Here is a 71,734-nt window from a genome sequence, read left to right as displayed (position 1 = left end):
GCATTTCTAATTTAATAATAATATTATTAAAGGAAATCCTTTGCAAATTCAAGGTGGCATAATTACTTTCCAAGAACGTAAAATATTAAAAGCTAATTGTTTTTTAGTGCAGCAGAAGCTCTTTCCAACTGCATTGACTCTAGGTCTTTTCAAACCTGAAGCCCATGGCTCTACACAACTCTGGCACTGTCCTACAAACTTGTCTGGCATTTTTACCAACGTGATCCAGGGGTGCCTTTTTTCAAAGCCAGCTGGTTCAATCCCTCCTGATTTAGCATCATTTTGTGTGCAAAGTCAGCAGTGACTCCTGGGGCCCATATAGGCTATTTTGTGTTTGCATGCATGTTTGTGTGTGCATGTACGTATACTATGCATGGATTATCAGTTAAATATGTATTGACATACAGTGTAGGCAATAAAAACTAAGGCCAGAGCTTAAATCTTGTCCTTGAATTTCTCTTTCCTCTCTTGTGTTCTGGTCCCTGCTGGTAGTTTACTGCAGGAAGCTATACACTAATCAGCCTGTAAAACACTGCTCTGGGGGAGCCGGTGATCCCCACCACAGGCTGGGGCAGATAATAGACTTGCCTCACTTGACAAAAAGATAAAAGAGTGCATTTTGTTCCTCATTATTTCACTGTTTTTGGGAGGTGGGTTCTTTCCCTCTCTTGTTTAAACAACATAAACAATGCCAAGTGTCATGACAGGAGTGGGAGCCTGTCGATGCAGCCCTATAATTAGAAAATTTCCATGCGTGAGGCAAAAGGGGTATCTTCAGGCCACTTCCTGACCCACTCATCCATAGATCAAAACCCTGAGTAAGATACAGATAAGAAATGAAACATGCTTCATACTGGTAGTTCAGACAGCCTTATTTTTTGCTGCAGCCAGGGGCTGCCTGGTGCAGCACTTCTGCCTGGGCACCTCATTGTATTCTCAGTGAATTTGAAAGGGTAACAAGGCAAAAGGCTGCTGTCCTGTTGGGGGTCAAACATTTTGTCTTCCTTTCTTTGATCTTCTTTCTTAACCAGAGTGTAACTCTACGGACACAGCATAACACCATGAGAGTCAACAAGCTTGCACTTGTATTGCAAAGTCCAGAATGTGCCTCCTCTCCTCTCCTCTCCTCTCCTCTCCTCTCCTCTCCTCTCCTCTCCTCTCCTCTCCTCTCCTCTCCTCTCCTCTCCTCTCCTCTCCTCTCCTCTCCTCTCCTCTCCTCTCCTCTCCTCTCCTCTCCTCTCCTCTCCTCTCCTCTCCTCTCCTCTCCTCTCCTCTCCTCTCCTCTCCTCTCCTCTCCTCTCCTCTCCTCTCCTCTCCTCTCCTCTCCTCTCCTCTCCTCTCCTCTCCTCTCCTCTCCTCTCCTCTCCTCTCCTCTCCTCTCCTCTCCTCTCCTCTCCTCTCCTCTCCTCTCCTCTCCTCTCCCTTTCCTCATCATCTCTAAAGATTATTCTGCCCAAATTAATAGCAGCAGAAAGATCTGCCAACCAACCCAATGAAATATTATCGCTGTTGTAACTTTTCTACTCAACTACTTGCTTGCTGACACAATCCCACCACATAAAGCACCTTGCTTCTTGTGAATGCCTCTGCTGTACTCTCCAACTTGTCTCTGTATGCTGCAGATGCAGAACATGCAAACTCAAATAGCAGCCCGCAATATTAATCATGTGGCCACTTTTCCGTATTAAAGTCAAATTTATGCCAGACTGTTTTAAAGTCTGGCTGCCTAGGGCTGGGGTGAGGCAAACTGGTTCACTGCAGCTGTTTATAGGTACACAGGGAGGATACGGCAGGAGGGTTTTACTGTCATTGGCATCTGATCTGATCTGACTGATGAGCCTGACATCTTAATTCTCATGAAAAACACCACGGGCTCTTCAGCAAGAACATGAGGATAAGACCTTGGTCCTGCAGCTCAGCCGAGTGTGTGTACAAACTTCTCACAAGCGAGAGAGTTAAGATTGTCTGTCAACAGCTCCATCCTATAATGTGCTGAGAAGTCTGGCTCAGCTCCAGGTCTAATTTTAAGCATATAAGCATCTTGTTTCAAGTCAGTGAGAGTGGCAGAGTGAGCTGCTGGCTCTGGGAGAAGGATGATTGGGGACTGGAATAGCTGGAGCCTGAGGAGGCAGGGACAGTGCCACCACAAAGTCTGAAGTCACGGGTTGGCAACCCAGGCTCAGCCATCTCCTTCCCTACACACACACTCCCGAGGCCCATTAGCTAGTGCCAGGGTTGCTGGGCTGCTTATGTTGCATAGGGTTTCCTATACTGCATGATCAAATCCCATGCACCGTATGAAAAGCATATGGGCTATGTCTTTTCTTGTATTTTTGCAGTAACCGGTCACTCTTCTGGGTGCTTGAGAGTCCAAGCTGGCAGCTGTTGAGAAAAAAGGCTAGTGCACACCTACAGACAAATCACACTATATGTGCCAGATTTACTGTGCCTGCACTGTGCTGTTAATCTGGGTGTGCACAGGGCTGTACAGATGGAAGCGTGTCTGTCTGAGAGGAAAATACAGTGAGGAAAATACAGTGAGAACCATGACCAGGGTCTCTAAAAGCCTTAATATAATGAACCTGGGCAATAGTAACATTTTCACTTCTGTGGGGAACTCCTAACCTTTACCAAGGAAAATACTCAAAGCAACACCAAAATGTTTTACAACATTATTGCCTCTATTTGCTTGGCATGAATGATATGAGTCTGTAGTTTTATGTAGATGTCATGTCGATGACATTTTTAGCAGCCAAAGAGTTTAACAGCTTTCAGCTGTTACTGTTGCACTTATCTATTGAAATGTTCCTGGAGATGTGCAATTATTGGAAGAGTAATTTAGTTTCAGTTTGTGGAATTTCCTAACGAAGATTGTATCTTCAAAGTCCATACAGTATGCCTGTCTTTTAACCAAATCACTCATTATCTCAGTGAAGGGCATGTCTATTAAAGAGCAGCACTTACATGCAAAACTCTTGTTATCTGAGCACGTTTAACTAGTTAAATTCCATGTCTTCAATGTCAGTAAGATAAAGAAGGCTACTGTATATTTAGGGGACAGCCAGCAGAAAATTCCTACCAAAATATGGTATCGTATGGGACTCTGCTTTATTAAAAAAACCCCATTCTTACCCAGCTTTTTCAGATTCTCACCTAACCTAGCAAAATTTGAGTTTTAGAGCGATGCCTCCCCATCTTTCTATGTTTTGTCTTCTTCCTAACTAATTTCCAGAAGATGTAGCTTCTTTCCCCTCCTAGCTGAGCAGCAATATTAATAATATAAACTAGTCAAATGTACCAAAGGGTATTGGCAAATGACTGAATGATGGTGCCCCATATTATGTTGAACTATTGTGCTTATCAACTTGAGTAGTTAAAACGATCCATTTCTGCTCATGTTCCTTTCTGCAAACTAACCTGATAAATATGTTTGCTACATTGAAAATACCTCTTGAGAAGCACCTTGCTCTCTTCTTCCAAACACCGATGCAGGGCTGAGCATCTTTTAAAACTCAAGGGTCCTCTGGGCAGTCACATGGGTTTGCTAGTTGCTTTCCTTTTGGCGTTTTTCTTCTTGAGAGGTGCACTGTAATCTTGACCGAAGAGGTTTGCTGAAATTCCTCTTGCTGCTTCAGAGGCTATGAATTAAAAAATCAAACCAATCTATACAGATTGCAGACAGAAAATGTTGTCAGCTGTGAATCAAAATCAAATGCTTTCTTCAGAGGTGTTTTCTTTAATTTACAACAAGTAGAAATTCAGGAACTTGCGTTATCAACAAGGAAGCCCAGGAACAATAGCTGTTTCCTGTAAGTATCACTAAAGTGATGACTAAACAGGCAGTCAATAGCCAGACAGTAATCAAGGCAACCTCCAGTGGGCACGCACTGAAGTTAAAGATGGCTGCTGAGAAAGATGGTGAAATTAGACCCAATTTATTAAAATTTCCTTCCATATTCCAAGAAGGGAAAAGTGACTACAAAGCAAACAACAGACAGTAACTGCTGGTAAAGTGCAGCAAGATTATTTGGTAATAAAATATAACCTCACATAGTCCAAGCCTCCCGTGCAGCTGTATCACAGCTGCATTTCAAATTATGGTTGGGAAAAACAACTGTTGCCTTCTGCACCAGTCTTGTGGACTGCTGGAGATGCCGGTTTTCTGGTTCACCTATACCCTTCCTTGGCCCATCAGTTCACCACCTCATGTCATCCCATCAGCTATCCCCTCATCCCAGGCTTCAGCGACGCGGTGCTGGTCACCCTACCAGAGGTGACCCTCACTATGAATGTGAAAGCATCAGTTGCTTTCACTTAGTAAAATGAATGCAAGATTACGAGGACTACGCCTGGAGAATATCATCTTTCTAAGTGCTTAATGGGCCCATGCTGACTCTTGAAGTCCTCTTTCTCTCCAGGCAGAAGCAGATATGGGCTGTTACCATGGGCTGGAGACAGCAGCATCCTGTATTTTGTGAGGAAAGCAAGTGTCAAGGCCAGAGGAGCTGCTCAGCAGGGATCCAGCTAGTGCGAGAAGGGAAGCAGAACCTCTGGGCTGCGGAGTGGTTGGTGTTTCTCAGGAGCAACATGAGGTGAATTTGGGCAAGCCTGTGTTCATGCACTGCTGGGGAGGATTTAGTAAAGTAGGAGCCTAATTAGAATAACTGCAATTAGTTCAGTCAAGATCAATCGAATAAAATAGTCTTTTGGTGTCACAAAGGATAGGGTAGTTAAAATAAGAAAACCCAATTTGTTTCATTCCTCTGAGTCTTGCCTTCTCATCATGGCTTTTCTCAGTTCTTGATGATTTTAATGATGAGTAAATCTTTCCTCAGATTCTGAGGATCTCCTTCTGGCCCAGCCCATGCTCCTGGTTATGCCCAATCCTGTATGCATATGGCTGCTCCAGGCACTGCTCTGACGTTCCCAGCATGACAGCAAGCAGCTTTTGTTCAGATACAAAGCTGCATGAATTCGTTTGAAAGACTTGTTGAACTTGGCCCATTATTTCCCAGAGAAATGACTGGTAAACAGGTTTACTTGTCATAAATTTTTAGCTGAGTGATTTCTGCAGATAACTTTTGGCTGCAGACCATTTGCAAATAGTTTGCAATTAATATTGGAGATCTGAGGTGTTTTGCTGTAGGTTGCATGAGAAATTTCTGGTCTTTTGGCTGGATGAATGTAAATACTAGAATTAGGTTCCTTATAGAAATTCTTGTGTGTATAAAATCCATATTTGTTTTCTGAAGATTCTTTGCAGTGTATGGTTGATTTTGCCAGGGGCTTAGCTCACAGTCTCTGCTCCAAAAAACCACTTATACCTGTGCTTAACTTTAAGGACAAGATTAGTTCCCCAGAAGTCAAGCCAAAGTTAATTTGGTCATGTGGAAGAGAAAAAGCAGTAAAGTTCGTTTATGATTATATGATTGTGAAAAAAATGTGTGTCCCTTCTTTGTCCTGAAAATGATGTCACAGTGCTAGTCTTGTTCCTGACCTGGTCCCATGTTCAAGGCACCTCTACCTCCACCTGGCCACCCCCTGCCCCAGTGCTACCTGCTCCACTTTTCTGCTCAGCACCAAAACCACAGTGGCTCTGGGAGGGCTGTGCTCCCTGAGGCCTCTTCACCTTCTCCATTATGCCTAACACACTGCACCCCATCTCCACCCACAGTCAGCATGAGACAAGCATCTTCCTGGCTGGGTCCAAGCAGAGTAGTTTTGAGATGTTTGAGACACAACTTTGTTCTCGTACCAAGTTAAAGGAAAGGGCACACCATGATGATAAAAGCCCTCTATTTGTAACAGACTTTTCTGGAGTTTTTTCTTCTCTTGGTGCAGGATTATACCACACAACAGCTATTTTTTCATAGCATGAAATATGACTTTATTTTTCTGGAGCTGGTGGAAAAAATTACCAAAGCAACAACCTGTCTTGAAGTGGGCTGTGGTTTGTCTTAAGGACAGTGACATTATGAAGAGCCTAAGGTCAGAGGCACTCAAAGAGACAGAGGTTATCAATTTGAAATGCCAAATATTTACAAAATCTCAATGAGATCTTCTGCAGCTCTCTACGATGAACAAGCCATAACTTTCAGAAATGCTTCTTTCTTTATGAAATTCCTGTAGTGGAAAGGAGCCTGTGTAGACTGGGCAGAGCTTTCCAGGGACTTGCTTTGCATCACAAACACTAGCCTTTGCTTCTCCTCTTTGCATTATAGCATAGCTAGGGCCAAGGATAATGCTTGTCAACACTGTCACCTTGTGATATGTTTATCATTAATCTTTGAGAATTGTTGGGAGAATTTAATAAAGAAAGGCCATCCCATAAACAGCTAAGTATTCTGCCTTCCACTTGTCAGCTCTTCTAATTGAGCTGCCCACTGGCTAACCTCTTCTCTCATCCCTCAAAGGCCAAATCAGTTGGTATAAATGGAGATGACTGCTGTGACTTTGAAGAAATTACACCAGTTTATACCAGCTCCAGCTTTCTCCCACAACACTTCTCTTCCTTCAGTATAAGTGAAAACTTGCCCCTTTCTAAAACTGATTACCTCAGGAAGACATCTGATGATGGACATTATAAAACCATATAGGAACACACTGTGCTCTGGAGCCCAGTACAGAAATACCAAGGCTAGGTGTGACCAAACTGGGAACAAGGATGCCTCTGGGATCCAGCTAGAAGCCCTATTCTGTGGCTGTGCATGCAGACCTGCTCATTGGGAGGTAGTTTGAAGCATTTTACATCCTACTTCATCCATCGCACAGCCCCGAGATGTTGAGTCCTCCCTAACTGCCACCTGCGGCTCCTAATTTCAGAGCTGCAGGCTAAACACTTGCACAATGTTCCAGCAACTTAACTTTCTACTCCTGGGCAAAACTCCTTGCTCCAGTGAATCATCCTCCAGCTATTTTTTGTGGGAACAACAGTCACACATGGTGATGCCATGAGTTCACGGATCTGCTTCCCGTTACAGCATGATAGATGGCCACAAATCCTGCTACAATGGCTGGTGTAGCAAGAGACCATGTTGGCCCGTTTTGTCTAAGTCTGGGAGATGAGATGTCCTGTGTTGGTGTAGATAGTTCTGATGTGCAGGAACTTTCCCAACCCTTCAACAAAAGGCTTGGCACTCCTATCTTGTCTTCATGGTTCACAGGGGTGCAGGATTTTCCTGGTGTCTCCCTTTTGAGTTACAGCCCTGGGAACTCATTCATCCCGCTGCTGCAGGGAAGTGGGGAACAGGGGCTGCTCTGTTCCTGCCTGGTGCAGTGGGGTGGAACAAGTCAGCAGGGGCATCGCTTCATGCAGGCTTCGTGCAGGAGAGATCCCTGTTTCCTGTTTGTCCCCTTTTCAAAAGAAACCTAATCCAACAGCAAATAAAAAACCTCTTGCTAAGACCTTTAGACTTAGGACTGACTTAACACTGAAGCAGAACTTAATCTTCCCTTTCCAAATGTGGTCACCTGGATGATGCCTGAAAATGCTGGTGTTGCAATACAGAAAGGCTGCCCTTGTCTTTCCTCTGTTAGCAATCAGAGGCCTTTGGACTTCAAGAGTGGCAGCCTATTCCCTTCTGCAAAAGCTATTTCTATTAATAAATACATAAAATTAAGGGAGAGCTTGGGGTCCCATCATTCCACCCCAGTGTGCAACAACAGTTGTGGGTAAGACCCATGTGACAAGTAAGTCCTCACAGCTGCTATCCTGTTAATTTTAGCTATTTTTTATTTTGGCTAAGTTGTCAAAATGTTCATTTCCTGATGTCTGGGAAACTGACTGAGCAGCATCTACAGCTCTGGGCTCTCCTGCTTGCTTCTGAGATAGAGGGAGTCTGGATATGAGAGTGCAGACCTTCAGCAAGCTGTAATACAAAGAAAGGACTGCTCTTAGTTCCTCAGCAGCAATTTTATCTTATCTGTGCACATTGCTCTTTCTAAATCAAGACCAGCCTTTTCATTATTATAAACAACTGGAGAGTGGGAAAATATTCCCTGAGGCAAGAAACAGCACTTGAAGTAAAGTGCTGTAATGGAAGCTGCAGCATGCAGCAAAATTAATCACTCCTTAAGACATATTTCTGTTCTCAGTGCAAAAGTCACCCTTGCCCCAAATGATACACAGCCTAGTGTCAACTCCCTGGGTCCAACGAGACCATATAGAAGGACAACATGTTGAGTCACAGCTTTTAATCATTTAAGGCTCAATCTCACGAGGTGCTGCAGCTGAGTGTCCCAGCTGCAGTCCCATAGTGCAAGTCAACATAGTGCATGTCAGCCTCAAAACACTCCTCATTTGTGGAAGGCACAGGAGACACATATATACTTAAAATTGAGCACACATGCTCAAACGTCTTCAGGAGTAGCAAGGGCAGGACCTTGCAAGACTGAGCTGAACCAAACCATTAGTAACTGGACATGTGTGGGGTCAAAGCACAGCTCTTGTTAGACGTGATGTCCAAATTAAATTCCCTTCTTTAGGGAAGAAAGTTGCTTATTTAAAAATAAAGGTTTTTGTCAATGAACCCTATTAAATTTTATGACCTCTCCCACCTCTTCTTCCTGCATTGTGGTGCTGCTGCTTTTATTTGTTGTTATGAACGTCCCCATTGTTATTACTCTTACTGTGGATCTTCTTGTTGCTAACTGTTAGATGCAGAGTGCCTAGGTGTTTTGGAGTGCTGGTGTATCATTTCACCCAAATCTTCTCCAGCAACGTGACTGAGCCTGTCTGTAATCGGAAGACAGTGTTTGTGAGAGCATGGTCAAAGTGCACCGCACAGCACAGGATGACAGCCTCAAAGTCAGCCCTGCAGCTGTTGTGCTTCTTTGAAAAAGGCCTCAGTCAGCTCTTACAAATTTGCTGATGTTATTTCATTTCCATCAAACAGGCCAGGAGCCCCAGAGCTGCCTCTTTCCCCATCTTCTCTTGCCTTCCCTACACACCTTGCTGAGAGCTTGCTGAAAAGGCTTATTCTTCGTTTCAAAGCCTGTTGGCACTCTGAACCAGGTCACTGTAAAGCAGTGCTTGCAAGCAGTCAAAACTTGACATGGTCTTGAAATGTGATTGTGTCAGATCAGTACTTTGCTTTTTAGTGGTGTATGAACTTATTTTGATCAACAGCTTAAAAAGGGAGAAATAGAAGGAAAACTTGTATGAAGTCAAGGTGAAAGCTGTTTGCAGAGGACTCCTCCAGACTCTGCCCTCAGGAAGAGAAAGGAAAGTACAAAGAGGGAATCATGAATGTGATTCAGTCTGCAAAGGCAAGTGACACTGCTGCTTATGCCAGTTCTGGAGATGATTTTTCAGAAAACAGGAAGCTTTGCTGGGAACACGAACCACTAGACTCAGTTGAGATAGCGGCATTACGGTGCAGTTACATGATTTACCAAATGTGACCGAACTGTCTACTGCTAACAAGAGGGTGATCTCTGCTTCCCAGTTTTTATCATGCATTCCCTACCCTCTAGCAATTGTATGATTATGGGTTGTGTTGGTCCATTGAGCTGATCTGATGGAAAACTGTTTCTTGGGAGTGGGTTTGTTTTCTGCCAGATGAGCTCAATGGACCAACTCACTGTAACTGTGTGATTATGGCTGTAAAGAAAAGCAATGACAACTTACGCCTGGGGGTGTAGGATGGGATCCATCCCTTTCAGTGCAGCCTGGATCATGCTGGAATAGGTGAAATAGCATCATTTTCAGACACCATGTCTGAGCCATCAGCTGGACCAGTGGTGGTCAGATTAGCCCTAAAACCAGGACTGGGGATACCACTGCCGAGGGTGGGAGGGAGCTGTGTTTTCTCTAGGGCTGTAGCACTAACGCTGGCCCTAAGAAAGCTACAGGGATGCATGGCTGAGGCTGGGGAAGAGACTGGGACCATCTTTCTCAGAAGCAGTCTCAGCTCATCCCACTTGTGAAGCCTCAACATCAGGGCCTGAACCTGCCATTGTTTGTGGGTGATGTAGGTGAAAGCTTTTGTGTCCAGCTGAGATAAATACTACTAGTAAAACACACATCTAAACCAATGTTGTTACATTAACGTCTGTACATATATGCCATGATGAATGATTCAAGCACAGGATGATGAAAGCTGACCGTCTAGCAGATTTGGCTATTACTACAGCTATGTGGTCAAAGATCTATTTAGCTGCCAAAAGACGTTAAGTTCCCTTTCTATGGCAGGGAGCACAGTGGCACTTATTACATACAAGGAAGATGAGGGACCCCACCCTGCCATCAACAGCACACCTCTGAGTGAATGCAGAGGTCTTGTGCCCATGCTGGCAGTGACTGATTGTCAAGTATTTTTTTTTTTAGCAAATGGTGAGCATGACCTAGTATCAGCAACATATAAGAAAATGGAAGGGGAAGCTCCAAAACTACTTCTGTGTTCAGTGATGCTTCATCCTCCTTTAGACATGTTTATCTGGATGTGACTATCACATGGCTGGAAGGACTCTGGCTAAGTCCTTGCTGTGAAAGACCCCAGAAGCAGAATACATACCTGGTGAGACATGATGATTGTAGGTGTCCAGGTCCCTATCTCTTCAGTCTTCTTCTTTCCCAAAGGGTCCTGCTCTTACTGAACCATTTCAGTTTCTAATCTTTTCACAAAATAGTCACTCATTCTGAGATATTTTATTTTGCTGGATTGTAAACTGCAAGGATTCAAAACCTGCCACAGGAGCCAGTGAGATGTCCTACAGCAAAAGCAGCAGCTTCGGAGAAATGGGTGACAGAAATCACCATGAGTTTTTCCAGCCAATGAATCAGACCTTCTTTCAAAGAAAAACTACTACTTCCCTGTTTTCTTAACCATTCTCATTTCTTTTAAAACAAGAGACTATGCACAAAATTTTTCTTATCTGTGGACTTATTTCCCCCAAGTAAAGGCACTGAAAGAAACTTGTTAAAAAGGAATTAGATGTTTAGACACATACAGCTTCCTCTAATATTTTTTTCTCAGATAGGGAGAACTCAGGCAGTACACAAAATGAAGGAAGCAATAACTTAAAAATGCAGGAAAAAATACCCAAGCTTTGTGCATAATTTCTGCCTGGACGGAGCATTAGGAATGTGTCAGAACCATTGAAATGAAAGGCAAGATTTCATCTTGTTTCACCATCAGCAGAATGGAGCCCCAAAAGAGTGTAACTAGTCTATGAAATTTAGCAAGTACAGTTGTGTAGTGTGCTGGATTACCTGTGAAGAGCCGGATATTTTCTGTAAGTCTATTTCCACTTTAGACCCTTGAGATGCTTTAACTTACATTATGCCTTACTAATTAATTGCTCTCTGATGACTAGAAATGCTATAGACTGGCAACTCTTAATGAAAATCCAGCTGAGGGAAAATTATATGAGCCTTCCTGATTTTTCTTTCTTTACTTTTACTCAGAGTTGATAAGTTCAGAAATTTCACCATAAATTATGTTTTCGCTTTCCTCTTACTTAATCTTTAGTCTTGAAAGTGCAGTGTGTTTTAGATGGAAAAATGTATAGTAATCTTCACTGAGCTGGGATATAGAGCAGCCCCTTCTTTAAAATGCACTATAAGGAAGCAGGATGGAGTGGAACTGTGTACAAAATAAGAGCTCTGCTTCCTGGCAATTTAGTTTCCATCGTTTTATTTTATCTAGGTCTGGGTGTGCTTGCCACTTTCACTGGAAAACCATGTTTGCTTTGAGTTTTAAGAAAGGATTCAAGAAGTAAAAATCAAATGGAAATATCACCTATAATGAAGGGGGCTCTAAGAGCCTTTTGCTACAAGATTCCTTTTATGTGTGAAATATTTATTAGTCCTTGCCTGTTCATTATTTGAAGGGATATCTGAACTGGTGTATCCTTAGGGAATCATGGGGGGAGCAGAGGGAATGTTTACAGTGAAAATGGTGCCTAATCTCCATGAATGACAGGAAAAGATTAAGCAAACTACAGATAAACCATCTTATCATTCAAAAGTATACAGGCTGAATGCATTGTAAAATAAATACACAGCTGCTCTTTAAATCCTTTGTGCATCAAAGGACCAGAAGCACAAAAAGGACTTATTCACCTCAAACAGGATTTACGTGGACTCTCCATCCAAAGATTTAAAAGAACTTCCACTGATCAACCACTTCAGTCTAGTGTTGGAGCTGGTTTGGACGTCCCTGTTGGACCTGGAAATCAGACCTGCTTGTTGTGCTGCCTCCATACCTGCCTTCAGCAGCTCCATACCCCTCTCCTCCACTGTGACTCAGAAACTAGGCAAAGTGGCCTCTGTTCCTATGCTGGCTTCACTGAGCTAGAAGCCCATCTATGACTACAGAGTTTTTATTTTAGGAAAGGCCACCCATGGTAGCCCATTTTATATATCACACTGTAGTCAACTCGCATATCTGAGAAGTGGGTGGCTTGGGTTTTATGCCCTTTCAGGTTAATGGTAATTCAAAACTGTAGTTCCTAACACTGGATTATGACTGTCAGGGTCTAACCGAACCTATGAAAAACCTAGATATTTAAAGAACGTGACCTCTTGATTGACAAATGGCATTTTGAGAAGAATTTCATAGAAGGAAAAATTTCTGTGCCTGTAAGAATTTTATGAATAAGTTGAGAGCCTTTGAGATATATTTCTCACTAATGTGTTCAGAAGGCTGTCTAACTGTTCAGATACTATGTTATTTCCCCACTATAACACTCTCTCTCACAACTAGAGCATTTTTTCTACCACTAAAGTTAATGTACCAAATCCAGAGATTTCCAGCCTTCATAAAAGTTCATTTGGCAGAGCCTTTCCTGGTATCTGACACCGAGATGAAAGCTCTTCCTCATGAAGTCCATTACAATTCCTCCAAGGCTTAAAGGCTGCATTTCCAAAGTGCCATATGGCTACCACTAAAGATGTTTGCAGTGACTGAGCTAAAGATAGGGGTGGTTTCATCTACCTCTGGAAGAGGACAATGTAGAAAACCTTCAGTGGGATGGGTAAAGTGTAGAGCTGCCTGATTTCCTGTTGTGCCATGTCATGCCCCAAAGTAAATAATTTCCAGGTTAAGACTGTCCCCAAATATCACCTCCAAAATTTGAGACAAGGATTTTCCTATACCAGAAACTCACCTGTCTATCACTGGGTATTGATGTTCACTTGGAAGAAAATGATCTTTCTGCATAAAAAGCCCCACCATGCTTATGGTGGAGGATTAAATCCTTCTCTACTCCAATTGATAAAAGTAATGACTTCAGGTAGGTACTTGATGAAAGCCAGCCATTAAGAATGAAATCTAACCTGTTCATACTGAAGAAATCTAGATTGACTCCATGGGTAGAAATAACTTTACCATATATTCAAACCAATTGTAGCTGAATTCCAAGTATGTGTCCTGTCTTGAGAACATAACTTTTTAAGTTATGGTTCTCCTTTTTATAAAACCAACAAATTTCTACAGGCTGTGCTAACACATCATGACAGATGAAAGTCAGTGTCTTTCTTTGCATAGATCCTTTCTTACATATAACACTGACCATTGTTTTTAAGATCTGACATCAGCTCAAGGGTGAAATTCTTTTATTAGTTGGTAGAAGTGTCCATGTGAGGACTCTAGACACTGCAACCAGAAGATCATACTTTAGATGAAGAATTACTTGGCATTTCTTCTTTCATCACACTGAGCCAAATTAATTATCAACTTCAGAAAAATTAATGGTTACTGAATTTGGGTTACTGTCAAAAAAGACTTTCTGTGTCTTTTGACACTCTCAGGGGGAGTTAGTTTTAAGTCACATTTTAGACATGCTAACATTAACCTGTAAAGGATGTTCATGCAGTTTTCCAGTCTGCATCCATGCAAAAGAGGCTAGAACTGGGTTGATGGAAGCATAGTTCCTTTTGAAGCACCGTGGTTTCTTTTTTGGAAGGCACTGGCTTTTCATTTGGCTACAACATGCGGTAAATAAATCCAAGGTGCTTTGGCATTTGGCACTTGAATTACAGCTGAACATAGTAATGCATTAACATATCAGGTTTTTGAGCAGCAGAACTAGCAGAGCTTAGTTTCGCATGGACTTGTGTCCTCTCAGCAGCCCCTGCAGTGTGACCCCAGCCCACATGCCTATTGCCATGCTCACTGGGCTGGAGCTGTACCTGTGCTGAGGGCAGTCAGGAGCTGGGAACAAGTCGACTGCCAGGCCATTAGCTATCTGCCTGTTGTCAGAGAGATTACCTGTTCCCTAGAGGGATAGCAAACTGAGTCTTTCTTCTCTGTCTAGCTGCCAGTTTCCACAAACATAATTATCTGTGCTATTTCTAACCTCTTTTCAACTTTGGCCAATAAAATTGGCCAATGAATTCAAAAGCTCATAAGGAGAGTGGGACTTATAGATGGACAAACAATGTGATGGCACAATTTATTTCCTTAGGACAACAGGCTAAAGCTCCGTAAGTGTGGAGATCTCTCCCAAGAAGTTGAGCCATTTTGTCTGTTTCCTGGTTTGATCTGGACATGGAAGAAACAGCAAGTCAGCATATATTAAACCACTTCCAGTCCTGCCTAGGGGAGAGATCCAGCTGTGAGCAGTAGGATTTCTCAAAGCAATGACGTTTGGTTAGAAGTTCCCCATTCCCATCTGGCCCAAAAGAGACATGGAATGATCTTTGATTTGAAAATATTCTTGATGCTCAATTTGGTTTCCTTCTGAGTTTAGTTGCTTCATTTATGAAACTCATTTTATCCACATGTAGCCACAAGTACACAGAAGATGATCTCAGCATCAAGAGAGATGCAGTCCTGGTCCTAGTGCCTTGGTGATAGGGTTGGAGAGACTGAAGTTAGGACCTATTTCTAGACAAAGGAGCATTTTGTGGTGAAGCCCTCATTACTATGTTCTGGGCTCCCATGGCTTTCCAAAGTCACCATGAAGCCAGAGGGTGTTGTGCTACTCCTTGGCTTGCCTTGTGCTCTTGGACTCATGTGGGAGGACCTGTCTCCACCACTCAGTCACTGTCCTTCAGTGGTGCAGCCTGAACAACAGTAAATGGACAGTAATTTCATTTGCTGTATCACCAGGATAGCAGCCATCCCATGAGTTGGATCAATAAAGGTAAGAAAAAGATCATGTTGAACTCTAATGGGACTGAAGAGACTGAAGAGGCCTGAACATCTGGGGACAGATACATTTCTCCTCCTGACTCTGCCCTTTTAGGCTGATTTATTTCTCTGTTAAACTACCTCCTTGATGACTTCTCCTGCTCACTCTCCAGCTGTGGCTATTCTCTTCTGTTTTCTCAGAAGAAGCATCTCATAAGGAGAGATGCTTATCCCAGAAAAATTACCAGAGAAAACCTGGGGGAAAAAATGGTATTTGGAATATTGGAGAAAGTGCAAATGACTTTTTTTCTGGCACTCATGGCAGCATCTGCCTTGAAAGAAGAGGACAGAAGCATTTGGAGAAATCAAGCTTTGCTTTTTCACAGGTACTGTCACCACCGTGTGCCATTTTGCAAAGGCCAAGGTCCCCATCCCCATGAGACATTCATCATCCTACCAAAAGAGGCACCAAGCATAATGCTATGTGGTTTTTCGTTCCTTTTCTACTGTTTACCTATCCCTGCTGCACATCACAGTGGAAACACTGGTTTGTTTTCCAATTGCAAGGATGGTTTGAACTCAAATACATTCCCATCACACAGCTATCGTATGGGCCGATGAAAGTAATGAACCCTGTACATGGGGAAGGTACAGGATGTGGTTGTACTAGCAGAGCCGGTGTGCAGGTGGCAAACCGTCTCAGCAGAGGAGCCAAGGGTCAGGAAACATGTGGAGCTAAAGGAGCGGAAGAGAAAGTAGTGAGCCTGGACTCAGTTTTCCTGATGACATGCATATCCAAGAGGAAGGCTAGAGGCTACAGAAAGTGACTTTCGCTGACTGCACCAGGCGAGTGTGGTAAATCTGCCTACTTATCTGTGTTCTCCTGGCCGGCTGGGACTGTGCTTAGTAGGTCAAATGGATTAAGGAAGGGAAGCAGAATGCAAAGTCCTTTAACAGCTTTTAATCAGGACCTGTCATTTTTTTTCCATACTAACTAAAACACATATACCTGTATTTTCCCACTTGCTTCCTTTAATAACTGGATAATGATATTATATATCAGTAGGTGTGTTATTCTCCTAGCATATTTTGACATCCATAGCTTGGGTTTGCCCGAAATATTTTTGCACCAGTTTAATCAAAATATTTTCACAGGTTCACATGAAAAAAAAGTCTAGTGACTGAAATGATGACAAGAGGGTAACAAATCCACAGTTAAACTGTGTGAATAAAGTAAATGGCATTATGGATGAGTCAGAGGGAAAGGAATGAGGAGACAGGATTATTCAACATAGTGACTGTTCATGCATCTGTGGATGTTAGAGAGATTCATTCTTCACTGTCTCCAGTTGCTACATTTTCTGGGTTGAAAAAAAATTATTGTGATTTTTAAGAATTTAGAAATGGCAATTCCGTGCTTAGATTCTCACCCTTTATAAAACAAATATTCCTGTGTTTCTAAGTCACCTAAAATAAGTCTTGCTGGCAGGTATCAGTGACCCTGAGCTCAATGTCTTCCTTCCTTGAACTTCTCAGTTACCTTTTTCTTGGCACACAACAGTCAGCAGATGTCAAAGAATAAGGAGGTGTGTGGTGCCAACACTTTAGTGCTGGCATAGTATTTCCTGCAATAAAGGGTCTAATTTCAGGCTTATGGAGGATTCCTGCTGACTCTCATCCTGTGGCATTTTATGGACAGAAGTCCAAAACCAGTTCACCTGAAGTCCATGACAATCCTATAAGGTTTTCACCCTAAATGGTTGATTGCACCGCTCATTTCTAATGGCGATAGTTGTGTTTGCAGGAGAAAGTCCTTCCTACCAATTTAAGCCTGGAGATTTGGCATCCCTGCCTGCTTTTGCACCTGCATAGCTTGCACCATGCCATTCTTGGACTCACAATTGCCATCTCACCTCTTTTCCATTGCTCAGCATTACTCTGCTAGACTCAGATGAGAATGCTATGGCTGAAGCATAACCTCTGCAGACAAAGCAACACCCCAGAGGACAGCCTGGCAGTGCTCCACCACATCTCCTCCTGTGTATCAGTTTTCCTGGTCTGCAGTGTTTTGTATCCAGGGCTCGCCTGGAAAATGTGATCCCAATGATGGAAAGGAACAGAGCTGGGCACTCTCCCAGGGTTGCTCCCTCAGCCGCAGGATGGGTCTCTAGGAAACCCTCAAGCCCCTCCCAAGGGTCTGGGCTTTCCTTAGAGCTTCCTTGGCCATCAGCCTTAATCAGCTCTCTCTGAGTCTGGGCAGGAGGAAAGGAGGGTCTGCATTGCTTGCCATCAGTGTTACAGGGAAGGGGCACCTTTTTTACTCCCACAAATGATAGGGTGTGAATGGTGATGCACGTCTTACAAGCACTGAATCAGCAATTCAGTGGAATGAAATAATTTCAAAATGCTTAGCAGCTATGCTTACTGTGTAGTTAATAAATGCTGAATTCCAGAAATATTCCTGACCTCCCAAAAAGTAGAGGTATATATGTATATATACACACATGTATCAGTATATATTATAGCTCCCATATATATATGAGGGTACAGTTATTATTTGTCTTTTTAGGATAATCTCAACACAGTGTTAATGTTGCAGTTACATATGATCCTAAAATTCTCCTGGATAACATGCAGGCTCTGAGCCCTTCACCAACTATTCACTGTCTGGCTCTAACTTCAGCCAGACTCAAGCTGCTAGTTAGTATTCCTCTTCTTGTCTAGTAGAATTTGCACTTAAGTAATGATGAATGGTGTCCCAGTGGGCTCCCTGTGTTGCCTGCAGTATTCAAAGGTCAGACTACATGTTCTAATATTTCCTTTTGGCCTTAATGATGATTCTATGAATTTTGTGCATGGCTTTTTTGGGTGTCCCCCTCCAGAAAACAGAGTGGAATGTATTTTTTAACCTTTGTTTGGGGACAAACTTTGGTGAGACAAACTCAATGGGGAATGCAGCCAGTGTCACAGATCATCATCTTTATTGATGATCTAGACAAGGGGATCGAGTGCACCCTCAGTAAGTTTGCAGGTGACACCAAGTTGGGTGGGAGTGTTGATCTGCTCGAGGGTAGGGAGGCTCTGCAGAGAGACCTCGACAGGCTGGAGCGATGGGCTAAGGACAACTGTATGAGCTTCAATAAGGCCAAATGCCGGGTGCTGCACTTTGGCCACAACAACCCCCAGCAGCGCTACAGGCTTGGGGAGGAGTGGCTGGAGAGCTGCCAGTCAGAGAGGGACCTGGGGGTGTTGATTGACAGCCCACTGAACATGAGCCAGCAGTGTGCCCAGGTGGCCAAGAAGGCCAATGGTATCCTGGCTTGCATCAGAAATAGCGTGGCCAGCAGGGACAGGGAAGTGATCTTACCCCTGTACTCGGCACTGGTGAGGCCGCACCTCGATTACTGTGTTCAGTTTTGGGTCCCTCACTACAAAAAGGACATTGAATTACTCGAGCATGTCCAAAGAAGGGCAACGAAGCTGGTGAAGGGTCTGGAGCACATGTCCTACGAGGAGCGGCTGAGTGAACTGGGGTTGTTTAGTTTGGAGAAGAGGAGGCTGAGGGGAGACCTCATCGCCCTCTACAGCTACCTGAAAGGAGGTTGCAGAGAGCTGGGGATGAGTCTCTTTAACCAAGTAACAAGCGATAGGACACGAGGTAATGGCCTCAAGTTGCGCCAGGGAAGCCTTAGACTGGATATTAGGAAGTATTTCTTTACAGACCAAGTTGTTAGGCATTGGAATGGGCTGCCCAGGGAGGTGGTGGAGTCCCCATCCCTGGAGGTGTTTAAGAGTAGGGTTGACATGGCACTTAAGGATATGGTGTAGTTGGGAACTATCAGTGTTAGGTTAATGGTTGGACTAGATGATCTTCAATGTCCTTTCCAACCTAGATGATTCTGTGATTCTGTGATTCTGTAATCACAGAATCATTCAGGTTGGAAAAGACCCTTGGGATCATCGAGTCCAACTATCAGCCCTACTCTACAAAGTTTTCCCCTACACCATATCCCCCAACACCACATCCAAACAACCCTGAAACACATCCAGGGATGGTGACTCCACCACCTCCCTGGGCAGCCTATTCCACTGTCTGACCACTCTTTCTGTGAAAAATTTTTTCCTAATGTCCAGTCTAAACCTCCCCTGTTGGAGTTTAAAGGCATTCCCTCTTGTTCTATCGTTAATTACCTGTGAGAAGACACCAGCACCAATGAAACAAAGAGCTTCACTCAACAGTCAGATCACCAACCTCTCTACAATGTCCTTTCAGGTAGTTGTAGAGAGTGATGAGGTCTCCCCTCAGCCTTCTCCTCCTCAAACTGAACAGTCCCAGCTCCTTCAATTGCTCCTCATAGGATTTATTCTCCAGGCCCTTCACCAGCTCCGTTGCCCTCCTCTGCACTCGCTTCAGCACCTCGATATCTCTCTCATATTGAGGTGCCCAAAACTGGACACAATACTCCAGGTGTGGCCTCACCAGTGCAGAGTACAGGGAGACTATCACCTCCCTACTTCTGCTGGTCACACTATTTCTAATACAAGCCAGGATGCCGTTGGCTTTCTTGGCCACCTGGGCACACTGCTGGCTCGTGTTCAGCTGCTTGTCAATTAGAACCCCCAGATCCTTTTCTTCCAGACAGCTCTCCAGCCACTCCTCCCCAAGCCTGTAGCGATGCATGGGGTTGTTGTGGCCCAAGTGCAGGACCTGGCACTTGGCCTTGTTGAAGCTCATCCCGTTAACGTTGGCCCACCAATCCAATCTCTCCAAGTCTCTCTGTAGAGCCTCCCTATCCTCATGCAGATCGACACTCCTGCTGAACTTGGTGTCTTCTGCGAACTTACTGATGATACACTCTATGTCCTTATCAAGATCATCAATAAAGATGTTGAACAGAAATGGTCCCAACACCGAGCCCTGAGGAACACCACTTGTGACCGGCCGCCAGCTGGATTTAGCTCCATTGACCACCACTCTCTGGGACCGTCCATCCAGCCAGTGCTTGACCCAGCAGACCGTTCGCTCATCCAGGCCATGAGCAGCCAGTTTTTCTATGAGAATCCTATGGGGAACTGTGTTGAATGCTTTTCAAAAATCCAGGTAGATGATATCCACAGCCTTTCCCTTGTCCAATAGTTGGGTCATCTTGTCTGATCACATCGTGTCTGGTCACTTCCTTTCCTTTCCTGTTGATGCTTTTTTTTCTGGGAGCTACACTGCCACACATCAGCTGCTACATGTTCAGAGGATTCATTTAGCTACAGCCACAGCAGAAAACAGTGAGAAGGTGGTATGATATTTGCTATGATGTTTCTTCTTGGATGAGAGGTGTGAGAAAATAATCAGGTGATAAAAAATAGTGTAATCAATCAGTCAACTTGTTCATGAAGGCAAAATATGTAGAAAAGAGTTTTGGGTTAGAGTTTCTGGTTTTGGTGTGAAGACTCTGGTTGCAAGAACTGAGGTAGTCTGTTTCCCCAGACTGTTGAAAGGTGATTTGCACCCCTGTAAATAGAAGAATTTGATGAGCAAATAAGCTGAGACATTCTCCTTGTTCCTTTTCAAACCTGATTAATTTGTGTCCTGGAAGAGGAGTCTGAACAGAAGCTGAACTTGCCACTAGTGGAACAATTCTTTTCTTTGGGACAAATAATGGTCAGTATCTCATAAAAGTGGGTATGAAGTAAAACAAGTAAAAAGGTTAACAGGCAAATAGATAATCAGTTGTGGTGAACTTCTATACTTTGTAAGAAAAAGGCTTTTGGGACATGGGTGTTAAATATCAGCCTGTGTATTACAATTTTAAAGTCATTAATGGCATTTAAGATATCTGCTGTGCAAATAAATTTTGACTATAGCATACTTGAAACAAGGCTTCCTCACTGATGAGATAAAAATAGTTCTTCAGAGGGACTGTGAGAGCCAGGGGTGGTAGTACTCCAAAAGTCTGTAGAAGAATGGTAGAGTGATGGAGATCCCTCCTGTGTCTGTAGCAGCCCTAGCTGTGCCCTTTTCTGGACCTCATGGTTCTTTATGTTCTTACATCCCTACATTGTGGGGATCCTACATTATGTCCCATAAGAGTATTCAGTCACCATCCAGTTATCCTGGCTGTGAAAATATTTGCAAAGAAAATTAATTACCTGGAAGGAAGCAGTTTGGACATTTCCCCAAATGCTGTTTAAATGGACTGGCAAGTGCTTTAACTGAGAAAGAAGTCACATGCTATCAACACATGCACTGTAAAATGACATTGGCACTGATTTGGGAAAGTCATTTGACATCTTTTCAAACCATCACTATAAGGCACTGCTTGTACTTTGGCAACTATCGACACATTTCAGAAGTCTTCATCAACTTCTGCCCTGAGGTGTCTCCCAGGAGTTCCTAGCTGGAACTAGGGCTGTGTGAATAATGGTTTGGACGTTGTATGGGGTTTTTTCAGTTTTGTTGCTGAACACAAAAAAATGCCAACAAATCCACTCACTCCAGGATACTGTCCAAAAAAAGAAGTAGAAGAGGTATCAGCTCAGACTGATCATATTAATTTTCCCAGCTGAAAAGAAATACTGAAATGTTGTTGTAGGCTGGATGAAATGTTGCACTTGACCCAATAAAGAAGTGCTTCATTTTTGGGCTGTTTTATTAAAGAACAAGAAACCACAAATTGTATTCCTATCAATCATGAATATGTGGGACTTGAATAAACCTGAGAAGACTATCTAATACCTACTTCTATTGTAAAACAGAATTAAATTTCATCCATGACAGAGATCTGTCAGATCTGATCTCAAACACCTCAACTGATGCCAATCCCAGACTCCCCAGACAACCTTATTCAGTGCTTAACTGCCCTGAAAGTCGGAAAACGTTCCATGTTATCTGAGATAAATCTCTTGTCCAGAAAATTAGACAGATTATTTCCTCTCTTACCCTTGGTGGCTATGAGGATAATTGATCAGTGACCTCCAGCCTTTCCCCACTGGAAGGCTGTTATCACACCCGTCTGTCTGATCTCCTCTTCTTCTAGATTGAACAGTCTCAAACTTTTCAGCTTTTCCTTGTAGGCTGGGTTTTCACAATTTCTGACAGCGCTTTGCTCTCTTTTGAGCTGCCTCCAGTTTCAACTTCTAACCCTGTCCTATGAAGTGCTGGCAGTTTTTTCCACTTGGTGTGATGTGTAAATTTTAGGCTGGTTTCCTAGGGAAATAGGACTTACCTAATCACGTTTTATGGCTCTCTGTATATTTTTTCTGCCTACTTGACTCATAATTTTTTAACCTTTCTGCCAGTTTCAAGCAAACATGACAGTGGTCAAATATCTCTAAGATATTAAGTCCATACATACTTGATTTTAAAAGTGGTAGGATGTAGGAGAGACATCTCCTTAGAGCCATCACCAGTGAAAGGCTGTAACTTAATAAAATCCTTAGCAGACACCAAGGCACCCCCATGGCAGAAAGGTGCTACAAACAACCCAAAAGACTTCAGTTTGAGATTGTTTCTTATGTAACATGGGGGACACAAACACTCTGGGAGCTGGGGGTGCATTGCTTATACTCCTAATGTAATGACTTGTAAGAATACATTGGTTAGGCTGGCTCCCTGTCAGATACATTCATAATTTTTGTTTATTTCAAAACAAACCAGTAACATATATTTTTGGTAGACTGTTTCCCAAACAGTTAGACTTCCACAACTTGTGGGAGGCTTGGCTTCAGGTCAGTAGAAAGCCTCAGGCACCATGCTATAGCGGATGGGAATTTCAGGTTTCCTGATTGCGCTGTTCCACAACGAACAAAATCCTTCAGCATCTGCAGGCACGAGGGCCAGAATTCAGGCCTCTCCTCCAGGACGTTCTTTGTGAATAGTGTGATGCTTGCTCCCTTGTTCTCCTTCTCCTTCAGTGAATATTAAGGGAAATGGCATAAAAATGCAGCTGTGTGGACAAAGCAACTGAGGATGATGCTTTCCATTCCTGAAGCATGGAGTTGAGGGTACACTTGTGAGATGCAAATCTCTCACAGGAGAGGATGCAGTGAGCTCATGCTGCACAAGTGAACTATTGAAAAAAGATTTTGTCCTCTTCCAGCAGTTCTGTCAACCTAGGCTTTGAGACTTTACAGACTATCAACTTTGAGCCCTCCCCCACAAAAAGGAAAAAAGAAAAAAAAAAAAAGGAAAAAAAAAAGACAAAGAGAGAGAAAAAAAAATCACTTCACTTATTTCTGTGTAAAAATCTGTAGCTTGTCCTTGTCACCAGTTGACCATCCATTAGACTGACTGGCCACATGTCCAGGGGCCCAGTCACTGAATTACCTTCTGCTTCCTGCTCACAAAGTGATGCTTCAGAGCTGCTTCCTGCCACGAGTGGGAGAGACATTTCCAGAGACTTTAGCCACATAAACAAGTAAAGACATTTGTCTCTGCCCCACATAGGGTTTGGTGGGGAAAACCAGCCCGGTGGGGAAAAAATGAACAGCTCCTTGAATGGTGTGTGCGTAGAACCCTGTTGTCCTGGCATGAGCAGTTATACAGAGTTTTAGGCCATGATGGGGGCAAGCAAATAAACAGTGAAAGAAATTTAATTTTTCAAAGGTGTGTCCCTAAAATTCCACTGTAGGGAGTGGCGTTCGGAAGATCTCGCGATGTTCAGAAAGAATAGATGTAGCCCCCCTTTGTTACTAAATAAGGTAACGTATAAGCTTGTAACGCTAAGGGCACACCCACGAAGGAGGTGCTTGGCGAGCATATATATGTAAGATATGCAGTTCAATAAACGGGCATTTTGTAACCACCACATTGGTGTCTGTACTGATGTCCCCGAGAAGGTCATAACCTCTTGCGGTATTGGGCTCTGTGACCTGAGCACCACCGACGGGTGGGTCGGCAGGTTTAAAGACACACAAATGGTGACTCAGACGTGGTCAGGCGAACGTTGAGCTGTCACGGTCGATGGTGCACAGCAGGAGGTGAAGGAGCTCCACGCAGGATGGGAGACTCCATGGCACACCATGGATGCCACAATTAAGGTACTGAAAAGATGGGGCAAACAACATAAGACTTCTATGAAGTCGAGAACATTGAAAGCGATGCTGCAAAGATTGATAAGGCTCGGCGTTTTGTCAGAGCCGATAGACTGTATGAAGCCAGAGCTCTGGCCACAAATAGAGGCGGAGCTAACAGAACAGGCGAAATTAGGAAAACCAGAGCATTTAATGGCTTGGAGGAAAGTGAACGCGATGATGAAAGCTACCCGAGAGGAGCAACAGGCGTGGCGGGACGCTAAGAGGGGTTTGCAGGGTCTCGCAGAGGAGACCACCCAGACGGAGGAGCTCACAGCAAGCTCCGACGATGAGGAGGGGGAGGACGTAATGGGAAAACCGGAGGCGTGGCTCATAGAAGACAAACCGTCGGGGGGGGACGGGGATGGAGAACAGGGAAAGAGGGAAGCGATCCCGTCTGCACCCCTCCTGTGTACCCTTGGGAGGAGATGCAGAGGGTGGAAGCCGAGATGCGTGGGGAAGAATTAGCAGAAAAAGGGCGGGCGAACATGCAGCGTTGGAGGGCGGAAAGGGAGGCAGTCCAGCAACGACAAGAGCAGGAGCAAGTTGCTCAAGAGCAGGGCAAAAAGGGGCAACCCAAGCAGGACCCGCTCCTTGATTGGCTGCCGGGCGTCCCCCAATCCCCCATGGGTGCCGCGCCATGGAGTGTAGTGGGGCCGGCGGAGCCTCACCTTATAAGGAAATCGAGCGACCCGTTGGCTCATTGGCGGGAGCCAAAGACCCGGATAGGGTCGGACGGTGAATCAGAGAGTGATGAAGTAGAACATAACCAAAAATGGAAGAATAGAGGAGGTCGGGAGGCGCGGCCCAAACAGCGGGAGGTCCGCCCACAGTCAGAACCATCTGCAGTGGAAATGAAAGGGCTGATGACGCAACTCACTAGGGCGGTGCAGGAGTTATCCGCTGCAGCTCAAGAGAACAGACGGCTGCTCGTGGGGGGGAGCAGTACCATCCCCTGCATCAAGGGCACCCACAGATTGGCAAGTCATAGCCAAGGAGTGCGTCATGTCAGGGGTGAAGCTTGAGCCTGCAGTGATACATGCCTACCCAATCAGAGTCACCCCTATGGGGCAGCAGGAGTGGTACCCGCTTGATGCAAAAGCCGTGCAGGCCCTGTTTAAGGCAGTTACTGAACATGGTTTGGGACACCCAGAAACAACCTTATTACTAGAAACCATTTTAGCACTGCCATTGACCCCCTCTGATATGCGACAGCTAGCGAAAGCAGTATTAAAACCAGCGATGTATTTGCTGTGGAAGGAGGCATGGGGAAACCGAGTCAATGCTATCATCCATGCAGCTGCCAATCAGCAGCACCCCTTACATGGAACTACGCATGATAGCCTCTTGGGACGGGGTGCCTTTGCAACAATGCCGGCCCAGTTACAACTGCGGCCCAGAGAATTTACTGCCACTACTGAGGCTGGTAAACAGGCTTTTATAGACATAGCCAAATTAGAAAAGAAGGATCCCACTTGGACCTCCATCAAGCAGGGGCAGAACAAACCATTCTTACAGTTTGTTGACAGGCTTCACGCCACGGTTTTAGAATCGGACCTACCCGATGGTGCCAAAGAGGCTGTATTGATGGAGTGCATAAGACAGCAATCTAATCTGTTAATCAAAAACATTGTAAAAGATATTCCCTTAAACACACCTATTGCCACCCTCCGGCAAGTAGTACAGAAAGAGGCATTAGTGCATACCCCAGGTGACATTCATTTCACTGAAAGACCTATATCTTATAGGAAAGGAAATATGCGAGGCATCAATAAGAAGCCTCAGCAGGCAAGCCGACAGGGACCACGGCCCTCAGGGAATGGGCCTTGCTGGGTGTGTGGAAAACCAGGTCACTGGGCGCGAGACTGCTGGCATAAGTGCTCACAGCAGGGAAACGAGAGCGGGGGAGCCAGGAACGGGGGCAGGGCTCCTCCTATGCATTACAAACAGCCTTCACAGAACAGAGACAACTCCTCTTATACTCCCCGAGTGACAGTGAGATATGCCCAGGGATACCCCCAGGAGACCAACCCAGGCAAAACCCCTCTGGTGATGGAGACGCCGGAGCAGGGACAGTGGCTCTGGTCTTAGATTGTAGCGACAAGCCCATGGTCACCGTTTGGATAAGTCAGCCCCACCCTGGAAGAACGGAAGAAATAGTAGTACAGGCCATGATTGATTCAGGTGCCGACGTGACAGTTGTAGGTGAAAAATGGTGGCCAGGACAGTGGAAGACCACGTTTGGAGGATTTGTAACAGGAGTAGGAGGGGAAAAGCCAGTATACAAGGCCATTACCACGACAACGTTTAAAGTGTGAGACCAGGATAAAGGGGCTTTAATTGCAACATTAAAGCCCATCGTGTTGTCAGATTTTCACGGGGTTTTGTTGGGCCGTGACTGTATGCAACAAATGAGAATTGGCGTTACAAATTTAGGGTAGGGGCCACTGCCGAGCACATACCGCCTTTAAGACTTACGTGGTTGACAGCCACATCGGTGTGGGTCGAGCAGTGGCCACTTAACTCAGAAAAATTAAATGTACTTTATCAATTAGTAGGAAGAGAAGTGCAGGCGGGTCATTTGGAACCCTCTACAAGCCCTTGGAATACTCCTGTGTTTGTCATCCAGAAGAAAGATAAAACCAAATGGCGCTTACTTCACGACCTCAGGGCCGTAAATCAACAAATGCAGGCAATGGGTGCCTTACAACCTGGATTGCCCTGGGGTTCCGCCATACCAAAAGACTGGCCCATTGTGATCATCGATATCAAAGATTGTTTTTTCAGCATTCCTTTGCATCCCACCGACAAACAAAGATTTGCCTTTACCGTGCCATCTGTGAACCTTGCTCAACCAGCTCAGCGCTGGCAATGGACCATATTGCCACAAGGTATGAAAAACTCGCCTGTCATTTGTCAGCTGTATGTGGCCAAGGCCATCGCACCTTTGAGAGAAGGTGGGGCTGACCACCATGTGGTGCATTATATGGATGACATACTATTAGCAGCACCTACAGAACAGCAAGTAGAATACCTGTTTCAGCGCGCCAAAGCCTTACTGCAACAACATAACTTGAGCATTGCTGAAGCAAAGATCCAGCGTGGTACGCAGTTACAATATTTGGGCATGACTTTAACTGGGAACAACGTAAGTCCGCAACCGATAGCTCTTGCTCCAAGCGTTGCCACCCTCCATGACGTTCAGAAATTAGTGGGAGCCTTACAGTGGCTCCGCACCTTTGTCTGTATTCCCTTGGGACTTATGAAACCTTTTTGTGAGTTATTGAAAGGTGAACACTTGTGGGAGCCCAGAACACTCACAAAAGAGTGTCAGAACAATTTAGAGCTTATACAAGCGATCTTGCAACAACAGCAGCCGTTGCAGCGATGGGATCCGAAACATTCAATTACAGCAGGCTGCTTTATTTCTGAACATGGGACAGTAGGCATCCTGTTTCAGGGCACGGATGGTAAGCCCGTGCCCTTAGCCTGGGCTTACCAAAATACCACAAAGCTGCCTTTGTTACCATTGTTGCTGTCTTGGCAGACCTCATAGGATGCTTGCGCAACATGGCTCTTCCAACACTTTGGAAAGGAACCTGATACTATACTCATCCTCTGGAAGCAGCAGGTATGGGAAGACATGATTGCGCGTTCGGAAGACTTACAGTGTGCCATTTTTGACTTTCCGGGCTCTGTAACAACAGGGAAAGGCCTACAATGGATCACACACCTGAAGACACTACAACTACAACTTACCTTTATCAATGCACCCTCTTCACGGCACAACATATTTTACAGACGCCTCATCACAATCACAAACAGCTGCAGTCGTATGGAAAACCGAAGGACGCTGGGAAAGGAGGCTGTGGACTCAGACTGACAAATCAGTACAATGGTTAGAGGCCAAAGCGGTCCAGATGGCACTCTAACAAGAGCCAGAGAATCCTGTTAATATTGTTACAGACTCTTTATATGTTTATAAACTTGTACACAAAATGACAACAGTAGGGTTTGTGCAGACAGAAGTGTCAACCTTACTTTATGAGGCTCTACAACAGCGCATAGGACAAGCCTTTATTACACATGTGAACAGTCACCAATCCCTACCAGGTCCAATTGTAGAAGGCAATCATAAGGCTGATCAGGCGGCATGGGGTGTGTGGTCATTAGACGCCGCAAAGAGCTTACATGCCTTTCTACACCTTGGAGTGAAAGCCTTAGCAAAAGCATGTCATATTTCTCTGTCACAAGCAAAAAACTTAGTGGCACTTTGCCCCTACTGTCAAAAAGGCCCACTGTGGGAGGCAGGTGTCAACCCACGAGGTCTCTCTTCCAATCAGATATGGCAAACTGATGTAACAGAATGTGAGTTGTTAAAACCAAATAAATATCTCATAGTAACCATCGACACCTTTAGTTCTATAATATTAGCCACGATGACTCGTAAGCAAACAGCCAGACACATTATTATTCATTGGGAAGGCGTTATCGCCTTATTAGGGAAGCCACAAGAAATCAAGACAGATAACGGCCCTTGTTTTGTTGCTAGACGCACAAAAGAATGGTGTACATTGTGGGACATCAAATTAGTACACGGCCTTCCCTACAACAGTCAAGGACAAGTGATAGTGGAACGTGCACATCACACCCTGAAAGCAAAGCTCCGACAGCTTGGGAAGGGGGAAGGTCATAGAGAAACAATACCCATACACCGCCAACAGGCTCTTTTGTCACGCGCTCTGTATACCTTGAACCATTTTGTTCGAGGTGATGAGTCCACACCTCCCCTATGGAGACACTTTATGCCAGCCCAGGCGATGAAAAATTATCCTTTAGTCCAGATCAGGGAACCAGGCGCGATAGCTTGGGAGTCGGGGTGGTCACCGAGAGTGTTTGGGCGTGGGTACGCAGCAGTAGAAAAGGATGGTCTAATCAAGTGGATACCCGCACGGTGTGTAAAACCTGATCTAACATAAGATGGAGTTTTGTTTTACAGTGCTGGTGGTGGATTACCCTCCTTGGTTGCACATCACTGACTCACGCAGGATATTGGAGGGAATGGGCACGAGCACATCACTGCGAAGACGTCTGTTTTCCTTTGGATACAGGAGCAGAATCTTGCTATGTCTTCATCATAGCCACCTTTCACAACGGGTCTAGAGAGTCAGTGCCCATATCCAATTTAAGAATATAACAGGTGATGGCTATGTTTCCTTTAACTGTTCAAATACGAATAATACTTGGTGGTGTCAACATCTTGACCTCTTGTGACGGTCACCTATACAACATATGGATATTGTGTCTGTAACAGTAAACACTATATGGGCAGCCACTTGGTCATATTATAGTCAGAAAAATACTACTGTAAGTAACTTCAGTAGTAACCTTACGCATACTTTGGAATATGTTTAAACCACAAACAAGCATTGAAGCGAGCTCACCGTATATGCAGCCCCTGCACCCACTTGCCATATTGAAACCAAAGAATGAGACGCCACTGTGGATTTTAATTGATAGCAGGACCACTCATGCCGAAGGTTTGGGACACATAGATTCCCTTTTGTATCCTTCAAAATGGAATATGACCATACAGGAGTGGATGAAAGGCCATATAAACCAAATTGACATACCCTATGTTGTGATAAAAGAACCCACGTGTTTTGAAAGCAATTGGTAGTATTATGCGATGGTATAGTTTATTTTTGTTTAGAACCAAAGTTAGATTATGGACTATGTATGTTGGGAACTTTACAATCTCTTATATGGGTACCAGAATTAACAAAAAATAAGCGAAGGAAATGAGCAGCTGTAGGAGACCTCCTTGGCGAAGACTGTTATGATAAAATAGAATTACCACTGTGGGCCAACGCTGGTGGAGTATTCACTCTTGCTTTTGTGCCTGGCTTAGCTGTAGCTCAAAATACTTGTGCTATAGGTGGGACTGTATGCACACTGTTAAAATTACACAATGTAACTGAGCTTTTGCATAAGGATGTACAGGAACGCTTCCAGAAGACGCAATATATTCTAGAAGCCCATACTGAAGCCATTAATATGTTAATCGACATAACCACGCAGGGAGGTTGTAAAAGTGTGATGTTTAGGAACTTAACCTTTTGTTGTATTGAAGGCAAAGACTATAACAAGATTGGGAGAGAAAATGTATTGATTACCCAATTATTGGAGAACATCAAGAAAACAGCTACCTTTGTAAAACCAGAATGGTTTGGGCAGCTTGACAACATGTGGACCTGGATTACTAGTTGGTTTAGTTGGAATTGGCTCATTTGGGGAATTATTGGAATATGTGGCGTGCTTCTTGTTATTTTTATTGCCTTTACCTGTATTAGCGCCGTAGTTCGTAGGTTGTTTAAGAAGGTTAATATTTTATTTTTAGACCGACATGTGGGTCTTGCTTATCAGTGCTTAGCACAACAAGATAATGATAATCAACCAAAAATAACGATGTTATAGAGCATGGTGGGGTGGGGAAGTGTAGGGAGTGGCGTTCGGAAGATCTCGCGATGTTCGGAAAGAATAGCTGTAGCCCCCCTTTGATACTAAATAAGGTAATGAATAAGCTTGTAACACTAAGGGCACACCCACGAAGGAGGTGCTTGGCGAGCATATATATGTAAGATATGCAGTTCAACAAACGGGCATTTTGTAACCACCACATTGGTGTCTGTACTGATGTCCCCGAGAAGGTCATAACCTCTTGTGGTATTGGGCTCTGCGACCTGAGCACCACCGACGGGTGGGTCGGCAGGTTTAAAGACGCAGAGTTGATTACAACATTCCACATGCCTTCAACCATAATTAGATGCCTAGGAGTGGAGAGATGTATCCAAGTTAGACTAGTCTGGGTCTTGACAGCAATTAACCTGCTCCTCCAGTTTTGTTACCATCAGCATCCAGACAAGCTAGAATAAAGCTACTTTGGGGATGTCCACACATGCCAAACTCCTGTTTATAGCTGGACATAGTCAAATACAAGACATGTTCACAGATTCCAGAAAAGGTCTCAACATTTTTGGCATACTCTGAAAACAGGGTCATTCAAATCTCTACCTTTAGGCAACTCTGTCTGAAAATGAGTGGTTTTATGTTTTCCCATTCCTATTTCCATGCCTGTTCTCACCTGGAAGAGTTATTATTTAATTTCTAGCTGGAAGGATAGATTTTGTCCTTTGCAATGCCACTTGCAAACCAACACATTTTCTGGGGTCTACACATGGAGTATGTGTCATGCTAAATATATTTCTGATTTTGCATGTGGTTTATATGAAAAGTCATGGCATTCAATAAATGAATGCCTTCTAATTTTCTTCTTGTAGCAGCATCTTTAATGTGCTTCCACATCTGCCTTAATAAGGTTTAACACTGTACTAGCAAAGCATGCCTGATGAAAGCCACACTAAGGCCATACTGACTGGCTCTTAGTGGTTGTTGCAAGGCTGCAGGCTGTTGCAATGGTGCAATCTACAGTGTAGACAGAGCTTGAAGGTAGCTTTCACCCTTGCATTAAATGCTGAGGTGCTTGTAGCCCCAGCTGTGGCACAGAGATGTCACTGCGAGCTGGTCCGACCACTGGCTGCCGATCCCAGATGTGTTCTGCATGGGATGTTGACCACTTGAAAGCTTATTGAGCTACATGAGCAAGGAAGCACATAATCAGTGTTCCCAGTGCCAGCTCTTATCTCCCCTCAGGTTGTTATTTGAATAATTAAGCAAACAAAAGATGGCCTGGCTGTTCCTGCAGCCATGGTTGCTCTGGCTGGGCTCCTCGGCTGGTCTGCCCGGCAGGCGCTGACAGAGCCGGCAAGCCCAAGAGAGTCGTGACAGGTCAGGGAGGAGAGGGGAGGGGGGTTGTCCGGTTCCTCTGCAGCTTCTTTGTGTCTTGTTTTTAATGAGCTTTTGGCGACTAGAGGAGCAGATGCATAAACAAAAGCTTGCTGGCCCTGTTTAGCCAAGGCGAGATTTCGTGCCCCATCCTGTTGCACAAACTGTTCCCAGGGACCGTCCATGGACACAGTTTACCCTGCATGGGGGCTGCGGCAGAAACAGGCTCCAGGGAAGGAGAAAAATAACCCCAGGGGCTGGGAACACACTGATTTCAGGATGGGAGGGCTCTGGGACATGTGTGTGAGCAGGGAATCGATCAGATGAGACACAGAGTGATACACATGGTCTGATTGCATCCTGCCTGTTGGCTACCAGCTCTCCTGCAAATCTCCAGGTCAGGTCCCACATTGGGCTGAGATCTGTTCAGTGTGGCAGGAGGGCTGAATGTTTGTAGAGCTCCTTCCAGCCCCCCATTTCTTTACTGGTATTGTCTGGCCAAGGCAGGGGCAGACTTTTCTGAACTAAGATTTGAAATGTCTTTATGGGCTTGCCTGTTATTTAAGACAGATGAGGGTGCTGAGATAGAGGGTGGGGTAGCTTTAGAAGCCATTGCATGTTGTTTTCGGGATCCCAGGAAGTTGCACAGATTTAAACTGTGTCTCGGGAGGGAGGAAATCCCACCCCATACTCACTCAATAATGTGAATGTATTTGGCTTCTCTCACTAGCTCCCCATAGTTCAGCACTGATAGTCTCTAGTGCAAGCTGGGCTATGCTACATACTCTACAAGTCTAAATGATGACACAAAGGTTATGCAGAGATTACAGCCTAAAAGGCTGGATAAGAAAGTTAACATCACTTGAATCACTGGGGTTTTGGTTTTGTAACCAGACATCTATTGTTCCACAGCTATCATGGTAGCGGTGTATTTATATGAATCTTTCACTTGGACTTTAGGTGACTGTCTTCTGTGATCAGGTAGATTTTTCTCTCAGAGGTTCCCCATGGCATCTTCCACTTGAGAAAGCCCCATCAAAGCTCAAAATAGAAAAATCAGTGTAGCAAAGTACATATGATACCATACATCCCCTGTTGGCAAAGGCACCTCTCATCTTTTCTAGCTCTCACTTTCCCCAGACACCTACCATTTCCAATGATTCTTGGCTATAGTTTTCACTTGATATTACTAGAGGATTAGTCCCACCAACACCATGTATGTAAGTAATATGATTCAGATGAAAAGCCCTGCATCTGTAGAATGACTCTCCAGAGTAAAGTTATTCTTGTGCTTAAATGTTTACAGAGTCGGAGTCCCATTCAAGTATCTGGAGTGTAAAGAATTTATCTTCTAGTTTGCTCATTGGTATCACAAATGTCCCTGGTACTATAGGGATGGCAATTCATACAGTGAAGCAGCAGTTCCTGCAGCATTATTCTAGTTAACAAGATTATACTGACAGCCAGGCAAAGCACTGAAGGATTATGTCTCATTTAGGAAGCACTGTGTAAAGACTGACATCTCACTGGGATCACTCAAGGAGATAAAAACACTTTGTGCTTTTGAAATGTGCACTTCCTTGTGGGTGCCCAACATTCACAACATGCGAGCTCCTCACTGCTGGCTGCTCAGTTTGATATGTGCACTGACCAGCCAGGAGGTTAGTGTGTTTGAGGGGTCAGTCCCCCCCTCCTTTCCTTCCCTTCCCTTTCTCAGGACACTGCAGGGGAGGAGGCAGGGGACATGGCAAACGCCAGAGGGCTTGGGGAGGGCTAGCATTCATCTATCTTTGCTTAGATATGCTTAGAGCAAACAGTGGGTATTTGTTCCCCTAAAGCACAGGCACCAAAATAATTTTCAACAATGAAACCAACCACCCCCCTCCAAACTGCTCACTTAATGGCAATGACTGTGCATGAAAACAGAGCCTAAGTTGTATTGTGGTAAACTCCGGTTGCAAATCATCTGACTAAATTTCAGAAAAGTCACTTGTTAAAATCAATGCAGTGTCATATTTTCTACAGATTGAATTTTTGGAAGCTCATGTAGGAATGCAGAAAGCACTAAAGTGAGCTGCCAGTGGTTTTACTATGTTCTATGGATCCTGTAATAATTTCATGAGCATATTTTTCAACTTATCCCTATAATTTTGTTTGCTTTGTTGACTAGCTAAACTGTTTTGGAGGCAAACAGTTCTTGCAGGTCATCCATCTATCAAAATTTTTCTCTTTGAAGTCAAACCCAACATAAACCAGCATCACCACAAATAAAGTTATCAAAACTGGCTCTTTAGCAGTAGGTACCCTTGGTTCTCACTATGTATTTATCACTACCACATAAACTCTATGTGCAACCTAGTCTCAGAAAGGGTCAGCTATTTAGTAATCACTTCCAGAATTCCCAAAATCACTTAGAAATACCAGTGACCTGACCTGCAGTACGATGGAGGTGGGGATATTAGTGATGGCTACCAATTTTCTGGTTTAAGATCTCATAAGTATAGCAAGAACACATTTTATTTGCACAGTGCCGACTTGCTGCCTCTTGAACCACATGAGTTGTTTTTGACTTTTCATGGATTTTATTGTATCTCTGGGAAAAATCAGTATAGAAATTTGGCCTCTCCCACTCCCTGTATCTTTCTGTGAGCAACAGGGGTGTAATTTCAAAGGAAATTACACCCATCCCCCAGTACAGTAAAACAGCTGGAATTGCATAGCGTGCAAAGTAAAATCACTGCTTCATTAACTTAGTCATTTGTGGACAAGCTTACATGCAGATTTGCTGGGAAAGAGAAGAATGTAGCATGTAAAAGTACATATATGTATATGCATGCATAGTTACATACATAGCTATGTGTTTGTATCTACCTGATTATCTACCTATTTATCTATGTATCTATCTAAACAGATGTATTTATGGTTATGCATATGGTTTAATAACCATGTGTTTATTTTTCCCAAAGGACTACCTCACACACTTCTCTTTCAACAGTCACTGGTTAATAATTTTGTTTAAAAGGTATAGTTCCAGTTGGGGGGTTCCTTTTTGGAAAAAATCAAACCTTTGGTGTGAGAAGGAAATGGTTACTGCCACCGTGTAGCATCCCGCAGAGAGTGGGATGGGGCTGTTGGGGGCTGGGAAGGGTGACTCTCTCAGGCAGGTGTTGGATCCCGTTAGACGTGATGTGCCAGTTAGGCCGGCGGGTACATGCTACATGATTTGGGGACTCCCACGTTGTGAACTCAGCACTGATACCGCCAGAGACTTCAAACCCGGTTGGGTGAAGTCGCTGCCAGCAGAAAGACGGCTGCGTCTCACTGCATGTGCCCCATCGGGTTGGTCTTTGGCGGTCATTTCTGTTGAGGGGATTTCAAGAAAGCCCAAACACACGCAGTGTAAGCGCCAGACGACGCTGAATTTCAGTGCTGACGGCCGCTCTGCCTGAGGCCCTCCTGCCGCCGAGCAGCGGGGAGAGCTCCCGGGGCCCCCCTCCAAAACAGAGCATCCCCGCCGGACTGGGCCGCGGGGCCCTGGGGCGGGGCCACGGCGGCGTGGGCGGGGCCGCGGCGACAGGCCCCGCCCCCGGGCACAAGAGGGGCGGTGCTGCTCGCCGGGGTCCCGCATCCCCGCCGTGCGGTGCGGCGCGGCTCGGCTCGGCTCGGCGCGACGCGACGCGGCTCGGCTCGGCTCGGCTGGGCTCGGCTGGGCTCGGCTGGGCTCGGCTCGGCTCGGCTCGGCTCGGCTCGGCTCGGCTCGGCTCGGCTCGGCTCGGCTCGACGGCCGGCCCGACGGCTTCGCGCCGCTTAGCGCCCGCGGCGGTGGGATGGAGCTCGGCGCGGCGCGGCTGCTGGCGGTCCTGCTGTGCCTGGCTCCCGGTAAGCCCTCGGGGAGCCCCGGGTGCCGCGGGTCCGGCTTGTCGGGAAGCCGCCGGGGTCCCGCAGCCCCACGGGACCCCGGGGAGAGGGGGCGCGGGGGTGATCGGGGCCCAGGAGCGGCGCAGGTTTCCCTTGGGGGTGTCAGGGCTGGCAGAGCGGGTGAGAGGTTGCGAGCCCCGGGGTGGGACGGGACGCCCAGCGCTGCCGGCTGGCTGTCCTCCCTGGCCTCTCCTCTCCCGTCCCCCTGCCCCCCACTGTCTGGCCGGCCGGTGCTGGCCCGTCGGAGGGGGCTGCGTGCCGTGGCATAGCGTCCTCCTCGCTTGGGTCCAGCATCAGCCGTCGTTTCCGAGAGCAAAATGTCCCTGGAGCCAAACGCGGGAAACCAGTCATCAGTGAAGAACCTGCTCGGGATGGCAGTGATTAAAGCGCGGGGAAATACTAGGAAAATAGGGAAGGTCCCGGTCTGGCGGCACTTTCTTGTTGCCCGTCGTAGCTGGCCGAGCTGTCCCGGCTGGGGCTGCTGGCTCGCTCCGGTGAGGCGGGATTCCTGACGGTGATGGGAGCAGCCAGGGCGGACTGAAAATCTCTCCCTGTGGTACTCCAAACGTTGTGCAACCTGGGTCATTGCCTCAGAGCATGCACTGGCACCCCGATCACAGCCCTCTCAAGTGCAGGTGGCTCGGAGTGGGCGCAATGCAAGCCCTTGCACAAATAAAGTCTGGTAGTAATAGATTTTTGCCTAACTCCTTAGGAAGAAAGAGAGAACCTTAGAAAGTCATGGGAAAAAATAAGTTCATGGGATCTGGAATTTATGACAAACTGTGAAACAGTTTTTTCACATAATTCATTGGTCAGCAGTCCCAAAGAATATAAGTATATTCAATTTATTATAAGAAAAGTTGGTAATCCCTTTCCCCAGGGAGTGAGATCATCAGATGAAGGTTCACTTCGTTTCAATGTCCCACATCCTCTTGTTAGACCTTGAAGTTGGCAATGCAAGAAAACAGGAACTCCACCCTGGCTGCCTGAATTGTAGTGCTCTGCAGCTAGCTCCTGACCATCTGCCTTTACTTCCTGTTATGACAGAGTTTTTGAACTTTCTGGGATGTGTGAAAAGTCATTATTTATCCTTCACTGCTAAGTAGGTGATGTGAAAGTGTCCGCTTAAAACATGCTGCATATTCCTGTATATAATGCTTTTCTGACTGAGTAGCATTTACTCTGTTTATTGGGTTGATTTGAGGGTTTTTATACATGTTTTCACAGGTTTATTTATTTCTCTGGACCAGCCAACCCTTAGTATCCAAAAAGATGTCCTCACAATAACTGCAAATGACACTCTAAATATTACTTGCAGGTAAGGGCAAATCTGTCCAGCATGATTTTGATGGTGGCAATTCATGTAGTGAATTTTTGTACAAAACTGCAGGTGATTTGGTCTCTCTCCTGTCATCGCTCCTGTGTCTCTCCACTCCCTTTGTGCCCCTCACCTTACTTTTCCCTGACAAACTTTAGAAATGGTCCTAGAGGGTTGCAGCAAGGGAAAGCTGGGGAGCACAGGGCGGCTGGGAGGAGGAAGCGTCAGCCTGGTCCTTGTGGAGCCCACTGGTGAGCTGTGCTCTTGATGCTCCTTTTTTGGATGCGGTGTCACTTAGATTCAGCAGAACATAAATGTCAAGTAGCTTCCTCATAGGTATCAACAATAGGTTGATTTGCGTGAATTTATCCTACATGTCTTGATGCTCCATGTGACAGGATGAAGCCCATTCCTCTCCATAGCTGTAGAGACTAGCAGGGCTGGGGTTCACCACCTTGACATTGGTACTGATGCTCATCACGTGCTCACGTTCCTCTAACATTTGCTTTCCCAGTGGTCAGAGACCACTGGAGTGGTCCTGGCCAAGCAACCAGAGCAGTGTTGAGAAGCGTATCTCTGTGACAGACTGCAGCGATGGCCCCTACTGCAAGACACTTACTCTCCTCAAAGTCATTGGCAATGACACAGGCGACTACAGGTGCCTTTACAGGGACAAACAGGCAGCTACGACCATTTATGTCTACGTTCAAGGTAAGTGCTTACACAGCTCTTAGGTGGCTCTTCCCCTAGCCTTAAGAGAAAAAAGGGATATCAAGTATCTCAAAACAGTTTTGACATTAAAATTTACTAATCCTAGAATTTTTGATCTCGTGAAACTGTTATTTTTCCTGTTTTCATGTTGAGTAATTACATGCCAGTGTGCTAGTAGCCATCAACAGAAAAGCCTTTGTACCTGTAGTTTTGAACTGACCTGCCATACGCAGTACTTGATCTGCTATGCTCCTCCACCCAGAACTTAGCATACATATCTCCACTGTGCTCTGAGCCTGTCCTCATGAATGCAGAGCTATTATTGACCTCGGCAGGAGTTTCATACAAGGGAGGATTACAGAGATTGTGTATTTATTAAAAACAACAGATCTGATCCCTTTTACAATTTGTACTACCTGATACCATTCAGAAAAATCCTGACCCCAAAGCATAAACTTCCATACATTTTCTGACTGTGATGGTAAAATCTGTTTAGGCTGTAAGAGCTAAGTTTTCAAACTCAGGCTGTCAGCTGTGTTGGTAGCAATGCAGCTGAGCATTGCGGACACTGCAAAGCCTCCAGTTATATGCTCAGTTTCAGTAAGCTCATTCTTTGAGGCATCTGCCTTTCTGCACTGATGGCTTCATACTCATTTTCTTATGCATCCTGTTTCCTTTCTATTGGTAACTTATAGTTGCCATTTTGGAAAGTGAGATGTTATTATGTACATGGGTTAGCTTGTTTTATAAGATCATGAACTTACTTTTTTTTTGGTCTGACTTCGAAAAGGATGCTGCCATTGGCAGAGCCAGTGTAGCATGTCACTACTTTTAACTGATATTTCCTGTAATACTTATGCAAGGAAAGTCACACTAGGGTGAATCAGATTTTTGTCAGCACAAAGACTACAGTGGCAGGAAGCTATTCTCCAGAGTGCATACTTCTACTGTAACTGTTTTGAGAATAATGATATTGTAAAGCTGGGGAGGGATCTGTCAAAATATGCACCCCCTATTTAGTCTCATTGTTTAAGTGTTTTACCACATAGAAAAGAATAAAACTGATTTGAGAAGAAATAGACAGGGAAAGAACAAAATTGTAAAAGTTTTCTCCATAATCACATGACGAATAGTATCTGTTTACCAATTGAATATTCTTCTAGATTACAGATCTCCATTTGTGACTTCAGTTAGTGATCAGCTTGGCATTGTATACATTACTAAGAATAAAACTGTGGTAGTGCCGTGCCTTGGAACTGTATCAAATCTCAATGTATCTCTACATGCGGTAAGGAAAAAGCCTGTTATTATTTTAAGAGTTACTTGAAATCACTGTGACAGAAATACATTTCTTGAAGTATAAATACATTTCTTAAAGACTTCTTTCCATCCTTGGGAATTTTAAAGCCTGCGATTACAAGGTGCGTGCTGTAAATGTACTCATCCATGATCCTGTGCTCTCAAAGTGCGGAGTGATTGCCTATAAAAGGGAGATTGCCTGAGCTAGGATTTTAAAACTGGGACCCTGTGGTTATGGAAAATGTTGGACTTGAAAATTCAGGGTTGTTTGATTTTTGAAATCTGACTATGTATTTTATCAATATTTCAAACAGAAATATCCAGAAAAGATATTTGTTCCTGATGGTAAATCAATTTCATGGAATAATAAAAAAGGCTTCACTATACCCAGTCATTTAATCAACTATGCGGGCATGGTCTTCTGTGAAGCTAAAATAGATGATGAAAGCTACCAGTCTGTGATATACATAGTTGCAGTTGTAGGTAAGCCAAAGTTTGTCTTTCCTCTATATCCAGTGACTTTGCTCACTACAACATACTGAACCAATTACATTTGGTTGGACTCTCAGTTACTCTATACTGACAATGCAGCTAATGCAAAATGTATGTTATGATATATATATTACTCTTCTTTTAAATGCAATGTATTGTGTTCTTTCTGGTTCATCATTGGGATAAGTGCTTCTATTTTTAGTGTTTTACATAGATGCCAGGGATTTCTTTTTTTCCTGACAATGCAAGCCTTTTTCCTGAAATCACTCTATTCTGTACTTTATTCACTTATCCAGGATCTAAATCATAGTTGAAAGGAACTAGAGGCAGGCATCCATCAGCAGCAGATGGAAATGAATTGCTCTGAGGGGGTACCAAGGGAATGAGAGATCTGAAGGTCACACTAGGAGCTAGGTTGTCTTGTTTTCTTCAGACCTAGATCCTGACTCTCATAGGGTTTTAATGCTCTCCTGGTATATTTTGTCAGTTGTTCATCAAAACTCAGAAATAACATGATGATTCTGTGGAGGCTCAAGCCTGAGTTAAAACTGCAGCTATTTCTCTTTTGGCTGAGGACACAGTGGCCATTTCAAGTGGCCAGATAGCACCAAGGTGGTCCCACCTTGCTTGTCAGGAAGGCATAGCAGCCCTCCACCCTTTACTCTCTGCAGCAGGCTTTTGCTTCATCAAATTCATGAGTCCTTTCTCTGATTTGGATCAAATTCAGAATTTCTTCATTCAGAATATTCTGTTTTGGAATATTTTAAATATTTTATTGCACAAAGTAAACTTTGGACAATTTTGCCAATGCCAGACAGTTATTCTTAACAAAGTTTCCGCTTACTGCTGAGGTGGGGGATATACCCCCTTTAGTTTCAGGTCTCACAAGGGTAAGAAGGTGTCTAAGGCAGAGGAACTGTGTGGGTCACCATCTCCTGCCTGCTCCCACCAACGCAGGGGCTCTGATCAAGTGCATACATCCTGCTGTGCCACTGTCTGATGCAGCTCTCAGATGGGAAATGCTCAGGGCAGGCATATCCTTTCCCTTCAGGCTCCTTTGTATGCCCATCATCATCGAGGGGCATCGAGGGGCCTCATGGTAGCTGAGGTTTCGATGGGAGTTTCAGTGAATTTGCTGGAAAATTTGGTGGAGTGCTGTAAAGAAACTTCTTCTTACCCCCACGTTTTTTGTGTGCCTTTTTCTTCCTCTAGGATACCGAATTTATGACCTGACAATGAACCCACACTACCAAGTAGAGCTGGCAGTGGGAGAAAAACTTGTTCTCAATTGCACCGTAAGGACAGAGCTGAATGTAGGAATTGATTTTAAATGGGACTACCCTTCCATCAAGGTAAATCCATAATAACTTAAAGGTGCCAACATCACAACGACATTTGATTTAGATATAATGTCACTCTCCCCTTTATAATATTGACAAAGCAGATGATAATACACAAAGAAATTGCCAGTATATACAGGTGTGCAAAGAGTGACGGGAGGAATAACAATAACATTCCCAAACACCTCTGTCTTCTATCTATTACAGGAAAAACGTGCCACCATAAGGGATTTAAAAACCACTACAGGAGAAGTAAAGAAGTTTGTAAGCACTCTTACTATCGACAGTGTGTCCTTAGCTGACAAAGGTCGATATACTTGCGCAGCATCCAGTGGTCGTATGAACATGAAAAACAGCAGTTACTTCATTATCCATGGTATGGCATCTTCCACTTCAGTTTTGTTGACTACTTCAGATTTGGGATTGATTACTGGGATGCAGAAGGTGATGAATCAAATGACAGAAATGAACCAAACTGCAGCTACAGTGTTTCTTTTGCACCCACTATAGGATTACTTTTATACCACAAACTTAGCAAATGATAAGATTTTAAAGGATGCTATATATTACTGACAGCTGTAGAATCCCATAGGAAAATGGGCAGTAAAATAAAGTGACGTAAGCCTTTGGTCCTCTTCTGTATTGACCTTCTTGAGGTCCTGTAAAGCTGAATTTGTGTAGATGACTATATAAGGGTTTTCCTGTTCTCACTCCAGGTGAACTTAGGCTAGATTCTGCTGGCTCTGTGGGACAAGAGTCTGAGTTGGCATGAATGAAGCTAGGAAAATAAAACTTTCAGCTTTTACATTATGAATAGATGAATCAAATGGAGTTTTGGTTGTAAGGAAATGATGCAAAGGAAACAACTTTGTCTAAGTGCATAGATAAGTACGAGGCCACATCCTATAGCCTTTTCTCAAGCCCCTCTTGGGCACAGCCCCAGTGGCTCCACTGGCTTACTTCTAGAAAAAAATTGTCAGCATGAGAATGGCCCATTTTTAATCACTCAGACAGACAAAGGGGTTTATATTTTGAAAGTGACTGGTTTTCCTGAGGTCTGATTTCGGGGGCCAGAATATTAATGGATTTTGGTTTATTTTTTTTAACATTCAAACTTATTATGTGGCACAGTGATTCCAGATAGACCTCATTTTCTCCTGGGTTCTTTCTACTTCTCTTCAGGAGCCAAAACAAGATCATGTGCTATAGTGAGTGTACCAGGTATTAAGTCCATACCATCCAAAACCTTAGTCAAAAGGCTAATCACTGTCTTAGTCTGAATGCAAGTTTATAACTTATAACAAGTAATGTAAATTATTTCAAAGTATTCTGTGACTGAAATGGTTCAAATACATACTTGAGAAAAGGCTGAAAGTATCTAACTTTATAACATTGTAGTTTTGAATAATATTATTTCCTGGAATGAGGAGATTGAGTCAGTTTTATGACACTAGGTCTGACAGTTGACACACCCTCCTGAGATCTGAGTCTTGTCTCAGCTTTCCAGAGCTTCTCGGTGGGGGAGCTGGTCCATTCCTCTGTGCTAAGGAAAGGATTGGGTTTTTATGGTGGGTCCATCTATCCAGAGACCAGTTTGGAGCCAACTGTGCTTTACCAGTGGTGTTCTGTCACTGACCCCTATTTGTCATCTGCTGTTAAGTGGAAAGACCATTTAGTTTAAATTTTTTTTTTTTTTTTCAGAAAGTCCTTTTATTCATCTGGAGAGAATGGAGAATGTAGTTGAGACAAGGCTAGGTGATACAGTCAAAATTCCCATCAAGTTTAAAGGATATCCTCCACCAGAGGTGAAATGGTAAGAATCAGGACATAATGTGTTTGAAAGACTGACCTATTCTTAGTCAAGGTAAATCTCTAAAGTATTCAAAGCACTCTATATTTTCTTCAGGTATAAAAATGGAAAAGCTATCAATGCAAATCATACAGTTAAACTTGGTTACACATTAGTGATCTCTGAAGCAACTGAAAAGGACGCTGGGAATTATACTGTTGTCCTTACAAACCCTACTAACAAGGTACAGAAGAGACACATGTTTACCCTGCTTGTGAATGGTAAGTGGTGTACCAAAGGAGTACCTTTCTTTCACATGTGGATGTAGTGTATTACCATTCTTAGGATTAAATTCATCCCAGAGCTATGAAGATTTAAGTGGGTGTGGTGTCTGGGAGGAGAGTACTTGAACCTCAGCCCTGGGAGGGCAGAGGTGGCCCATCTGTTCTGGCTCCAGGACGTGCTGGTCCAGAGGCTACAGGCTGCTGGTGATGTGGGGATGATACTTTGTGTGTGGATTTTTGTTTTCTGTATATTATTTCTTTGCCTCTGTGTCCTGCTCTTTTCCTGCCCTCCTTGCTGGCTGTGCTGCCGGAGACCCCTCCACCCTGCTCCATCCTGGCCCTGTCCCGCCTCACCCATCCTTCCTGCCCCATGCAGGCTGTCCCTCCTCTTCTTCCCTGCCCTGTGCAACCCTTCTCCTCCTCCTCCTCCTTTTCCTCCTCCTCTCTGTCCCCCAGGAAACAGCCTAGCCCACATGCTTTGAAGACAGCAGGTCTTGGAAAGGGCAGCGAGGCTACATGCTGTGGGACCAGGGGTGGGGAATAATATGCATTTAATGGTTGGGTGTGGTGGTGGTAGTCCGAGGGCTGCATTTTAAACCGGTGGGTAATGAAGGGAGATTTTACAGGAGATCCTAAACATTGCCTTAAGGGCCTGATCCTCAAGGTGTTGGGCAGGTTCACCTCTTCCCAACATGTCCTTGGAGATGCTCTGCATTGCACTCAGACGTGGAGCATGGTGTGAATCAGTCACTGTGGGTCTAATGTGTGCACGCGGTGACATTGGGGAGCTGTTAGTGCGAGGGGTAACCTGCCGCTCTCTCCTCCAGTCCCCCCTCAGATCGGCGAGAATGCGCTGCTGGCCCCTGTTGACTCCTACAAGTACGGCTCGACACAGGCACTCACCTGCACCGTCTATGCTGTCCCACCGCCCGCCACTGTCCTGTGGCACTGGCAGCTGGAAGAGGAGTGCACTTTCAACCCCCAGTGAGTGCTAAGCCCTTGCCATCTTCTGCAGCTTATGTAGCTCTTGAGGGATGTTTGTATTGGGTTGGGGTTTTTTTGGGTACATCCCTTGCCCAGGCTCATTACCGAGTGCAAACCCAACGGCCAATGAAGAAAAGACTGTTGTACTTAATAGGCAGATTGTTGCAGGCAGGCTCTGCCAAGGTCATCATTGTCAGCAGAGGCAAGGGCCACCCACAGCGAGGAGCTGGCAGTGCCTGTGTGTTGCCGTCGTGCTTTCTTGGAGGGCATCTTAGCTTGCACGGGATTTCAAATGCAGCTATCTACGTGCCCTACCCTCAGTTCTCCCTGTGGGCTGCAGGCCCAAAACTCCATCCCAAACAGAGGAAATTTGCTGTTTATGCTAATTACGGATCCTTGTGGTTTTTTTCTTACACTCAAGTGCTGAATGTGACGGTGCTCTTTATCTGTGTGAAAGTGTATCTTGGAGGAAGTGCACTGATTGATGTTGGGGCATGATAGAGAGAGTGCCTGACTGAGATTCACGCAGCTTCCCTTATCTGTGCCTGCCATAAGCCCAGATTTCCTTTAAAAAAAAAAAAAAAAAAAAGCCAGGGGAAAAAAAAAGCATTCTTCTTTCCTGTTGTTGTTTTTAAAATTATTTCCACTAGTTTCTTCCTTTGGTGCCTGGTTGCTTCCTACACAATGGCTACTGTCCTCAAGAAATTCTTGTAGGGACTTCAGTGATTTCTATGTCTCTCTGTCTTCCTTTGAACTAAATTAACTTGAATCATCCATTTATGAATGGAGGTTTGTTCCCAGAATAGCTGTTTCCCTCCAAGCATCCTGATTGAGCTGACACAGGCAGATTAATTAGGAGATTCACCTTTAGGCTTGGGGGTTCCTTATTTTACAGAGCACAAAGGTCTCAAAAGGTTATAGGGTTCAGTTTAATAGAAGTGTTTCCAGAAGCATACTCTTCCCTCCTAGATGCAAGCTGTAGCTGGTGATGCATCTGATATATAGATAAGTATCTGCATACTATAAAGAGAACACAAATCTGCTCTCCTGAAGGGCAAAAATTTGTCTTATGTAATGCATATGTTCTTACTTATATCTCAGGAAAGTTCGCTCAGGAGCCAATCCGTATGCATGCAGGAAATGGAAAGTGATCTCGGAGAGAAAGGGTGGGAATCAGGTTGAAATTAAGCACCGAGTCGTTACTATTGCTGGGAAAACAAAGGTGAGCAGATTTTCTTTGCTCTTGGTTGGGGATGATTAGCCCTGTTCAGCAGTCCACGTATCTGGAAATGTATCACTAGAGATGAGACTCTTTTCACCTATCGTTAAACTTGAGGATCTACTCTCAGCTAGTCGTGCAAGCTCCTACTGAAGCCAATAGGCAGAGATACACACTTTCAAGTCTTTCAGACACTGACCAGAGTGAGTCTCCACTGAGGAACATAACTTAGATATCAGTGCTTACCTTTTAGCGGTCTGGAGTTAAGGGAGTTAATCTTGCCAATTAACAGTAATAGGGAGAAGCTGAAGAGACTGAAGAGCAGAAGAAGTTGTGGGTGCAGCATGTATTAACACGTATACCAAAGTCTGCTTTCTGGCAGGCTGCTTTTTCTTGTTTTCTTTTCCCTGATTGTTACACACTTAAGGACAAAAATGTAAATGTCAGGAGGGGACTGTGCTCCCGCTGTGCCATGGATTTGTGCTTTGGAGGGATTTTTGATTGTGCAGATACCTGCAGAGCACTTTGCTGAGCTGTTGGGGTGGTCAGGTTCACGTACGTACTTTAGCACTGACGTGGTATGAAGTTGCTTGGTTGTTCTTTTGCAGACTGTGAGCACCCTCGTGATTCAAGCAGCAAATGTATCTGCTTTGTATAGATGTATGGCTACGAACAGAGCTGGGTCAAGTGAGAGAGTTATCTCCTTTCATGTGACCAGTAAGTATACCCTGTTGACGACAACCATGTTAAATTAATGTTATTTCATCTGTTTTGCTAATGATAGGCTTTTCAACACCATTGTCTGATTCCTGTCCTTTAGGATTTTAGATTTACCTAAGGCAGCCTTTACAGTCACCACCTCACTTTAGCCAAGTGATTAATTCTGCTGGCATCAGGGTAGTGGTGGTCCTGTGAAAATGATGCAAAATGGGCACTGTTGTTCGGGGAGTGATTACTATTCGGCTTTTGCAGTCACTTAAAAGAGCTACAGAGAAATTATGGTAGTGTTACAAAATGAGTAAAGGTGTACTGTAAAAGCTAAGGCTAACATTTTGAAACCAGTGGCAAAGAGCTGCTGTCTTCTTGAAAATCAGTCCCTGTATTCACATGCTGAAATATTATTTTAATCCAAATCTAAAAATGAACTATAAGATAATGTTAAGAATCATCTTAGGTTGCTGTAAGTTTCTACAGGAAGAGGAACTGTATTCGTTATACAGGCCTTCCTTTGATCCATTTTAAATGTATTGCTTTTAATGAGATTGTACTCTTTAGATGATTGATAGATTTTTTTCAGTGTTTTGTTTCCTTATTTACAACTGGATAAGATGAGGATAAGGCTATATTTGTAAAACATAGCTTTTTCAAGTTAATGTTGGCAACAAAATGTGCAACCTAATAGGAGTTTTACTTTTTTAACTTGCAGGGGGTCTTGAAATTAATCTCCAGCCTCGGAATCAACTCACAGAGAAAGATAACATGTCCTTGCAATGCACGGCAGACAAATTCACCTTTGAGAAGCTATCGTGGTACAAACTCAGTGCTCACACTTCGCAGACTCCCTTTGGAGGGCTGCCCATGCCCGTTTGCAAGAATCTCAATGCTCTCCAGAAGCTGAATGCGACGGTTTCAAATACCAATGGTGAAAATGTCACCTTAGAGCTCATCCTCCATAACATCTCCCTCCAGGATGGAGGGGACTACGTTTGCATTGCTCAGGACAAAAAAGCTAAAACGCAGCATTGCCTGGTGAAGCACCTCACTGTTCAAGGTACAGATCTCTTACTGTGAACCAAAATGGGTGGTGGTGTATGAAAATAACTGCAATAGTGTCAGTTTTTGGTATCTTCAGACCTCGCATGTGTTGAGTTAATGGTGCACTTGGTTTGTTAAATAGATTTAGACCATTAGTTATAACATGCAGGTCTGGGGGTTGTCCAGGCAGCAGGGACTTACTATTTCATTAGTACCAGTGAGGAAACACTGAATGAGCCACTGTGCTGTGCAAGAAGATGAGTTTAGCTTTTGCACAAATAATGGTATGTGTTTAGCTCAATAACTTCTCGATTTTATTTTTCAGACATGTGTTTTCCTCTAGCTGTATATACATGTGTGTATTCATAGTATTAATGCTACTGCTTTGGGTCACTGACTTGAGTTTGAAGTAGTGTCTGTAATTTAAAACTGTGATGAAGTGATGCTGGTATTCAGGTGCAAGCAATGCAAGCTGATAATCAGTCAGCTTTTCACACAAGTAGTGATGACTGTGCTTTGGGACCTAGATGTCTAGACTGATTGGGCAGATTCAGGAAAATACCTATGCTTGTTCATATCCTGAATGGATGTTTGATGGACCAGCAGTATCAGACTTCTTGTAATGGAAATAGAAATGTGAGGGAAGCAATTTCTCACCTATTCTCTCTTCCCTCAGCATCCTGAGCAGTTAGAAATGAAACCCCCTAAAGCAGGTTACATCAATACTGTTAAAATTTTCTTGGCTATTATAATTCTTTCATATCATGTGGAATTTTAGCTATGATCTTAACATGAACGCTGTGGCTGTTGCTGTTATAAAAGGATTTGAGACTTTGTTACCGGGCAAGCATGTAGAGTGTAATCAAGTGCTATTACTGCAAAAATAGATGTTTTCTTTAATGGTCAGTAATTCTGCCGTATTTTCAAACCAACAGAGCCCATGGCACCCACACTCATAGGAAATCTGGAAAATCAAACAACAAACATTGGTGAAACCATAGAAGTGTCATGCACAGCAAATGGCATTCCTCCTCCAAACATTATGTGGTTTAAAAATAATGAAACCCTTGTTGAAGATTCAGGTGAGGATCACTCCTTTGCTATGAATGTTCTATCACTTAAGGGCGTTCTTTCACAGGACTCATTGCTGATTTTCACCATGAAAAGTTTAATTTTGAATTTGTAACACAAATTGGAATAAAAATAGCAGAACTAAGTATCATAATTTTTTCCAGGTATTGTTTTGAAAGATGGAAACAAAACACTAACCATACGTCGAGTGAGGAAAGAAGATGGAGGGCTATACACCTGCCTTGCCTGCAATGTCCTCGGATGCAGAAAAGCAGTGGCTTTTTTTTCAGTGGAAGGTTAGTGTTAGCTTCTCTCCAGATTATCCATGACATCACTAAAAGGAAAATCTACTGGCTGTCCTGATTGGTGATCTGAAAATACACCATGAGATTTATGAAAAGTCCTAACCATTCCTGTCAAGCTCAAATTCGGTGCTGTCATAACCATTATAATGCCAGCTGTTGAGTCTGATGCTTTCTCCTCTGCAGTGTTGTTTAGTGCTTTTCAACAAAAGCTGGATCTATCTGTCTTACTTGTGGTTGCAGAGAAAACTCTGCCAGTCTATATTACATGCAAACCTATACAACAGAGCCTGCCTAAACCTGCAGATATCCTGGGACATCTCTATTGTCTTGGTAACATAATTGTCATACTATGTTTTTTAACAGTTGTAACTTTTTAAACTATGTAATTGCTGTCATAGCATCTAAGAAAAACAGAGGGAAGACTTTGTGCAGTCTGTTGTGCTTGCTGTCCCATTTCAATGATAGGATCAGGTAGCAATTTTGGGTTAGGGGCCTCCAGTCTTAGTCCACCAAGCTCTGAAAGTAGTGTTTGAGACCCGTCTCTCATTTGTTCCAGTCCTATTGTGGCACACCGAAATGAAATTCGCAATGATAAATTCTAACAAGAGGTTAGTCTGCAGACTGAGTAGCTGGAACCATGATGAACTTTCCACCAAGAGTTGCAATGAGAAACCTCGAACTAAAAGCTCCTTGCCCTTGATATTAGTACATTTGCAAAATTTAGTCACTGAATCCTTCACAAACCTCTGTCTTACAAGTCAAAGTGATTGTCCGATCTGTTCTGTTAAGGTAATTAAAGCAGTATCCTGTTATTCTTATAGGTCTCATTAGGATATTAAGATGTTGAGCAATATGTTTACATGGGGTAGAAATTATCTGCCACTGACATCAATGTAGATTTTAGCTGATGTGGTAAATATGGCTGGGGCATGTCTGTAAAAGATGAAAGTCTATGTAAGACACACTGTTTCACTCCAAAAAATTTATAGCACAGCTCATTGGGGTCATGCAATGAAGTGTGCTTCTGTGTAGGAAAATCTGTATGGTGCAAAGGATGAAATACAGGTGCATGATGTGGTGAACGGGAGCTGGAGAGCTGCTCCTGCACATTAATAGATGTCCGAGTGGTATCTGCTGTAGACTATTCTACTGGAAAAGGGATGTTGTAAATAAGTCCTTATTTTCATGTGTTCTTGTAGAACTGTGTTTTTTCATGTCCCTGCTGAAGCATGTAAAGAGACAAGAGAGAGATTCTTCTCTGGGTCATTCTCACAGCACTTTATTTACTATATGATGGGGTTTTTTCGGTTTCTGGGAAGTCATTCATTTTGAGTATTCTAAAATAAAGATTTCTTTTTAAAATGTGAGATTTTACTGGTTTTATATGTGCCAAAGGTCCAGATACTGTCCTTGGAACAAAGCTGATGCTAAGAAATTGGGTGATGTGTAAAACAGCAAAAACCAAGCGTAATATTCCAACATAAAAACCCAAAATTTTTGTTTTGTTTTGCTTTCGTTTCCTTGCTCCATGTTGCACTTTTAAAATGAACCTTCAGAACAAGGACCTCCGTTCTCTACATTAATGAATGAACAAAACCAATACTCTTCCAACTATCACTCAGATATTCATTTATTTCTTCCCAGGCGCTGAAGAGAAAACAAATCTGGAGCTCATTATCCTCGTTGGCACTGCAGTGATTGCCATGTTCTTCTGGTTGCTTCTTGTAATCATCCTCCGGACCGTTAAGCGGGTAATGAAAAACTTCTCATACTGTCCTATTAGCACTGGTCTTGCATGACAAATGAGAGCTGACTTGAGGCCTTTTCTGTTGTTTCTTTCCATTGTTCTTAAATCAACAGACACATTTTTTCTCTCCATGCCGTAACATTCTTGCCTGGAACCAGGGGCACAGAAATTTGTTTTTAATTGAACAGGCCCTTGCAAGAGAAAAAATGTTTCAGCTGGTTTTATTTAGTAAAAAAAAAAAAGTGCAAGTAATTAACAGTGATCACACTCACTGTGACATGGTGTAGGGAAATGGTAGCCTGGCATTTCTGGGAACTGGTGAAACACTACAAAGTGAGAAAATGGCACTTTGCCTGCACATTGCCAGCAAAAAAATCTGTGCAACTTCAACTAATACCATTTTCCAGGCCAACGGAGGGGACATGAAGACTGGCTACTTGTCAATCATCATGGATCCTGATGAAGTCCCTATAGACGAGCACTGCGAACGACTCCCATATGATGCCAGCAAGTGGGAGTTTCCCAGAGACCGGCTAAAGCTAGGTGTGCCTTCATTACACAAGCTGTTTAGTGATACTGCAGCCAGCCCCGTGCTGGGGGGTGTTTCAGGTCCTGGCTTGCCATGGGGCTGCCCTGGTGCAGGACCACCAGGTGGGCTCTGTGATCCCGTAGGATATAATGCATCCTCTTCCCATTATCAGCCTTCTGTTATTTTCTGATACATAAACTCAGTTTAGAGTTGCTGGTTTTTCTGCATCTTTTGCCCACTGTGTCAAGCATATAAATTGGAGTATGTTCATATTCTCACTTCAAGGTAAACCTCTTGGGCGTGGAGCTTTTGGCCAGGTCATAGAAGCAGATGCATTTGGGATTGACAAAACTGCTACCTGCAAAACAGTGGCTGTCAAAATGCTTAAAGGTAAAAATGATGACTAAAAATTCACCTTCAATGCAGAATATAGAGATAATTGCCAATGCTATAACCAGTAGATAGAAAAAAATCAAAATTTTTGTACCAACGGTGTATACAAGTTTAGCTTAACAGTTGGTGTCATGAAGCAATGATTAGGGAAAGTATATGCCTTTCCCTCATCGATAGCTGGAGCAATACGACTGTGGTTTCTTAGCCATTGCTTTACAGATCTACTCAGGTTCAGAATATAAACTTGCTCCTGCAAGCAATTTGCACGTGTCCATTTTTGCCTTTTGTAGCCTGGCAGGGAGCTTTCTGCAAGTCTCAGACAATGGCTTAGGCGTGCTCCAAAATGAGTTGTAGTTTTGAACAGCTTTCTCCTCATTTTAATTATATTATAGTCCCTCATATTTGCCACATAAGAGTTGAAAGCTGTGGTTCCCAGACACATTGTTCCTGAGGAGGATGTCGCTGGGGCCGCAAAATGGGGCTGCCAGCAGCCAGGGGTGGTATCCCAGCCCTGTGTTGTACTGGAGGAAGGGTGGGAAAGCTGGGGGATTTTTGACAGTAGAGTGTGAGCAGTTGCAAGCGCAGGCAAGACCTGTTGCAGGCTCGTTGCAATGGGATGAGCATGCAGTAATGACAATAAAAATTGGAAAGCCCTGTCCCTCCAGCTTTGCAGTGCTCAGGCAACCTTCAGAGAGCTGCCTTCTCTGCCCCTCTCTCCCCACTGCTTCAGCTCTTTCCTCTTTCTCTTCTATCCCTGTGGGATGAGGACACCAGCCATGTCTCCAGACTTTTGGTGAGGCTGCAGAGTCAGGCATGTTTGGTCCTGGCCCTATCTCCCTCTAGTCTGTGGACCCATTGAACCCTTAGCGTGGACCCCAGCGATGGCTATGGGACAATATTTCTAGCCCTTCTTGGCTGGGAGGGTCAATGGCAGAGTGCAAACTGCTCAAAAGGTCTGTAGGAAAAAAGATGTTTGCTAATCTGGATTGTTTATGTCCCTATTCTGATGTACTGCCCTTGGCAAACTGGAAAATGTTTAAAAGCAGAGGAAAACCAACCCTGTCATGCATGTGCCTAGCTTTCATCAGTGTCCTGCAGCGTATGTGACCCAGGCTACCAACCAACAAGACTTCTCACTAGATGTGCTGGAAACATAACAGAGGAGAATGCAGAGGAGGGGAAAACCTTTCTGTCTGTGATGCTCCTGATCTGTGTTGTTTTACCTCTGCAGAGGGTGCAACCCATAGTGAGCACAGAGCACTTATGTCAGAGCTGAAGATTCTCATTCATATTGGCCATCACCTCAATGTTGTCAATTTGCTTGGAGCCTGCACAAAGCCAGGAGGTGAGTAACTTCTCAGTGGGTGGGAAGGTGCTAATGAAAACCCCATTTCTGCCATTTCTCCTGCATAGAAAATTGAGTTTCAAAATTAAGGGTTGGAAGAAATAGTCTATTTAAAAAAAAAAAAAAAAAATCTGATAAGAGTGAGCAGAACCAGAGGTGGAATAAGGGCTGAGAAGCCCTGAGTTCTACATCCAGCTCCATCCTTTAGTTGTTCTATCACTTTGCTTTTCTGTGTTTCAGATCCACTTTTCTAGTGGGCACCCCACACATAACAAGTTGATCTTGTTCTCATCACTGGCTACAGTGTTGTGACTTTCCTCCCTGGCTTTGGACGGGCTATGGGTGCCTCTATGTGTGTGTAGGAGGGGAGATTGCAATTTGGAGTAAAATTCTGGGTGGATGAACCTATTTTACTTTATAATTGGGGACAGATGTTTTGTTTGACAAATCCAGCACTGCACTCTAATTTGGAAGAAATTCAGTGTAAAGTATCTTAGTAATAATTTTTCAGGGAAGCTGACTTGTTGGCTTACTATGGGATCAGAATTTAATTTGTAAAGTTCCATGACAGAAGTGCAGTAGTTGAGGGAAACATAATCCATAAATATTTCTTCCCTTGTTTATTCCGCAATAAAATATAGATGGCTAGTATCTGGAACCTAGGATGGAAATTTATTATTGTAGCATATGCCTATATGGAGCAATCTGAGCATGAAATACCACATTTGGACTGTACATTAAGGCATCTATGTCTGAAACCAAGATTCCTGTCTTAATTTTTTGGACTTAAAATGCCTGCACAAAAATGCATGGATAATCGCATGTGTACTTTATTGTAGATGAGTGGTTAATTGCACTGAAGATCATTCAGATATGTTTGTCGCATCCTTACAATGTCAATTAGCAGAGATTGGCACTTTTAAGTATAAGCACACCACTATACATTTTCACATATGAAATTAGGCTCGTGATTTTCAAAAGTATGTTCTTTCTTTTCCTTCTTTATACAGCAGAAAAGGAATCATATCCCTACTTTGATTAGATTTTTTTTAATTACTAGTATTTTTAAAAACCTCTGGGTAGTAGGATGCTTTTTGAAATGTACATATTTCTAGCCAAAAATTATGCTGTGAGATAAGGTGGGATATAAATGGTCTTTATAAGGAATTGCTTTACGTGTTGTATAGGCCCACTCATGGTGATTGTGGAATATTGCAAGTTTGGAAATCTGTCAGCTTACCTACGGAGCAAGAGGAGTGAATTTGTCCCGTACAAGGTAAGGAGTCAAGGTTATCGGTATAATGTTTGATTTGGTGGGGTTTTTCCACACATAATGTTTCTGTTTCTAGTGCAGACTGAAGTGGCAATCCTTGGGGATGCTGAATATCTAGTACTTCTCATGGGAACAAGAGATGGCAAAGACATCAGAGGTCATCTAGTCTTTCCCCTGGCCCCTGCAATGTAGCTGTTTTGTTATTGTTAGCTTAAAATGTGCAAAGGAACTGGGCTTCCACTATTTCCTTTGGCAGATTATTCTACACTTGGCCGTGTCTGTCAGGAAGTTTTTTCTGATTATCAGCCTGAATTTTTTCCTTTCTTAGTTAAGCTCCAGATCACCTTAAATAATTTCACTCCCTGCTTAGTGTATATATCCATCAGATATCCGTAGGTGTCTTCTATCACGTGATTATCCTTTCCACTATCCCCTTGGCTCATTGCTGAACCAGGTTATACATTTTTTTTTTTGCTATTAATCATTTTGTATTATTGATGTATCTCATGAGTTTACGTTCAGCTTTTCACCTTCCAAGTCCTTTTCTAAGGGGAACTCCATCACAGCACCCCCTCTTTGCACCCCAGTTTGAAAAGAGGGGGAGGATGGAGGCTGGCATTTTCAAAGTTATTTCTGGATGCCTCTGAGAGGGGGTCTGATTTCTGGAGAGGGTTGGGAGGATCCATCCCCTCCGAGGGTCAGGTTGCTGGAGGAAGAGCATGGCTGCATGTACCCAGCACTGAGCATCATGCTCAGGACCCTACCCTTTTTCACCCACAGCCAAGCAGGAGGCCCCTGGGCTGTGCTCTGCCATGCTGGTAGACCTGAGTCTTCCTGCAGCTGCCGTGTTTAGATCAGAGCTTCTTCAAACTGCTTGTCGGTTCTCCAAGGGGTCATTTTTCTTTATCCTTGGAGTCATTGTTTACTATTTTATATTGGCAAAGGCAACTCACTGCATCCTCTTGTGAGGTAAAAAGGATAAACAAATATCTGAGAGGCCTTGAAGGAAGAGGCAGGGTTTCACAAGGGTGCTGACCCTTGCTTATACAAGCGTTGGGAATGGGAATATGCAATGGAAAAAAACAGCCCTATCAGGGGAGAGAAGTCACCAAACCAAAGCAGGAGAAAATGGAAGTGTGGTGGAGAAAGCCTGTGGGGCTGGTATCCTCCTTAGAGGCATTCAGTGCTTAGGGGAAGAAGGAAACAAGTCAGATTTTGAGGGCTGCTAGGGTTTTGGCCAAGGTAAAGGTTTAGTAAAAGGGCCTTTGCAGCAGTGGGAGGTAAAGCCACAGCAGTACGGAGAGGCTCGACTGTATGAGAGGTGGTTTGGTAGCATCCACCTGTGCTTTAGAAGTGGTAGGCACCAGGGGGCTGAGAAAGCCAGCTCCTCAATGTGCATTTATTCCCCAGCATGTGGAGATGTTGCTGGGAGGTGTCTGGGAGGATGTGGGAGAAGACTAAAGCCATGCTGTGGAGCGTCAGAGGGTGCTCTAGCTGATAAGCCCGTGCAGCCATGGGTTGGGGTTTTCTGGTGCTGCAACCGCACCAGCCTGGTGCCCCAACCAGAGCTGGCTTGGAGCAGAGCAGCCAGTCATGCCAGCACTGGGCTGCCCTTTCTGCCTTCAGTGGTGCCCATGGCACAGACTGTAGGGAGTGTCATTGCCTCTCCGAGGAAGCTTCTGGCATGCTTTCTGCTTCTGATTTCTCTCACCCTTCCTTCACATTTCTAGAATAAAAATGCCAGGTTTCGGCAGGGGAAGGAGAACTATGTTGGTGATGTCTCTGCAGACCTGAAGCGACGGTTGGACAGCATCACAAGCAGCCAGAGCTCAGCAAGCTCTGGCTTTGTGGAGGAGCGGTCCCTGAGTGACGTGGAAGAGGAGGATGGTAGGATATGTCTTTTTCTGATGTTGGAACAGCTGTCATTGCTGGGGGCTGATGAGGGACATTGGGGACTGTGTGATTTCCAAAGATCCCTCAAAGCTGTGTGCGGGGTATTTCCTGGATGACCAAAATTCTCAAGCTATGGATTATCCAGTTCAGCATCCCAAACCCCTCATCCCAATCCCAGGTAATGTCAGGCATGCACTTTATGCATTTCCACACAATTTTGGTCCTTTTCAGAACTCTCTGGTGTAAACACTGACCCTCTGAGCTGGGATGTTGTAAGAAGTATGTGGACCTAACTCAGGCCTTGAGATGAGGGTTTTTGCCATCAGTGTTGTAGTTCTTGTGAGATTTCTTCTTAAAATCAAGAGCTGAGCAAAGTCATTGAGTTGTTTATTTCACCGGGAACTAAATGCCTAGGTATCTTTGTTGGATGTGGGAGTACATTATTCCTCCAGGTCACTAGAGGATGAGGTTAGGCTTCTTCTACCCTAAATTAGCAGGGCTTTTTGCCAAATTCAAGTCTTTCTCCTCATGGCATATTCTTCCCCCATAAGGGCTAGGTGGCGCCTCCCTCTCATTGGTTTCCAAATTCATCTGCTGAAACCACAGCAAGCCTTTCCTTTGCTAGGAACTTATGAGCTGAGTTTTGGTTGTTTTTCTTTTGTGATTGTTTTGCAAATCTTTCCACTGGTGGGAACTCTGGAAATAAGCAAGGAGGCCTGGGGTATAACCCATCATCTCAAAATTTATTTTACACGGGACTAGTTTGGTGTAAAATGGGTTGTTAGTGATAATTATACAACCAAAAAAGGGCTCTGTTTGCTCTTCCAGTTCAATGTGGCGTAAGGTTAAGATGGACTTTTACCTAAGAAGTAGTTAAGGGTGAAATCAGTGACAAAGGGCATGTTTGACTGTCGTCTGATTCTTTGCAGCTGGTCCTGAAGACCTTTGCAAGAACCCTTTGACCATGGAGGACCTCATCTGTTACAGCTTCCAGGTGGCGAGGGGAATGGAGTTCTTGGCTTCACGCAAAGTAAGGAACTTCTCAGGAAGAATGGCATGTTATTTATTTGCCTGTAGGAAATAGCGCTGTAGGTCTATAGAAGGAAACAGCATGTTCATCTTTGGACTAGCAGTCATCCGCAACATTTTCTTTTTGCCCTAAGACATACCTGAATCATTGCTACTACAGAGTGAAACAGCCCATGCACAAATGTTAGTGATCTGTATAAGGTTTATGGGTCACTGATTCATAGAAAAATGATTAAATAGTTGGAGGAGGGAAGCTGACTTATGAGGACGATTAAAGGAATCAGGGTCAAATCCCTGGTAACCAGAGCTAAACTAGAGTAAAGGAGTTTGCTCTGAGGAGGTTGCCTGCAGTGGGATTGGAAGGGCAGTGTGAGGAGAGACGATGCTCACCTATGAAACTTCATGGATGACTCCTTGAAGAGTCTGTTGCCAAAGACACCCTGGCAGTCAATAGCACTTCACCTGCATTTTGGCTTTCTAGAAGTGCTTTTCCGTGATTTGATTCTAAATACATATAGTACATGTTTCAAAGGATGTAAATTCCAGCAAGAGCGAGGACTTGCCTGTAATTGTGTAGAAACAAAAAGTACTTAGAAACGGGAAAAGGAAATAAAACTGGGGAATACAACACTGGTCTAGAGTGCAGGCTAGGTGTTCAAGAGCAGACTTCAGAGTCTTTTCTAAAAACATGTATTTGTCTACATTTCATACATCCTGGTTGGTGTGTATATGCAATGTCTTTCCAGGATCTGCAGTTCTAGTCCATACTAGAAGCCACCTTCAGAGCCTGGCTTTTTTACTTCAAGCTATTGAGGCTTGAGGTTTGAAGTCTTGGGGTTGTTGACTAAAATGTTGTTCTGCATAGGTAAAGATAGGGACTTTTCTCTCTGTAGTCAAGATTAGTTTGTGTTGGAATCAAATCGGCGTTTTAGTGTGGTATGTTTTTCAGAGACAGAGTGGAGTACACAGTACACAAATTTGAGTGAACCTAAGTAAATCTAAAGGTAATCAGATCTGAACCTGTTTTGTGTCAGCTTCTTAGGATAATTAATTAGCTAACTTCAAAGACCCTCTCTGCATAGTGGATAAACAGATGTATGTTTGGACTTGGGAACACAAGTCTCCCTGAGCCAAATCAGTTGTGACCATCAAAAAAGCACTTAAAATCAGTAACTGTTGATGCTGAGGTTTCTTTTTCTTAAAAGGTTTTAAGAGTTATCTGGCCTTTGAGGGTAAGAGAGCACATATGTGAAAGAGATCAGCCCTGTGGACAGAACTGTGACGACAGGCAGCATATGAAGTTGTTTACTTCTCTTTGCAGTGCATCCACAGGGACCTGGCTGCTCGTAATATCCTCTTGTCAGACAATAACGTGGTCAAAATCTGTGATTTTGGCTTGGCTCGAGACATCTACAAAGACCCAGATTACGTCAGGAAAGGAGATGTAAGTTTCAGATTCTCCATTCCAGAGAGAATTAATATGAAGTCAGGACTCCTTTTTTTCACTTTAAATATGTTTGTGGAAATGCAGTGTTTTGCTAAACCTTTCTGTTTATGGAAATGCTTTCAGGCCAGACTACCCCTAAAATGGATGGCACCAGAAACCATTTTTGATAGAGTGTATACCATTCAGAGTGATGTATGGTCCTTTGGAGTTCTGCTATGGGAAATATTTTCACTAGGTGAGTCACTTTAATTTTACTGAGCCATCTTAAATTTTAAACAACAGAGTCTGAAGAAAACACTTAAAGGATTCTTGGATCCTCTTTAGCATTTTTTTTTACTTCTTGAAAATTTCCTGTTTTTTTCCTCCATCAAAATAAAATACTCAAATTTCCTTAAAAATGCAAACATAGGAAATGCTTCTTCATACAATTTCTTTGTGATGATATGCCTCATTTACTCAATCAGTTGCTATTTCCATCATAAATATAAATTGTTTGCACATTCAAATATACTGAATTACCTTATTAACTCAGGCCATAGCAAATTATTTGTTTGAAAATGAATCCCAGAATTTAAGAATCTAATGCATTGAAATTACCGTTGCTCTCATTTTAGGCGCATCGCCATACCCTGGAGTGAAAATTGATGAGGAATTTTGCAGAAGACTGAAAGAAGGAACAAGAATGAGAGCACCAGACTATACAACACCAGAAATGTGAGAAACTGTTCTTCCAGATGCCCATGTATACCCCACAACAACAGCAGATGCTAGAGCAAGCAATAGGTGCTGTTTTCTTTGTGCTGATACTTTAATGGGCTTTGTTTTTCTAGGTACCAAACAATGCTGGATTGCTGGCATGGAGATCCTAAGCAGAGACCAACTTTTTCAGAGCTGGTGGAGCACCTGGGGAATCTACTACAAGCCAACGTCCGTCAGGTACATTAAATGTATTCTCTGGTTGCTAAAACTACCAACTGAACCCCTCCTGTCCTGCCAGCCACCATGAAATCCATACTGTCCACTGGAGTCGTCGAGGAAACCTGGGCTTTTCCCACCACTCCCGTTACTGACCGGCAGTTGGGGCAACTTGCAGAGAAGAATGACTTGTGGGGGGAAGGTTGCAGAGTTCTGTTGTGGTAACAAAAAGCCACCTTGCCCTGCCATGACACCACTGCTGTGGCTACTTAGCTGTCTTGCTGGGGAGTTGTTGGCACAGGCTGAATTCCCTGCTCTGATGATGATTTCTCTGCATAGTGCAGAGACATTTCAGCAGGTAGCTCCTGTTGATCTTACTATGCCAAAGATGGATAGCTTAGCACATGTGAGGATGTGGGCTGCAATGCTTTTAATGACTCTTCTGGAAAATGAGGATACAGGCCTTTTGCTGCCTGTCAGCAGCTCCTTGCAGATAAGTCTATTACGACTTGTCCTGTGTGCAGGCATTGTGGTAAGAGAGCCCACTTCGTCCAGGTGGGGTACATGGGCCACCCTCCCAGGTACTCCATCTTGTGGCTCCACCTTCATGTATTACAGAAGTGGACAAGGCCAGAGCAATAGATGTGAGCACACTGGATGAAGGAGGCTGGATTTGGCCACGTGCTCTCCCTTTCTGACCTGTTGGTAATGATGGGAATTACCTGCCCTTCCAAACTATTGTGTCTTCTGTGCATAGCAAAACTCAGAAATGATAGCGTTTCTTCACTTTCCTAAAGAGCAGCTTGAATCTTATGTATCACAGAATCACAGACTGGCTGAGGTTGGAAAGGTCTTCTGGAGGTCATCTAGTCCAACGCCCCTTGCTCAAGCAGGGCCACCTAGAGCTGGTTGCCCACAACCATATCCAGACAGCTTTTGAGTATCTCCAAGGATGGAGACTCCACAACCTCCCTGGGCAACCTGTGCCAGTGCTTGGTCACCCTCACAGTCAAAAAGTGTTACCTTGTATGTTCAGAACACACTTTGTGTATATTTGCCCATAACCTTATATGGTTGGATTGCTAATGATTTAGACCCTCTTGTCATGAACTGTAGTGTACTGTGACTAAAAAAGACAAACATGATTTACTGTCTGATGACTAATAACTAATTATGCATATCTCATATTGTAATCCAAAAGGGATAGATGAAAAAAAAATAGAGAAAATGTAGAATCTACTAAAGGATTTCTTATGGGACTATAAATAGGTATGCAGTATCAAAGGATGCATAATCATTGTTTTCTCTTTATACTTTAGAGCAGAAATGTAAACAAGTGGAATAATTTTTTAAAAATCGTATCCTTGCTATTCACATCAAATTAGATGCGAAAGTATTGATAGATTTCCTTTTTTGCTATCTCCATTTAATTATTTTTTTCATTTACTTCTTACCCTTAATTTAGTCTTTCTGATTAATATGCTGTAGTCTAATTCAGTCTCAATTTGTTTGTTATTTTTTTTCCTCAGGTGCATGTTCTTTGTGTCATTTGGATTCAAAGTTTACTAAAAACTACATTTTTTATTTCAAAGACATCAATAAAAATTTTCATTTATACATGATGTTACAGTAGATCATATAAAAATCTCATATTTTAAATCTAAAACTACTTGTCAGTGGTTCTTAAGTTTCCTTCTTTTAATGTAGCCGCTCCTGCAAAGGTGGCATAATGTTCATAGTTTAATCAAATAACCAAGGAAGCACTGTTGGACCGATGCGTTCTCTATGTACGTGTGTGTAGCTGTTTAGGTCTATGTATATCTGTAGCCTATTTAATTTTTGTATTTTTTCACTGCATTCTACAGGATGGTAAAGACTACATTGTCCTTCCTTTGTCAGTATCGCTGAATATGGAAGAGGATTCAGGTCTCTCTCTCCCAACTTCACCTGCTTCCTGTAGGGAGGAAGAGGAAGTCTGTGATCCTAAATTCCATTATGACAACACAGCAGGAATTAGGTATTTTATATGGTGGACATCCTACTGGGGCCTCTGGGCAGGTTTTATTCATGCTGGGGGCAGGGAAAATGAAAGGAAGAGACTTCAGCTGCCTGGTCCATATTTAACCTCCTCCATAGGGATAAGAAGGAATCTGTAGAGTTTTTTTAGGCAAAAACTAGTTTCTTACCTCCCCAAATGGTAGTGGGTTTGTTGTTTGGTTTGGGTTTTTTTTGCTACCCTTTCAAGATTTGGTATTCTCATTCAAAAGAACCATAAGAGTATTTGTTATTTAGTTTTTAAGAACCAGAACAAATACAAAGTGTTACTGATCCAATTCACTTGTGTTCACACTCTTGTATTGCAGCTCCCTAAAATATTAATGGTAATAGATCTATTGTTAATACCCTCTCTGGCATTTCCCCTCCTAAGGTGAAATGTTGGTAAATAGGTCATGAATTGATAGTTAAGGAGAATGTGATCTAAATAGTGTCACTGTTTTTTGTCCACTACTTGCTTCTGGAGGGCTGCTGGGGCATCCACAATGGACCAGTAGTGGTAGATGCTGTTGAATATCGTGGCAGAGGTGACTTCCGCAGTAAGGAGTTTGTACTAATGTGCTTAAGCGGGTCTTATGTTGGACCTTGTGAGGACCTCAGGCATGGGATGTAAGGGAGAAAGGTATTTTCTCATCCAGTGATGCCTAAGATCAAATTCAGCCACTTAGAAGCTGGGAGCCCTGGGTTGCTTGCTGCAGTCTCAGAAGAAGGAGGAGGATAGGAGATGGAACCAACCAGCAGGGCAGAGGTAGACTCCGTTGACAGGTGTCATGTGGTTTCCACAAAATGGAGCCCTCTCCCTCACTGCTTGTATTATATCCACCAAAGACAAAGTTCCCAATGATTTTGGGTACTGCAGGATGCCATTTTTATGTGGTCTTGGGAAAGACTAGGTAGGCACAGTGCATTTCACACTTCAGTTGAACTTATGGTCCTAGAGCTGAACTCTCAACCCCATGTTTTAGTAGTGGGGTAGTCTGAAATATAAATATTTAAAAAGACAGAAAAGCATGATTTAACACTGAAAACACCATATTTATTTTCCACTTCCAATACTTCCTATATGGCTTTTCCTGGACCCCACTTCCTGTTATGAACAGAAGTAAAATCTCTCTGTCAACCTTTTAAAGAGAGTTTGAACCTCTTTTTTCTTGTCTTACAGTATGAGAAGGTTGTGAAAGCACTTGTGGAAACCATGCTAGGAGAGGCAAAGTGGGGAGCTTAAGACATGCTTAGGGGCTTTATTCTTCTGTCTGGTCACTGAAAATGATTTTGTAGGCATGGATCTTCCTATACATGTAGTGGAAAAGATTGATCTGTTCAGTGATGTCTTTTTCAGTCTTCACAAAAGTATTAACTAGGAGGAGAGGCTGATAACTTCGGTCTCTAAATCAAAGCTGGGGGAGGAAAAGGGAGCACAGGAAAAAACACAGAGAATATTAAAGAATATTTAGGTTGCTGAGGTAAATTAAAATCAGCGGGATCTCCTAATGTCTGTAGCATTTGGCGTAGGAAATAGATATGCAATTTTCCAACCTTGAAAGATTGCCATTAAGAACAGCCAGGTGAGGTAAAGAAGATTTAAGGAAGTGTAAAGATAATGCATGTTTTCAGAAAGAACAGAAAAGAAGTAACCCTTAAATCAAGTTAACTTGAATCCCAAGGTATGATCCCCAAATAAATGATCATATAAATAATGGTAAATGCCTGCAGGAAAATCCGTGTGTGGCGTCTCTGCCTGCACACTATTTCTGGTCCTGTTTGCAGTAGCTTGGCTTAACCAGGAGGATCTAATTCATTGTAGCCCATGTAGGTTGACTCTTGTCTGGGCTGAGCAGAGACAGGACTCCCATACCTGGGAGGTTGTTCAGATCAAGAGGCTAGGATTCCCAGCCCTCACCACCCTACCACCCTGGTAACTGTAGTCCTGGCCATGCAGTTCTGTGCCTGTGTGGACAATTAAATGCAAGCACATGGGGAGCTTTCAGACTAAGAAGGAAAGTTGTGGAATGAACTTCTCATCATTCAAGGTCAGGTTGTCCAGGAGGATAAGTGGACTAGATTGTTCATTAGATGTTTTTGGTCCTGGTAGGGTTGGGTGGGAAGTGGATTAGATACCACTGCAGAGTAACAGAAGCAGAAGACATGGTCAGTGCAGAGATCTTGAAAGAACTGGTTTTGTTAAGTCTAGGAGGAGAAAATGGAGAGGGAACATAGTAACAGTTTTCAGTATATGAAAAGTTGCTTGAAAGAGGATGCTAAGTAATTATTCTCTGTCCCCAGCAATAGCACAGATTTTATTTACAGCAAATACTTGGGTTTAATATTTGAAAAACATTCTGAAGTGTGACTGAGCACCTGAGCAGGCTACACAGGGAACTTGTAAAATCCCCACCAGTTTAAATAAATGTTTGTCGGAGACAGGCAGGACTCAGCATAGCTAGAGTCAAAGCTGGAAAATGGGATGAATGATTGTCTTAATTGCCTCCAGCTTTGCACTTCAAGTGGATGCAGGTTTCTCTTCTAACTTCATGACTTTTCCTTCATGAGCTGTTAGGAACATAGATTTCTCCTGTTAAACTGGGACAACATCCGTTTTATTCCATATCCACTTAGACAGAAAGCTGAGGGTAATTGTTTTGTTTGCTGTATTAGTACCTCCATGAAAGTCAATTTTATTTTTTTGTCCAATATTTTTTATGGATGTCATCCTGACCAGAGGGCTTCTTTTGGAGAAGAGCCTTCAAGAGAGATGTAGCACTCCGTGTCCTGATCCCCATGGTTTAAGGGCGGCAGTCTGCTGAGTCTGCTGTTGTTGTCCTAGGTCCAGCCAGGGGTCTCAGAAGTGCAGTCCAAAGGAAGAGACACATGTCTGTGTTCCAGGCTCCTCTGTTTATTATACTTCTAAGTGAAGCTTGCAGGAAGTGAAGCCCTCCAGTGTAACTGAGGAAAAGAGCTGTTTTCTCAAAGCAATTTCTTAGAATTTGCTCAGAGATCAGGTTGTCAGGAGCAGAAGGTCAGAAACATGTCACTTTCTAGGCTGTTCGTCCTTTTCAATAAATGGATATTTTGAGGTTTGCATAATATGTTTTGACAAAAGGATTAACTTCTCTGTAGAGAGATAAAAGGATTCTGATATCATTGTGCTGTTTGCAGCCAAGTTGTGGATAGTGGACTGAAACCTTTTTTTTATTTTGTGTTCTTTACAGTCAGTACCGACAAGGTAGCAAAAGAAAAAGTCGCCCTGTGAGTGTGAAAACATTTGAAGATGTCCCATTGGTAACCACTGTAAAAGTTGTTCAGGAGGTGAGTTTGTCTGTTGCACTTTGTATGTCTTTTCCTTCTGTTGATGTCTTTTTCTTGTTTTTGTCGTTTTTTTTAATCCTTTTCCATTTAATGCATTTCTAACACCTTTGCAGGAAAACCAGACAGATAGTGGGATGGTTCTTGCATCTGAAGAGCTGAAGACATTGGAAGAGAGCGATAAACAAGTGAAAATACCCTTTAGGTAAGTCTCAGGTTGGATGTAGGATTGAATGTGACCTTTTGCTTGCAAAAAAGACTGATTGGTTTGTAAAAATTTAAAAAAAAAAAGAAAAAGAAAAGACAAAGAAAAATTGTGCACTGTATGCCTGGTCACCCACATTTGGTACCAGTAGAGGAGAGGTAATGCAGCTGTTGGAAGCATCAGCCAGCACTACAGAAAGGACTTGTATTTATCAGCTGCAAAAGCATCAATCACCTCTCGAAGGAACCGAGCCGGTGCACACAATTGAGTGTATTTGTGAGGGCCTGTCTGCAATGACAAAGAGCTTTTCTTTTTCCTTTTTCTTTCTTTTTTTCTAAAGCTGACTCCTGAGTTTTCAGGATGTACCTGGGTGTATTTTCAGAGCATTGTACAGGGGTTTCATTGTGCAGTTCACAGGAAGCACAGTGGCCTTCACAGAGCTGGAACCTCACATATGCTCTCTGAGAGCTTCTCAGGAATTATTTTTTCCAGAACAACTTCAGTGCAAACAAAGGTAGATTGCAGTTACAATTGCACCACAGCTGAAGTGTGTGAAGCCTCTCAAAGTTTTCTCTCCACTTCATCTGTGGTCACAATCTAACTCCTTATATCGTCATAAATGTAAATAACTTTTTCATGTGTTAGTGAAGTTAGGGCATGTAAAAAGGTCTCTCCTTATAATCAAATGCATGTTTAAAAAGGCTTGAAGCCAGTTTTGCTAAGTGCACCATTTTGCTTTGGTTGTTGCTGTGATGGAAAGCAGCTGCCAGCAGGAATCGCCCACATGCCCTCCAGAAGACAGTCTCCACAGCTCTCTCAGTCCTCTTTCTGCTTGTTTTTCGCAGCACACTGGTGCCCAGCAAGAGTAACGAGTCTGTCATGTCAGAAGCCTCCAACCAGACGAGTGGGTACCAGTCAGGGTACCACTCAGACGACATGGACACCACCGTGTACTCCAGCGAGGAGACCGAACTCTTGTGCGCCCGGGAGGCTTCGCCCCCGCTCTGCCGCACGCGCGGGCTCACCTACGACGGTGCCGCACAGCTCTCCTCCCCGCCGCTCTAGGGCAAAGCCAGCGGCTCCGGGTCCCTCCGGGATGTGCCTTCCTTGCCTGGGCTGGTGGTATTCAGGTTTGATGTATAGAAAGATGGCATCTGTGAGACTAAGAAAAGACGTTTATTTTTCCTGAAGAGGATGCAGACGCATCTGGCAGCAAAACTGCGCCGTGCCAGGTTGCAGGGCGCTTTCCTCAGGAGGTGGTGGTGGCTGAGGGTGCAAAGCCCTGGCTGCGGTGTGTGGGCTGTGCTGACCCGATGGCAGAGGCAGCATGGTGGCCTTTGGGACCCTGGTGACATGCTGAGCATCTGCCTGATGCAGGCAGCGGCACAGCGTTCAGCTGAACTGTTTCTAGTTGTACGAAATAACGGCACAGCCCTGCTCTTTTTTTTTGTTTGTTTTTTCCCTTGCTGCTGGACTCCAGGAAGGAAACGGCATAGCACTGGCTTCTTGTTTCTCAGAGTTATCCCTTGCTTGCACCTCCACAAACAAAAAAAAGGAACCTCCAGCTCAAAGCTCTGGCACTCACTGACGGCCTGAGACTAAACATAGGCTGGGCTAAATATAGGTGAAGGCAATGGTCTCTGTCGTTGGCAGAGAAAAAAAGTTGCTGTACCAGACCTCATGAGCTGCGTTTGCTTGCAAGGCTTGCGCGGTGAGGTTGGTTAGTGGGGAGAAGGCAGAGCACTGAGCCAAGTGACAGGACATGGGTGCCGGGGGCATGCCCAATTTCTGGGGATGGCTCTGCCCCCTGTCCTCTCCAGCACCCTTGACCCATGCCAGGTGCCTACCTGCTTCTGAGCTAGCCTGAAACAGTTGTAGAAAATACCCCCTCTCTGAATCACCACTGGGGCAGCCTCTACAACAGGTAGAAAAGGCAGTGTAATCTACCTTAGGACCACAATGAGCCCTGTGGTCCTGGTGGGGCATCCTAAGGGCACCCTACCTTCTCATCTCATCCCCCCTCCCTCAGATGTAGGTCTGACTCTTTCAATTTGCAAACTCAAAGTCAGTTTGCAATGGCAGAGATCTCGGTTTAGGTAGTCTTGGGAATCTGTGACTGGTTTCATGGCAGCTCCGATTTTCTCTGAGTGGTGAGATTGTGCCTAATTGTTGGACAACTTCTTACCTATGCTCTTGTAGTCCCAGTGCTCTATTGATAGACACAATGCAGGCTACAAGATTTTAAAATGTAAAGCTATTTCTACTGAGTTCTTTTTTGTATTTTTATAATTATTTTTGTTTGTTTGTACTTACTATAATGTCAAATGTTGGGAACCATGAATATAAGGCATATACAGTATTTATAGCCTCTTTATGTAGAAATAAATGTAATATATTAAAATATAAATATATATATTATATAATGGATATTGTACTATTCACATTTGTATCGGTGTTCTGTAGCATTACAAGAGTCACAACATTTTTAATAGTTAAAACTTTTCACTTTATTAAAAAGGGACTGGAAATTTAGAGGTGGGGCTACGAGTAGATCTGTTTGCTTTTCTTGCATGTATTTTCTTATATCCTTTCTATTGACAGGGAAGTTTATCAAGTGCTACTTATTTCAAGTGCCATTTAATGAATCTAGTTATTTATACCATTGTACAGGTCTATGAACATTTCTGTGGGTACCTATAGTAAAGAAACTTCAGTGATTTTTAGCAGTTGGCAGTAAGTGCCTTTAGAGAAATGGTCAGAAGAATAGACTGCTTGTACAGACTGAATCTCCTCTGAAGGATTTTATTATGTTCAGTTAGGGAATGGCTGATCTAATTGTATTGTGGCTTTTGCCTGGGAAGTAGCAGTTCCCTTAAAGCCTTATTCATCTTTTCCTACTTGTGTTTCGTCCATCTTACTTATAGCTGAAATGTTGGCCCTGCTCTTGTGTAGCAACATCTTCCTTTATTTTAAATCTGTACTTAAAGCTCCCACCTTTTCACTTTGGTGTCCACTTTTTGACTATTTGCATAGTGAGAGCACTTGTCTAGGAAGTGGGAGATCTCACTGCTAAACTCTACTCAGGGTGAATATGGAACTAATACCTTCTACACACTACACGCATGCCCCAACTACAAGGCTGTGGGATGTCAAGCTTCAAATGTTTCTCCATTTCTCTTCCTGAATCTAAAGCATTTTACAGCCAGGAAAGCAGGCGCTGGGAGACCAGCTAGAAAGATAAGGGAGAGGCTTCCTAAATGTACTACAAGGGCTTCTAGGAAGGACCTGTGTTTTCATGTGTATATTTGACATTTATCTTCCTTCCCAGGCAAGAGTGTAGCCAGTAGAGTATGCTCAACAGACAGTGTTACAGTCTTTAACATCCCCCCTCCCCAATATTCTTCAATATCTTTAATGAAAGTGTTCTTCTAATTATTATTTTATGATGACTCTGACGGAAGCTTGATGAGTACCCTGCTGAGTCACATGTTGGAGAGTCCTGACAGAGAGATGGAGATGGATATCTGTCATTGATGTCCATCTGCCCTAGATCTGGAGCCCCCAAGATTTGGGATGTTCAATTTAGACATCTCATTTTGTAGTTTTGTTTCCTCTCCAGCTTTGTGTAACATATGATAACATGTAGTCACATGCTTCACTGTGTGTTTGTAGTACCTCTAAAACAGTTGTCCACTGTAATGCAGACTGATGAAGTTGCAGTATAGCCATTTCAGCTAATGAGTTCTCACTTACAATCCTCAGCCAGTGAAACTCTCTTGTAGGTCCAAACCATGTTAAATATGCCTGGAAAATGAGGGAACTAGCACACACCTGCTGTAGGAAAGGAAATTAGCTTCTTTAAAAAAAACCCCAAAACACCAAAACGACACCAAAATCCCATATACATTCAGTTTCAGGAGCAACCAAAGGTTCTATAAATGTGTTCATATATTTGGCATCCAATAACACAATTCTTTTCTTAGTCCATGGCCGTTACATCCTTTAAAACACCTGGACTTTTTGTTGTATTCTGAATACAGCACGTTCAGCTAAACCCCAGTCAGGCCACATCTTAGTAGATGCTTTAAATTCCAAAAAGGATATTTTCAATGAAATGACAGACAGATTGTGCACAGATTTGCAAATGCCTTGCAGACCAGTCCCGGCTTTATCTCCATTTTGCATCCATGCAGCGAAGTATCAGCATTTGTATCAGCATCCTTATCTGTGAAACGTGTGGGAGATTCCAGCCCGGATCTGAGCCCAATGAGCTGCAAACGGAAGGGACATTTGTGAGATTAGGGATCCAAACATATCACTGTGAGCAGCTGTGTAGGAGTGGGGAGAAGCAATGATAGGGTTGACTCCTCTTGTTCAGAAGAACTGCCTGAATGAACTAATTGCTGGTGGGTTTGGATGTGGGGAATCAAGCACAGCCATCTCTAAAATAGGCAGTTTCATGGCATGAAGATGGCTCACGTCAGTTCTTATCAGTGTAAACACAGCCCATCTGAAGAATGCAGGGACATTCAAGCATGGTAGCTAGGTCCTTCTCCCTGCAAAATATACTGTAAAATGTATCTCATTCTTTGCATGGAAATGTCTTGGCAAATCCAGTCCTTGCCTAAGCTTTTCTTATTAACGCATCTCCATCACAAGCAACTGTATTTCACACAAGCATAAAAGTAGTTATGATGATCCTCCATGTCTTCTGATGTGATTGTCCCCAAGCACCATGCCTGGGAACTTTTGGGAGGGAGTGCTTGTTAATTCTAAAAGCAGCACGTGACTAAAAAAAGACTACAATCACACAGCTGTTGAAATTAGGGACAAATATTTCCTGCTAATTGCATCTCTTTTTGATGGTTCTAAGGCTGGAAAACATAGTTGGGTATCATGGATAGCCTCCAGATATAAAGCTGGAATTTGCTATTTTTATGTGAAACATTCCCAAGCCATGAGTCATCTGAGGTTTCCCCTCATCACTGATACTTGAGTACACACCCTGTGTTACCTCGCAGTATGAGACCTCACAAAGCAACAGCAAGGGCAAGGAAAACAAAGTTAACGTTTGTTCTTCCTAATTGACAAATTTATTAGGGACAGAAGTTAACCAACACAGACCTTTTCTTTGGACTTCGGCCCTGGATCTTCATTCTGCCTGGCTGAGCATTGCATTCTGTGTCATAATATATGTCCTCAGCTCCTCAACCCCTGACATTTGGGCTGATTAAATCCCAGAAGGTCATTGGGAAACATAGCAGGGAGTCTGTAACATATGGTGCTGATAAACATCTTGGCATCAGAGATAAGGAGCTGGTCAATGTAATCTTAGGAAGCTCAGGTTTTGTTACCATAAAACTATACAATGTAAAGCCTAATCTCTACACAGATTTAATTAGCTGTTAAATCTATCAGGTTCATGATGAAGGGTCTTCTGGTTACCAAGATGTTATTCACTGACTGCCACCAATTTGTTCAAATGTGAAGTATCTCTGCCTTGCAGCTTGTTAGGATGACATGTTATGGTGAATGATGGCTATTCTGTAAATTTGGAAGGGGGGAATAAATGATTTTGATTTCCAGGTCCAGCTCTAGCATTAGACACAGGCTTTGGTGCCAGGAAAAATGGCAGTGCAATGTGGTTTCCTGAGTCTAGGTCAAAAAAGGCTTTCTTAAAAGGTGGAATATGTGAACTGAGGTTTAATTCTATTTTCCAAGCATAGCTGAAGATGTTCAGCATCCCACAGAGCTGTTTCCCTGGGCTTTATGCTGCTCTCTCTTTCGGTATAATCATGCTAAGTGACGTGATTACGCTAGCAATGGTTTCACAAAAGAGAGTGGAAATGTAGCTACTTTTAGTTTTATTTCTCTTGGTCTGTTTTCACACTAAAGTCAAAAGCATGGTTGCAACATGTTGTAGACAGACATAAGATAGTTTTCATGCGGCCAGGCTAAGCAGCAGTACCGGTGAGGGTTCAGCAGCCTGGGCTGTGGGGCACACAGCAAAGCCATGCTGCTGGCACCAAGCTCACCGGCAGAAAGCCAGCCGCAGGGTACACCTCTGTACGAGGCAAAGTCGCACCTTCACCTGCAGTGCATCTACGTTTAGGAATTACTGCAGAGATGCAAGTCATACGTGGTTAATGGAGGTTCTTGCACTTTTGGGTGTACTACACTAACCCGTGATTATACCCGTGCCATGCACCACAGTGGCAAAGATTATCTGTGATGTTTCATCTTTGATTTCAGAATATCATTTCCCCAATCTCTTCCCATACTCGGCTGAGGCTGCAGATCGCAGTTTGTTTTCTACCACTTGTTCCTGGTGTACTAGAACCTCGTTTAACCCCGCAGCTGACTGGGACCAGTGGGTAGCAGCAGGTTTGGATTTGGGACGGACACTCTTCCTGAACTTGTCAGTGCTGTGTTGGCATGGAGCAGGAGAAAGGAGCTGAAAGTTTTGATAATTTTATATATCCTTTACAAATAAGCATATGTCCTTATATAGGAGAGTCGTACTTTAGCACCAGGACCGCAAGCAGAGGAAAGGGGGTTTGCTCATTAGAGACCATCAGGTTGCACTGTAGGACTGGAAGACCAGCATTGCTTTCTGCTAGTCATCTGGAGGCTGCTTTGCAGCGTGTATTTCATGCAGAAACAGGGGCCCTTCACCCTTAAAGTTGCTAATGATTCACTTGCAGACTTGCAGAGTGCACTGGTTATTACTCTGTTCAGTGTGTTCAAGATGTAGTTCAAGAGCTGAGGGCAAGGCATTTGAACAAGCAATGGGCCCTTATGTTTAATATCCTTTGATGGATCTCCCACTTGCTTTGTTGAACCCATGTAAAACACTTAGCATCTGCGACATCCTGCAGCAAGGACTTCTTGCATACAGATTTTCACTTGATGGCCCCAGCTATTTTCCAGTACACTGACCAAGTATTCCCTACTCATTTTCCCCCATGTTATTTAAGATTTTATGGACAGCTAGCCCCTCAGTTATTCCCTTCCTTGTCAGACTATTCCTAGTCCATAGTAAAATCTGTTTGCATCTCCCAAAACCTGTAAATAGTGTCCCTTGGTGAGAAGGTGATATCTGCTTGGCATGGTTCCCAAGCAGGTCT

General features: G+C 43.7%; 1 protein-coding gene across 2 annotated transcripts; it reads left to right on the top strand.

Annotated features, from left to right (window-relative positions):
- Positions 1–35,665: 35,665 nt before the first annotated feature.
- Positions 35,666–67,139, top strand: KDR (kinase insert domain receptor). Of its 2 annotated transcripts, XM_074822565.1 has the most exons (30): positions 35,666–35,867; positions 37,134–37,224; positions 37,739–37,935; positions 39,099–39,223; positions 39,549–39,717; positions 40,939–41,078; positions 41,274–41,442; positions 42,768–42,879; positions 42,973–43,136; positions 43,967–44,123; positions 45,225–45,345; positions 45,951–46,059; positions 46,769–47,113; positions 48,033–48,179; positions 48,333–48,464; positions 50,118–50,224; positions 50,628–50,763; positions 51,035–51,139; positions 52,374–52,487; positions 53,675–53,763; positions 55,491–55,647; positions 56,583–56,683; positions 58,004–58,126; positions 58,253–58,364; positions 58,744–58,843; positions 58,960–59,065; positions 60,910–61,061; positions 64,309–64,405; positions 64,519–64,607; positions 65,453–67,139. In XM_074822565.1, the coding sequence occupies exons 1-30, from the start codon at positions 35,816–35,818 to the stop codon at positions 65,670–65,672; spliced, it is 4,038 nt and encodes a 1,345-aa protein (XP_074678666.1). In that variant the 5' UTR covers positions 35,666–35,815; the 3' UTR covers positions 65,673–67,139. The 2 variants fall into 2 exon arrangements, with proteins under 2 accessions (XP_074678666.1, XP_074678667.1); XM_074822566.1 differs by lacking the exons at positions 64,309–64,405; positions 64,519–64,607; positions 65,453–67,139 and having other exon boundaries at positions 60,944–61,038.
- The last annotated feature ends 4,595 nt before the right edge of the window (positions 67,140–71,734 follow it).

The sequence above is a fragment of the Strix aluco genome, chromosome 4, assembly GCF_031877795.1.
Source record: "Strix aluco isolate bStrAlu1 chromosome 4, bStrAlu1.hap1, whole genome shotgun sequence".
NCBI lineage: Eukaryota > Metazoa > Chordata > Aves > Strigiformes > Strigidae > Strix > Strix aluco.
The sequence above is the reverse complement of the archived record's forward strand: the minus strand, read 5'-3'. Positions and strand labels throughout refer to the sequence as shown.

What these genes read in the sequence shown, in the direction of transcription:
- KDR (XM_074822565.1), top strand. Translation starts at nt 35,816, where the DNA reads ATGGAGCTCGGCGCGGCGCGGCTGCTGGCGGTCCTGCTGTGCCTGGCT. An exon ending in ACTCTAAATATTACTTGCAG is followed by an intron (nt 37,225 to 37,738) that starts GTAAGGGCAAAT and finishes TTGCTTTCCCAG; the next exon opens with TGGTCAGAGACCACTGGAGT. An exon ending in GAAGCACCTCACTGTTCAAG is followed by an intron (nt 47,114 to 48,032) that starts GTACAGATCTCT and finishes TCAAACCAACAG; the next exon opens with AGCCCATGGCACCCACACTC.